The 72,089-nt window shown below is 45.6% G+C and overlaps 1 long non-coding RNA gene across 1 annotated transcript; it reads left to right on the forward strand.

Annotated features, from left to right (window-relative positions):
• Positions 1–24,538: 24,538 nt before the first annotated feature.
• LOC146829137 (uncharacterized) lies at positions 24,539–39,251 on the forward strand. Its single transcript, XR_014961915.1, has 3 exons — positions 24,539–24,889; positions 38,215–38,412; positions 39,106–39,251. It is a non-coding gene; the product is annotated as an uncharacterized LOC146829137 (long non-coding RNA).
• The last annotated feature ends 32,838 nt before the right edge of the window (positions 39,252–72,089 follow it).

Consider the following 72,089-nt stretch of genomic DNA (forward strand, 5'->3'; position numbering starts at 1 on the left):
AGGATGTTAGATATGATTTGGGATTAGGATGACTTGACCCCAGACTTCTCGTCTCCACATGTAGAGCTAAATGTCAAGTCCCCTTCACCCCCTAGTTGCACGTCAATTACACGTCATGCTGCCGCGCGCGCATCTATGCCAAGTATTATCTTATAGATCCACCTATGTCTGATAATTCTAACCAATCATGTTTCTTTTATTCCTTATTTACGCCTAGTTTCGATTATGTCACTGTCACGTCATTTTTCTTATCAAATGTTACGCCTTCTACATTCGTTTCATTGTAATGTACTTATTATAAAAATACATGTCTGTTAATAAATTATTGTACTTCACTTCCTGAACCTTCGTGGTGACGGAACCTGAGGGCCGCGACTCGAGTCGGCCATTTTGAATGGAATAAAGCCCATTAGAAACCTCTTATACCACGGATTCTGCCTCTCGTTATTTTGAGCTATTTTACTTTAATTTAAGATTCCGCATGAAATTCAGTCCGGTAATATTTATTTTATTTACCACACTAGTCAACCCCTCAGCACTCTTTATGAGATTAGAGGTAAGTACAACACAGTCTTATTCAAGCATACATTAAGTCACACAGGTAAGTAATACAGTTAGGCCCTAGGGGCCACGCAAACCATATACTAAAGAAGTGGTATAAGGACCACTGTCACGGAAATAGGATAGGCCTAGGCCTAGGGAATCGCTGGGGCTACACTACACTAGCAACAGTTAGGAAGTGGGAGGCCCACGGGATTCAGGTGCAGAGTGGAAACACTCATGCGTAATGCGTAAAAGTCGATAGAATTACTAGCAGTTAGAACTTAACAGTTTAAGGACACTTCTGAAGCAGCTAGAGAGTCGAGACTCAGAAACTAGACCCTAGGATAGTCACTACCCTTGTGAGCACCGAAGTACCCAAGTTACCTAGCCCACGGACTGCGGGTGCATAGATGTGAACTTGCGTCGGATTTTGTCGTGGACTTCTATGGATGCCTGAAGGAAAGTTGCTGACAGGCAGTCAGTGAAGAGTGTCCGGTGGATCCCAAGGCTGGGATCAAGAAGAGAGGATACCTGCAAGCAGAAGGGACAGAGTCAAGGTCACTAGCCAGTGACCACGTGGAACCAGGAAGGAACCAGGCGATGTCGTGAAGATTGCAGGTGAAGGTGAAGCTTGTCGCTGCAGCCACGGGGACCAGGAGATGTCGAGGACGACCAGGACCAGGAGGCGAGCTGTCCCACGAAGGCTCTTGCTGTCGGCGGCGTCGAAGTCGAACTAGGACTCACCAAGCCTTGGCAAGCGGAACCCACGAAGAACGGAGGACTTGCTTCTGGTGCAGACCAGGAAGGTCTGGGGTGCTTCTCTTTTGCAGGGAAGTGGAAGCCAGTCTGGAGGAGCCAAACCAGCAGTGAGGATTTCAGGGAGCATCGTCACAAAGGCCACTAGCCAAAGGGCAAGCAACCGGACAGACGCGGCAAGCAGGAAAATGCAGAAGGGCCCCACGCAGGACTCGTGGAGTGTGGTGGGCTGATCTTCGGTGCAGATGGTGCTTGGGGTTGAGGCTTCTCAATCCCCGGTGCACAACTTCGAGGGTACCTCAGAAGCTGCGTTGGAAGATACTCGCCACTTTTCCCAGGTAGCCGGTCCCACGTCTCTCGTCGCCTCCACGGATCTCAGCTCGGCTGTGGATGTGGATCAGGGTCGGAGAAGTCTGGAAGTCAAGGCTCTGGTCGGGCTGTGCAGTAGGTCCCTCGTAGAACTTCAGCAAAGCAAAGGGCAGTCTCTTGATGGTGCCTGTTTGCACAGGGTAGCCACTCCTTGGCCACAAGGGAGATTCTTCAGTCTTCTTCTTTCGTCGAATGTCGAAGGTCCAGAGTTTCTGTTCAAGTTGCAGGTTCAGGATAATCTAGTCTCCTGGGGCCCAGCTACCAATCTTATCCAAATCTGGGGGGCTGGGTTACCTGCTAGGTCACGCCTTATGGGTGGGACCTGGGAGGGGGGTGGTTACACCCCCTTCCCTTTGTCCAGTTTCGCGCCAGGACTGGGGCTGGAGTGCCCCAGCACCGGTTTGAACTGGACTATGCACGGGACACCTTGTGTGCCCCAGGCATGTCTCATTCTTTTCATCCCTCCCTGCCCCAATACACTAAGGCCTGTCTGGGGTGGTGCTCGCACCTCCCATGGCAGGAAACCTATTGTCCAAGCCTCCCTTGCCGGGATCACTCCCAGCAGCAGGAGGTCAGACTCGTGTCTGTGGCAGCAGCATCCATTTTGTGATGCTGGGGCTCTGGTTAACTTTAACTGGGTAAGTAGGTTACAACATGTCTTCTCCCTCTAGAAGGGAGGGATAGTATCCTCATCCCCAGAAATGGGATGGGGGTATTATTCCAAAGTGTTAGACACCTTACACGACATGTTTTGATAAAGCCAAACCATAGTTACCATAACCGTTTAAGATTATAAGGCACTTTAAGAGTATATGGTAGGCTATATCATAGAACAGCTATAAGGACATGGTTCCGAAAGCTGCAGACAGGCTCAGCTCATGCTAGAGCACCATCTCACATGTTACCAAGCCCTCTGCCTCCAGGATTGTTAAGGCCTGCCATAGGAGTGGCTGATAGGTACACATGTGTCTATATGTAAGTTAGGTATAGGAATACTATACCTAAGCAAGGGGTGATTATACGACCTTGCCCCAGCTGAGTGATCAGCCAGTTGTGTCATAATGGAAGGCCAGGCCAGGGGTGGCATAATACATGCTGCAGCCCCTGGTAGGCCTAGGGTACACCTATGCCCTGGGTACCTAAGGTACACTGTACAGGGGCCAATAAGGTGATCCTATCCAAATGGGTTATGCACCTAAAGTACATAGTATCAATTTAGAGAGAGAACAGCAGGGCTGTGGGTCTGATTAGCAGGCCCACAGCCACATCTAAGTCGAAAACCAGTAAAGCAAAAGCAAAAAGTGGGGGTGAACATAGAAAGCAGACCCTACTCTCCTACACAACCCCCCCCCCCCCAAACTTAGGGACATTAAACTAACCTTGACCAGTTGAGTCTTCATGTTCTAAGTGGAAATATCTGGAGAGTCCATCTGCATTGGCATGGTCAGTCCCAGGTCTATGTTCCACTGTGAAGTCCATCCCCTGTAGGGAAATGGACCACCTAAGAAGTTTGGGATTTTCACCCTTCATCTGATTTAGCCACAAGAGGGGCTTATGGTCTGTCTGAATCTTGAAGTGAGTGCCAAACAAGTATGGCCTCAGCTTCTTCAGGGCCCAAACCACAGTAAAGGCCTCCCTCTCAATAGCTGACCAACGTTTCTCTCTAGGGGTCAGCCTTCTACTTATAAAAGCAATGGGCTGGTCTTGACCATCTATATTCAGTTGTGAAAGAACAGCTCCCACACCTAACTCAGAAGCATCTGTCTGGACAATGAACTCTTTGGAGTAGTCTGGACTTTTCAGAATAGGTGCACTGCACATGGCCTGCTTCAGGTCATCAAATGCTTTTTGACAGCTTACTGTCCACTGAACTTTCTTTGGCATTTTCTTGGAGGTCAAGTCATTAAGTGGTGTCACAATGGACCCATAGTTCTTAACAAACTTTCTGTAGTACCCAGTCAGGCCCAAGAAAGCTCTGACCTGAGTCTGGGTAGTTGGAGGAGTCCAGTCCTTTATGGTCTGGATCTTGCTCTCCAGTGGTTGAACCTGACCCCCACCAACCAGGTGGCCCAGGTATACAACCTTGCTCTGCCCTATCTGGCACTTAGTGGCCTTGATAGTGAGGCCTGCCTTTTGCAGGGCCTCTAAAACATTCCTCAGGGTGACCAGGTGATCCTCCCAGGTGGAGCTAAAGACAGCAATATCATCAAGATAAGCTGCACAATAATCATCCAACCCAGTAAGGACTTGATTCACCAACCTTTGGAAAGTGGCAGGTGCATTCTTCAAACCAAAGGGCATTACCACAAATTGATAATGTCCTCCTGGGGTCGAGAAAGCAGTTTTGGCCTGTGCACTCTCAGCTAGTCTGATTTGCCAGTAGCCTGCTGTCAGGTCAAATGTGCTCAAAAACTTAGCAGCTGCCAGTCTGTCAATGAGCTCATCTGCCCTAGGTATTGGGTGGGCATCTGTCCTAGTGACAGCATTGAGACCTCTGTAATCCACGCAAAACCTCATCTCTCTCTTACCATTTTGGGTGTGAGGTTTTGGCACAAGGACCACAGGACTAGCCCAAGGGCTCTCTGAAGGTTCAATGACTCCCAGCTCCAACATCTTTTGTACCTCAACTTTTATGCAGTCCCTGACATGGTCAGGTTGCCTGTAGATTTTACTCTTCACAGGCAGACTGTCACCAGTGTCCACCTCATGGGTGTACCAGTTTGTCTGACTTGGGGTCAGAGAGAACATATGTCTGTAGGATTGCAGAACCTGCCTGCAGTCCTGTTGCTGATGGACAGTGAGGCTGTCAGAAAAGACCACACCATCAACTGAGCCATCATCAGGGTTCTGAGTCAACAGGTCTGGGAGAGGGTCACTCTCTTCCTCCTGCCCCTCATCTGTAACCATGAGTAAGCCCATGTCTGCCCTGTCAACATATGCCTTTAATCTGTTGACATGAAGCACCCTGTGGGGGCTTCTGGGAGTCCCAAGGTCCACCAAGTAGGTGACTTCTCCCTTTTTCTCAACAATAGTGTGGGATCCAGACCATTTGTCTTGGAGTGCTGCTGGGGCCACTGGCTCCAACACCCACACCTTCTGCCCTGGCTGGTAAACAGTCAGCACAGCCTTTTGGTCATGCCAAGCTTTTTGGAGTTCTTGGCTTGCCTCAAGGTTTTTAGAAGCCTTCTTCATATACTCTGCCATCCTGGAGCGGAGACCAAGTACATAATCCACTATATCAAGTTTGGGTTGTCTGAGAGGTCTCTCCCATCCTTCCCTTACTAAACATAGGGGTCCTCTTACAGGATGCCCAAACAAAAGCTCAAAAGGGCTGTAGCCAACCCCCTTTTGTGGGACCTCTCTGTAAGCAAACAGAAGGCAGGGTAAAGGGATGTCCCATCTTCGCCTAAGCTTGTCTGGTAACCATTTTATCATTCCCTTTAGGGTCTTGTTGAATCTCTCAACAAGCCCATTGCACTGTGGGTGATAGGGTGTGGTGAACTTGTAGTTCACACCACACTCCTTCCACATTGCAGTTAAGTATCCTGACATGAAGTTGGCACCTCTGTCACAAATGACCTCCTTTGGAAAGCCCACTCTGGAGAATACTCCAAGCAGGGCTCTTGCCACAACAGGAGCTGTTGTGGTCCTCAGGGGAATAGCTTCTGGATACCTGGTGGCATGGTCCACTATCACCAGTATAAATCTGTGCCCAGATGCTGTTTGTGGGTCCATTGGTCCTACAATATCTATGCCCACTCTTTCAAAGGGAACCCCCACCACAGGTAGTGGTATGAGGGGGGCCTTTGTGGTGCCACCTGATTTGCCACTGGCTTGGCAGGTGACACAGGAGCGACAAAACTCCTTAGTATCTTCTGACATATGGGGCCAGTGAAAGTGAGGGACAAGCCTGTCCCAAGTCTTGTTCTGGCCTAAGTGTCCTGCAAGGGGAATATCATGGGCCAAGGTAAGAAGGAAGCCTCTGAACTTCAGTGGTATGACCAACCTCCTGGATGCACCAGGCTTGGGGTCTCTAGCCTCTGAATACAGTAGCCCTTCATCCCAATACACTCTATGGGTACCTTGAGCATTCCCTGCAGCCTCAGCAGCAGCCTGCTGTCTGAGGGGTTCAAGAGAGGGGCAGTCTAATTGAGCCTGCCTCAGATCTGCCCTTGAAGGTCCCCCTGTCCCAAGAAACTCAACCTGATCAGGTTCAAGTTCTTCTAATTTCTAATTTCTAGGTTTGGTGAAGCGCGAACAGCTACCCCAGCAATGGGGCGTCCCGGCGCTGAGAGACAAGCTCACACCTACTAGACGGGGGGGGTGGCTAAGAGCCTTGAAGAGCAGGAAAGAGGAGGGTCTTGATTGCTTTGCGAAAGGTTGGGAGACAGTCTAAGGAACGAATGCAGAGCGGGAGATCGTTCCAGAGTTTGGGACCGAGGACGCTAAAGGAGCGACCTCCAGCGCGGCAGAGCTTAGTTCTGGGTACTTCCAGAAGAAGTTGGTTAGAGGAGCGTAGTTCACGGCCAGGCAGGCGCGTAGTTAGGGGGGGGCGGTGGGGGCGGACCGCCCCAGGCGGCACTATATTTAGGGCGGCCGCTCGGCACTGGTGGCCCGTTGCGGCTGCGGCGGCCTTTATAATTTATTTAGGGACACAGTGTGTCAGTGTGTCACTAAATAAATTATAAAGTCCGCCGCAACGGCGCACGCGGCCCAGTTTTAAAGAGTGCAATGTGCAAGCAGCGAGCTGCGCACTGCGCACCTCACCTACCTGGTTGTAGTGCTAAGTGCGTCAGCGCCTGCAGCTGCATTGCAATCATTGCCACCGCACCATGACGTTGATCATCCCAGCCTGCTCCAGTCCAGGGCCGTCAATCTTGGAGAGCGCGCGCCAGCGCTACCAATGACGGCCCTGGGTTACATTTTTGCCCTGCCCTCGCGATGAAAGCGTGGCGGTGATGCGTCACGCGCTTCACCACTACGCACACTCTCGTGAGGACCAAATTGTGGCCTGGGGCAGTCTGCTGCGGCAGCGTAGATAATTCGTTTTATATGCAGCCAGGAGAAAAGAAGTGTGTTTATTTCTATTCACCTTTCCAGACCCCCGCCGCTGCTTATCACATCAGGCTGTGACACAAAGTTTGACTAATGGAGTAGAAGGTAAGAGAATGTGTGAGACTCTATTTATTTTTGTTTTAAAAATATGCGCAGGCCCAGCAGGACACGTACGTCGTGTGTGCTTCATTTAAACAGTTGTTATCATTATCATGGCACGGAACTGAAACTGGCAAATAATGGCATATGTTCTGGCAGAAACAATAAAAGAACGATGATGGTGAAAAATACTGGGTCACCTCGATATTTACATCATATAGAAACTCAAGAAAATGCATCTTCGCTGCACCTACTAATGTAAATAGTGCTTCGAAACCAAGCCACCATGGGGGCATAGGAATTACACAGTAATGTGCACCTTTCTGCAATATGAAGCACAAATGGAAGGTGGCCTTGGCATGCATAGCACCGCGATCATACAAAGAGAAAAACAATCTAGCACTAACGACGACCAGGGGAGTAAATAGAGACCACCCAGCGCCTACTGCACTAGGACACTAAAAAAAACCAAGGTAGAAAATAAACATCTTAGACGCAGCACAGAAGTGTGGCGGGCCTGGAAACCCAGAGGCCTACAAGACAAACCCATCCCTCAAAATGTAGGCCACAGTGAAGGAATAAACAAAGTATAGTGTCTAAATAATAATAAACAGTTCACACACGTCGATGACAACCAGACAGGGGCAGAGAAACTTGAGGGGTTTCTAAAGCCTAGAAAAGTAGATAGACTACGCGCTTTGTATCAGTGCAGACTGTGGCAGCTACACATAGTGCCTAGAAACCAAAAGTGGAAATGGCTACATGGCTCCAATACAGATTATGGGAAAGAACGAAAAGAAAGGCGTGAGTTTGACATTTGATGCAGTTTCCCCCTCTCGTGCATTGCAGGCGACAGATACCCTCGAGTTTGCCCTGTGAAAAGGAAGGACAAGACAGCAGCGCTGAACTGCAATAAGAGAAATGGGCGGATCAGCTTCACCGGAACCCTAGACAGTATCGATATCAGTGGATACTGGATCAATAAGGACAGAAACCTAAAACTTGGAGCCATGTTCGCGGAGTACTGACGTCATTCCGTTCAGCCTCTGCGTCAAAGCAGGTCACTCGCATTCTGCACGTACCTCTCTATAGGGGAGTGTGTATGCTTACCAATATCAGGTACCACGCACGCCTTAAAGCATGCAATGCAACGTGTTGACCTTTACTACCCACCTAATTTGAACGACTAGATATTTTCAAATTAAGTTAAACCCCTCGGCCAATCCCACTACCCTTAAAAACCCCTTCCTACATCGTACCCCTACCCTTCTCTGTACCATAAAAACATTTTACAACTCCATGCCCTCACTTATCACTGTATCTTTAAAAAAAACTTACTTCCCAGTACCCTTACCGATCCCTGAACGCTAAAAAAAAAACCTTATAACCTCACCTACCCTCACCCATTCCTGAATCCTAAAACACGACGACCTTGTTCCCTTACCTGAACCCGAAAAACCCTACCATCCCATACCTTTACCCTTCCTTAAAACCTTGCACCCATTAATTCTCTTATTTAATAGAATATAAAAACGCTTACTTGCGTGTCAAAGTCCAGCGTTGCTAAGTGCCAGAAAATGGCACGTGTTACACATCGTATGCTTAAAGCACGCAATGCAATGTATGTGTTCAATCATTGGTAAGCGGCATGGCGCAGCGCTCCAACCTACAGGGCTAAATGATCGAACACTCGCTATAAACCTCTACCAACCTGCCCCGGTGAGAGTGCAACTGACGTCATATGCGCCTCGGAAACGCTGAGCCCTGGGATACTGGACAATAGCAAGCACTGATATTATTTTTAAAAAGTTTAAATAAGTAATCAGAGGTTAGGATAGTGTCTTTGGTACATTATGAGAATCATACACTGGCACTTTATATGAACTGAAGCAGGAATTAGTAAAGTGAGTGGAGAGTGAAAACACAGATCTCCATAGAGAGCTTAAGAGGGGCTTCAGGAAACCTGAAATGCCGGGGGCATGGGCTAATATTGTGGAGGCTGTCGCTGTGAGTGAGAATCCTGAATCGGAGGGCAGAGGGATACCACGATGATGCCTCTCCTGGATGGAGAAAGGTGGCATGTGACTGGGGCAGTCTGCAGCGGCAGCGTGGATAATTCGTTTTATATGCAGCCAGGAGAAAAGAAGTTTGTTTATTCCTAATCACCTTTCCTGACCCCCGCCGCTGCTTATCACATCAGGCTGTGACACAAAGTTTGACTAATGGAGTAGTAGGTAAGAGAATGTGTGAGACTCTATTTATTTTTGTTTTAAAAATATGCGCAGGCCCAGCAGGACACGTACTTCGTGTGCGCTTCATTTAAACAGTTTTTATCATTATCATGGCTGATGCAGAACAACAATAAGACAATAACAAATGTCCCAATAACACTGGTGATTAATGATCCGCTGGAGAGCAATAATCTGTCTGTTAGTAGTTTTTAAACTGCATTTTGTGTGGATAGCTCAGTGGGTTGCTGCCTTTGTCACAGAGATCCCCCTGTTACTTGCAGTTCAGAAGTTACAATCCTAACATAGGAAAGTGACCAATGAACTGTCACCAAAGAGCTGCAGACAAACATGAATAGTTTTTTTGTTTTGTGATATAGTTAGAACTTCCTCAGTCTTTCATCATTCTAATGTTGCTAAAATGAGTATGTTTGTTTGGGCAGATATGTTTTTATCACTAAAGCTGACCCCCATGGAATACTCTTTTAAATCCTAAGGTTTTGTTTCCCCAGACCAAACCCTCTGAAAATATACTGCCCACCAGTATGGATGACATGTGATTCCTACACCTTGTAATCCTCATTGGCTTATGTGACATTCCCTGTAGACTGATTTACATACTTGTATGATTCATTGTCTCTGTATAATGTGTTCGTGGTGTAAAGTGCTGACATACTACACTGATATGAGTAGCGCTACACAACAAATGCATATGAGAGAGGGGCTACGGAGCGATGAGGGGCACTGGTGGAGGGTGACTGCAGGGCTCGAGTCGGGGTACCAGGCGGGTGGACAGCGTCCCCTCACTTATTTTAACGGGAGCTCGATTACTGGAGCAAATGGAGCCACACATTTACTCTTTGGCCTCTCTGGGGCGAGATCGGAGCTCATTCAGAACGCTGCTCACGCGCTGGCTTCTCTGATGCAATGGCATCTAAGGGGTGAGCGAGGGGAGGCAATGAGTCTGATGGTGCAAGCCACCTTTCATGACATCACTTGCTGTTGTGAAGTCAGCGTCCCCCCACTTCTTTTTTTAGGACTTGTGCCCTGGGTGACAGTGAGGGAATCCGAGGAAGAGGTCATGGTGTGGAGGGGGAGCTAGGGTGAGATGAGGAGCACTGGTGGAGGGTGGTAGTGAGGGAGTCTGAGGAGGAGGTCATGAGGGGGAGAGGCTACAGAGAGATAAGGGGCACTGGTGGATGGTGGCAGTGAGGGAGTCCAAGGAGGAGGTCATGAGGGGGAGGGGCTATGGGGAGATGAGGGTCACTTGTGGCGTGAGGCAGTGAGGGAATCTGAGGAGGAGGAGGCCACTAGGGGGGCCATGGAGGGATGAGGGGCACTGTTGGAAGGTGGTAGTAAAGGTATTTACGGAGAAAGAGGTTATTAGATTGGCGCCAAAAAAGACTTTCGCATCAGCGCTAAAGCCGGCCCTGTCATGGCCTTTCTGTTATTGTTTATTTAATTAGCAGTCGGGTCATAAGGGCTACTGTGGAACATACTTTAAAGTGCATGCTAATTATATTTACTGCTATATTCAATGTTTTAAGTTTGAAGGTGATTTTACTAATGTTTTTACCGGGAAAAAGCAAAGTGGAGCCCGATGGTGCCTGATATGTGGCTGGGGCCCAAGGTCAGCTGTGAGATAAGGTGCACTGGAGAGAGGAGTAGTGGATAATCAAGCCTGTAAGGGAGAGCGTTGCCGAGTCCGGGGTCAGGTGGAGGTAGTAATGAAGAGGGATTCTCCCTGAAGGCTCGCACAGAGGGAGCCTGTAAGGGAGTGCGTTGCAGAGTCTGGGGTCAGGTGGAGGTAGTAATGAAGAGGGATTCTCCCTGAAGGCTCGCACAGAGGGAGCCTGTAAGGGAGTGCGTTGCAGAGTCCGGGGTCAGGTAGAGGTAGTAATGAAGAGGGATTCTCCCTGAAGGCTCGCACAGAGGGAGCCTGTAAGGGAGAGCGTTGCCGAGTCCGGGGTCAGGTGGAGGTAGTAATGAAGAGGGATTCTCCCTGAAGGCTCGCACAGAGGGAGCCTGTAAGGGAGTGCGTTGCAGAGTCCGGGGTCAGGTGGAGGTAGTAATGAAGAGGGATCCGCCATGAAGGCTCGAACAGATGGAGCCTGAGTAGTATCACTTGCCTGATACTCCCACCTCAGAAACCTCCTCTTCCCATTAAAGGAACATTACATGGAAAGTGATAATATTTAGAAAGAGATTTGGAAAAGAGTGAGTTTTACTGGTCCTATTTTTCTTGTTTCTTCTGAATATTCAAGGAGTGCCGCAGCGCCGGAACAGTTTGTCCCGGGTCTTGGATAGAGTTGAACAAGTTCCCATGGCCCCCACAACTGTGTTTAAGGATTGTGATCATAATGTGTCGCCCCTCCCTGTATTTTAGCTTTGGGCCCCCAGGCAGGCTGTGCACCATGTGTGTGCTGAGGCTGCTGTGAAGGAGAGATGCACTATTACAAGCTGGTTTTGGGTACCAAGAGCACACGTCTTTTCATTCCCAGGGAGTTGGTTGCTGCTGCTTGGAAGTAATGACAGGGAGCGACCCCTGGTTGTTGCCTTTGGGCCACCAGAGTGGGCTTTGTATCCGGTCTGTGTTGGCAAGGTGGAGCTGACTGACCCCTTTGTGCTGCGTTTAGTTTTAAGGGCACACAGTGAGTCATTCCCTGTGAATAATTAATTTGCTGTTTTTGAAAGATAAAGAATCACAGGCTTCGACACTGTTAAGTTGGTTTTGGTTCCCCACTGCTTTAATGGGGGGGGGGGGGGGCATAATGTATGGTCATTTAATGTCAGCTGTAGATGAAGGTTACATGAACAGTGTCATGTATGTGCATGTTTGCATTGTGTTGAGGGGATTACCAGGTAATTGTTCACGCAGCTCTCTGATGGATGTCACATGCGGTTTTTCTGAGTCCCCAGATAGATCATGCAGTCTGTGTGTTCTCTTTTGTACTGCCAGTCACCGGTGTATTCAACTGTGTAGCCTTGGACCGTGTCATGTATGTGCATGTAACTTGCATGATCAAGGTAACTATTAGCGGCGATACTACGTGTCTCTTGGACCTCTTTGAAGTGCATGCCCTCCCCCCCCCCCCCCCGGGGGGGGTGGCAATCTGAGGGATAGCCCCGGGCGCCACAAGCTCTAGCTACGCCACTGCGGCCAGGAACATAGGGTCGGGCCAGGTTTCGCAGCAGAGGGGGATTTCCCTGTTTAACGATTTTAAAAATCATGGTGAGAGCTTTAAATTTAACTCTGTGTTCCACGGGCAGCCAGTGGAGTTTGTGGATCGTGGCTCTGGCTGAGCATCTGCGAGGGAGACCGACCAGCGTTCTAGCCGCCGCGTTCTGGATTCGTTGGAACCTAGCTGTTTCTGCTTTGTTTGCTCCCAGGAGAAGAGCGTTCGCGTAGTCCAGGCGTGACAAGATGGTTGCCTGGATAATTAGCTGGCGAGCCTCTGAGTTAAAGAGTCCTAGTATAGGCCTGAGGTTCCTAAGGAGACCTATGCAGGTGGCTGCCACTTTTTTAGTGTGTGACTGAAAGCTAAGTTTGGCATCCATCCAGACTCCCAGGTTTTTTACGCAATTTTTTGGGAGTGGGGTGGTGCCAAGGGATGACGGCCACCAGTGCTCGTTCCATAGGCTGGAGTTTCGGCCAAGGAGGAGCACCTCAGTTTTCCCGGCATTAAGCTGGAGGAAATTATCCGTCATCCATTGTGCTACCGCTGCCATGCCCTCTCTGAACTTGGATGCCGCGATGGACGGGCTCTCCGAGAGGGTGACGACCAGCTGGGTGTCATCTGCGTATGAAACCAGTGTGAGCCCCCACTCTTTGGCCACTCTCGCAAGCGGCTGGACATATAAGTTAAAGAGGGAGGGGCTCAGTGCTGAGCCCTGGGGGACTCCCTGAGCTATGGGATGGGATTTAGATAGAAATGGGGGGGCTGACACCTTGAAGGATCTGTCTTTAAGAAAGGATTTGAACCATGCAAGGGCGAGGCCAGTCACGCCGGCCATCTCCAGACGTTTCAGAAGAATGTCGTGGGAAACCGTGTCAAAGGCTGCGCTGAGATCAAGAAGGATCAGCGCAGCACTTTGACCGGAGTCTAAAATCCTCCGGAGATGTTCGGTGGTGGCCAATAAGGCAGACTCAGTACTATGGCCCGCTCGAAAGCCATTTTGGGATGGATCCAGGATACCGTGGTGGTCCACATGTTTCGAGAGGATGCCATTGACATGGGCTTCTGCTATTTTAGATATCCAGGGGAGGAGGGATATTGGTCGGAAGTTTTCCGGTTTGGAAGGGTCCAGGGTGGGTTTTTTGATTATCGGCGATACCCATGCTTGCTTCCAAGCTATGGGTACAGAAGCGGAGCTGAAGGAAAAATTAAGGATGTCCAGCATGGAGGGTAGGAAAAAGTCAAGCGAGTCCAGGAAGTGAGAGGGGCTCATAGGGTCAGCTGGGGAGCCAGACTTCACTTTCTTGCAAAGTTTGGTCAGGTCAGCAGCCGTGATTGCAGGGATTTGGGTAAGAGGGATGATGGTGGAAGCTAGTGTCTTAAGTTCTTCAGAGTGAGGAGGGTTCTGCAGAAAGGTCGCATACATTTTTTGGACCTTCTCAACAAAGTATGTGGCCAGCTGCTCGCATTGTTCGTTGGATGAGATTTTGGGAGAGGGCGACCTAGGGTTTTGGAGCTCTTTGACTAGTTTAAAGATCACTTTAGTTGGGTTCGGGTTGGAGCTGATTTTGTCAGCGTAGAAAGTAGCGCGGGTAATGCTGATGGCTTTGTGATAGATTTTAAGCTTGGATAAGTAGTTAGCCTTATCCTGATTGTCAAAGTTTTTTCTCCATTGACGCTCGGCTTTTTTACAGTCTTTACGCATCGCTTTAAGGGTATTGTCGTACCACGGATTGGAGGGTGTGTTACGTCCTTTAGTCAGCTTGGCTGGGATGAGATTGTCAAGCCCCTTAGTAATCCAGGTAGTGAATGCGGTATAAGTCGTATCTATCTCCTGGTTGGTTTCGCAATGGAAATCTCCTAGGGTTTCATGAAGAGCGGGGATAGAGAGTTTGTGCCAAGGTCTTTTTAGGCGACGGTTGGATTCAGTTTTATACTGACGTTTTGGTGCTGGGACCATTAGTTTGATGAGGTAGTGGTCCGTCCATCCCATAGGGGTGGGAGTCTCTGTAGCTGCCTCTTGGATATTGGTGAAGATCGGGTCTAGGGTATGGCCGGCTATATGGGTAGGAGCATGGATAAGAGAGTTGAGTTGCAGTGCCGAGAGATCTGCTAGAAGGTTAGCGATTGTATGGTCATTAGTTAAATCCATATGTAGGTTAAGGTCACCTAGAATCACGAAATTGGCGGATTTAGTGACAAGCGTCGTGGACGTTTCGAGGAGGGCGTCAATGAACCTCGAGGACGGGCCTGGTGGACGATATATGTATAAACCAGATATCGTATACTGAGGGCTAGTGCTGATTTTAAATTGGGCGCATTCACAGTCTGGGAGAGATTCTTTGGTAAAAGAGCAGGTGAAGTGCTTTTTTATAGATGACTGCAATCCCGCCGCCTCGGGTTTCACGGTTTATGGTGGCTAGGTGAAACTCGTCTGGGAGCGTCAGATTAGGGATGGTAGTTACGCCGTCTCGTAGCCATGTTTCGCAGAGAAAGAGGATGTCAGGATTTTCATCCTGTAAGAGTGAATTTACCTCTAGATGGTGTTTAGCGAGGGATCTGACATTGAGCTGTAGTATCGACAGAGGCGGGGTTGAGGTTCTGGTACGGCCTCCCCACGCGCGAGTTGGCATGCAGGTGGAAAAATGGCATCGACTGCAGTAGAGTTGCGAGTGGCCCAGGATGCCAGTAGCATCAGAGCATCTTTGGCTAGGGTTCATGCCAAGGAGTTCTTCACGGTCGTATCGTATGAGCAAGTGGGGTATGGTTAAACCAGGGGGACTGGCGACTGGCGATGTCGTGGCGATGACGGGCGCAGACGGGCTTGCCTTAGGCGCGCCTTCGGCGCGCAAACGGCGCTCCCGCTGCGCTCGTCCGCTGCGCTTCCGGTGACAGCACATGATGTAGGGGGGTAGGGGGGCGTGGCCTTCAGGGGGCGTGGCCCAGTCCTCGGCGAGATTGTCGCTTTTTCGAGACTGGCTCGGTTACGAGTCAGCGCTAGATCCGCTGCTCGCTGTGCTTGGAAGAAGTGGGTGCACCTGGCGCTTGCTAGCGTGAGGCGAGTTTTAAGTTCTAGGACAGTTCCTTCAGGGCTCTCAGAATCATCCTCCTGGGAGGGCTGATCCACCACCTGAGGCAGGGGGGAAGGCACAGCCTTAACCCTACTGCTCTTTCTCTTGGGTTGTGACTGGTCCATAGTTTCAGGATCCAGCACTTGTTCAGTGGTGCACTTTTTGGCCTGTGACCTGGTCACAGCAAGGACATGTGCATCTATCCCCAGCATTTCTGCATGGGTCCTATACTCCACTTCAGACCAAACTGAAGTTTCAAGATCATTGCCCAGTAAACACTCTACAGGAAGGTCTGAACTAACAACAACTTTCTTGAGGCCAGTTACCCCTCCCCAGGAGAAGTTAACAATAGCCACACTATGGGAGGTAGTGGCATTGCTAGCGTTGGTCACTAGGTAATTCTCACCTAGTATGATCTGTCCAGGGTCCACAAAGGCAGGTGTCACCATTGTGACACTAGCCCCAGTGTCCCTGTAGGCCTGAGCCATTCTTTGGTTGATAAAAGGAGTCTGTCTGTACTTGCCCAGGTTACTGGGGCCTACAGTAGAGGACAAAGCTAAGTCCCCATCACAGATCAGAACAGCCTGAGTAGGTATTCTGACTAGGCCAGAATCCTCCTCAGTTCCCAGGGTTAACCCTACTACACCCTTTTGCTGGGAACCACCACTTACAGCTGGACTAGGGGGTACAGTTGCCTTAGGGGCAATGGTGGCTGGGGGCTTATCCTTTTTGGTGCACTCACTAAACCAATGTGAGTTGGACTTACAATAGTTTTACCATGGTTTCTTTTGGCCATCTTTCATTTTATCCTTTTTGGGACCACCCTCCCCCTGAGCCTTTTGGGGGCCTGGTGAAGACTTCTGGTCTTTTTGTTTCTGATCATTACCCTTCTGGTCTGCCTTTTTCTGATCACCGCCTTGGTTCTGGTTTTTCTGCTTAACTCTAGTCCTGACCCATCTATCTGCCTTCTTTCCCAATTCTTGGGGAGAATTCAGATCAGAATCAATCAGGTGTTGATGCAGTAGCTGGTTTTGACAGTTGTTAAGGATTTGTTCTCTCATGATCAAATTATACAATCCTGTATAGTCCTTAACCTTACTTCCCACTAGCCAGCCTTCCAGAGCCTTAGTGGCACAATCTACAAAGTCAGTCCAGTCCTGAGTCTGTGTCTTCTGGGTATCCCTGAACAACAACCTGTATTGTTCAGTGGTTAGGCCAAATCCATCAATCAGAGCACTCTTCAGGACAGTGTAATTGTCTGCATCCTCATCACTAACTGTGAGGAGCTTGTCTCTACCTTTCTCAGAGAAGGAGATCCACAAGATAGCTGCCCACTGACTTTGGGGAACCTGCTGTACTTTGCAAGCTCTCTGCAAAGCAGTTATCCATTTGTGGATGTCATCCCCACACTTGTAGGGAGGGACAATCTTGCTCAGGTTTCTATTATCATAGTGCCTGTCTCTATCCTTAGGGATATTGCTGCCACCAGTGGGTTCTGACCCACTTAACTTTTGCTCTCTAGCCAGAGCAAGCCTCTCCTTGGCAAGGGCAAGTTCTTCCCTCTGAATCCACAGATTAGCTTCCCTCATTCTGGCTTCATGCTCCTTTCTCTCAGGTGAAGTCATTCCCCTGTGAGAAGAGACATTAGAGATGCTAGAGACATGGGAGTGGATGGATTCCCTTGAAGGGGATCTGTCTCTCCTGCTTCTCTGGTTAAGCCCACTTGGGGGTCTGTATGGGGGGATCCTATGCAAACTCCCATGTAAGCTTAGGTTAGCCTGGCTAAGTCTTCCTACTTGGCCCTGGCTGTCTACCTCTTCATCTGAAGTCCCATCTGACTCATCTGTGGTGGGTAGACCCTCCTTTGTACCTAGGGTACTGGCCTTTGAGGCCCTAAGAGTATCATACTCCTCTAGGAGTTGTACTAGCTGAAGGAGGGTAGGGTTTGCACCCTGTTTTAACTTTCTGGAGGTACACAATTGTCTCATCTCCTGAAAAGTTAGGGTATCATATCTAGAGGGGGTCTTCTTCAGATCTGCCCCTCCTGAGAGAGCATCTACTTGATCTCCTCCCAGAGACATGATCTAGTGAGGGTGTGGTGTGTGCACCTACCTACACTAGTTGTTTCTACTAAACCTCTCTAGTAGTTGTAGTCAGGGTGTGTTACTCCCTTCAACCTACAACCACTAAGTCCAGTAGGACTTAAGTATTATAATCTATGTTATATGTACCTAAACAATATCTGTGTGATCTTTCAATTTAGTATCTCAAGATTACAATGGTATTACAACAGCAAGCTCAGATCCCAACCGCTGCTCACCAATGTGAGAAGTTGGCCTGATGTATGATGTCACTAATTCTAGTGTACACCTTATATCAGTCCAAACAACCCTTATGGTGATTGGTTGTAAAGTCAACCTTATAGACCAGCTATCCTAGTGGTAGCATGGACAAGAGCAGTCTTAGGCTAAACTCTGAATGGCATGTGAAGCCAGCTGTGATACCATATATGATCCCTTGAATACCAAATGAAAGGACACCACAACAGATATATATATAAAATAAAGTGTATTTATTCTAGTCAAACCCTCAGCACTCTTTATGAGATTAGAGGTAAGTACAACACAGTCTTATTCAAGCATACATTAAGTCACACAGGTAAGTAATACAGTTAGGCCCTAGGGGCCACGCAAACCATATACTAAAGAAGTGGTATAAGGACCACTGTCACGGAAATAGGATAGGCCTAGGCCTAGGGAATCGCTGGGGCTACACTACACTAGCAACAGTTAGGAAGTGGGAGGCCCACAGGATTCAGGTGCAGAGTGGAAACACTCATGCGTAATGCGTAAAAGTCGATAGAATTACTAGCAGTTAGAACTTAACAGTTTAAGGACACTTCTGAAGCAGCTAGAGAGTCGAGACTCGGAAACTAGACCCTAGGATAGTCACTACCCTTGTGAGCACCGAAGTACCCAAGTTACCTAGCCCACGGACTGCGGGTGCATAGATGTGAACTTGCGTCGGATTTTGTCGTGGACTTCTATGGATGCCTGAAGGAAAGTTGCTGACAGGCAGTCAGTGAAGAGTGTCCGGTGGATCCCAAGGCTGGGATCAAGAAGAGAGGATACCTGCAAGCAGAAGGGACAGAGTCAAGGTCACTAGCCAGTGACCACGTGGAACCAGGAAGGAACCAGGCGATGTCGTGAAGATTGCAGGTGAAGGTGAAGCTTGTCGCTGCAGCCACGGGGACCAGGAGACGTCGAGGACGACCAGGACCAGGAGGCGAGCTGTCCCACAAAGGCTCTTGCTGTCGGCGTCGTCGAAGTCGAACTAGAACTCACCAAGCCTTGGCAAGCGGAACCCACGAAGAACGGAGGACTTGCTTCTGGTGCAGACCAGGAAGGTCTGGGGTGCTTCTCTTTTGCAGGGAAGCGGAAGCCAGTCTGGAGGAGCCAAACCAGCAGTGAAGATTTCAGGGAGCATCGTCACAAAGGCCACTAGCCAACGGGCAAGCAACCGGACAGACGCGGCAAGCAGGAAAATGCAGAAGGGCCTCACGTAGGACTCGTGGAGTGTGGGGGGCTGATCTTCGGTGCAGATGGTGCTTGGGGTTGAGGCTTCTCAATCCCCGGTGCACAACTTCGAGGGTACCTCAGAAACTGCGTTGGAAGATACTCGCCACTTTTCCCAGGTAGCCGGTCCCACGTCTCTCGTCGCCTCCACGGATCTCAGCTCGGCTGTGGATGTGGATCAGGGTCGGAGAAGTCTGGAAGTCAAGGCTCTGGTCGGGCTCTGCAGTCGGTCCCTCGTAGAACTTCAGCAAAGCAAAGGGCAGTCTCTTGATGGTGCCTGTTTGCACAGGGTAGCCACTCCTTGGCCACAAGGGAGATTCTTCAGTCTTCTTCTTTCGTCGAAAGTCGAAGGTCCAGAGTTTCTGTTCAAGTTGCAGGTTCAGGATAATCTAGTCTCCTGGGGCCCAGCTACCACTCTTATCCAAATCTGGGGGGCTGGGTTACCTGCTAGGTCACGCCTTATGGGTGGGACCTGGGAGGGGGGTGGTTACACCCCCTTCCCTTTGTCCAGTTTCGTGCCAGGACTGGGGCTGGAGTGCCCCAGCACCGGTTTGAACTGGACTATGCACGGGACACCTTGTGTGCCCCAGGCATGTCTCATTCTTTTCATCCCTCCCTGCCCCAATACACTAAGGCCTGTCTGGGGTGGTGCTCGCACCTCCCAAGGCAGGAAACCTATTGTCCAAGCCTCCCTTGCCGGGATCACTCCCAGCAGCAGGAGGTCAGACTGGTGTCTGTGGCAGCAGCATCCATTTTGTGATGCTGGGGCTCTGGTTAACTTTAACCGGGTAAGTAGGTTACAACATGTCTTCTCCCTCTAGAAGGGAGGGATAATATCCTCATCCCCAGAAATGGGATGGGGGTATTGTTCCAAAGTGTTAGACACCTTACACGACATGTTTTGATAAAGCCAAACCATAGTTACCATAACCGTTTAAGATTATAAGGCACTTTAAGAGTATATGGTAGGCTATATCATAGAACAGCTATAAGGACATGGTTCCGAAAGCTGCAGACGGGCTCAGCTCAGGCTAGAGCACCATCTCACATGTTACCAAGCACTCTGCCTCCAGGATTGTTAAGGCCTGCCATAGGAGTGGCTGATAGGTACACATGTGTCTATATGTAAGTTAGGTATAGGAATACTACACCTAAGCAAGGGGTGATTACACGACCTTGCCCCAGCTGAGTGATCAGCCAGTTGTTTCATAATGGAAGGCCAGGCCAGGGGTGGCATAATACATGCTGCAGCCCCTGGTAGGCCTAGGGTACACCTATGCCCTGGGTACCTAAGGTACACTGTACAGGGGCCAATAAGGTGATCCTATCCAAATGGGTTATAAACCTAAAGTACATAGTATCAATTTAGAGAGAGAACAGCAGGGCTGTGGGTCTGATTAGCAGGCCCACAGCCACATCTAAGTCGAAAACCAGTAAAGCAAAAGCAAAAAGTGGGGGTGAACATAGAAAGCAGACCCTACTCTCCTACACTCTCTTGCTTGCAACTCATATCATAGCACTAACCACTTTTTTTGTCAGACTCTTGGGATCCGGAGAACAACATAGAAATTCTCTGTAGCAGAGTTTGGATGCCTTTTCCGAGGTAGACCCCAACCCCTGTGGGTTTTGGTGTATGGTTGTGGGACTTCCCCCTAAGCCTTTTCCTGGTGGGATGGGTAAGTGAGGAATAGCTTTACTTGGCTACTAAATTGCAGCACTCTGCCTGTGCTTAGATGTTTTAGGGTCAGCGAACGTGGATGGCACAAGATGAGAGAAGGAATCATTGGTCTCTAGGCTCTCAGCATAAAGGTGACACTGGTGCAAACAGAAATATAATGCCCCGAGAGGTCATTCTGCCTAGTTCGTATAAATCAGGTGCTCTGGGCTGCTGGACGTGGTTGGATCTATGAAGGTTTCACAGAAATAGCAGCAGCTACTCTGCAGGTCGTAATATCAGTGGCATTAGCAGGAAGAGAGATCGAACAGCAGGATCTCTATTTCAGTCATAAGCAGGAAAAGATGGTCATCATATTCACTCCTCTCATCAGGGATGCCTGCCATCACAAACAGCAAACGCAAGGGAAAGGCAAGATTCATCATCCAATGGGTCTTGTTTCCTTTCAGGAAGATTACAGAGACACAACAGATCACCTGACTCCAGGATAGGGTGATCCACCTTTGTTGTGGAAGAATTCCATGATGTCACTAACACATCTGACTCAAGATCAAGCAACCAGTCTTTCTGCTGTGTGCATAGAAAGTTCCAGTTGAGGCCTTGAGGTTTCTATGATTGTAATTAATCAATGGTCTTTGCTAGAATTGTGGCCCATCCAGTGTGCTCGCCTGCAGATGGGTGACCTGCGGTTTCCCTGCATCAGAACTGGAGCAGATGTGGAGTGCATGGATCCTTCGGAATAACAGCTGACAAGCTCCCTGCCTTCGCTGGAGGGCTAGTGGTGTGTAGAAATCCATAGTCCTTGCTAGGTACAGAGGTCCCACCATAGCAATGGGCAATCCGGTCCAGAGGTGGAAATGCAAGTCTGTGCCCTTATATGTCCCTGAGGTTCCAAAACAGCACAAATGCAGTATGGGGTACAAAATAAAAACAAGATATTATTAGGGGCACGTGAAACTACAACCTTTTTCTTTTAAAAGCTTGTCATAGTTCTTTAACATGCCTATTACTCGTCTACCGCAAAGCTCTATGCATCATGCATGTTTGGTGTTCACATGACAGCTTGGATATTTATGCCCCTGTTGAGTTGCTTAGTTTCAAAGTTGTGAGGGAAACAGGTTTAAAGCTAATTCTGAAAATACAGCGTGTCTATTTTCAGCGCCCGCTAGCACTTCGAGTAAATATCGCCCCTTTCGGCCTAGTAAGGAGACCCGTTTTAATTCCAATTAGTCTTATGCAGGAGGATGCCGTAATTGGTAGCTCGGGCGGAGCACCTATAAACGAGGAACCTCGTAATCTGGGTGGAAAACGACATCAGTTCAGATAAGAAGCAATGTAAAGACACTCAGCGCAGCAAACACGTAGGCCAGTATTCGAGATACGTCACTCGTCTAATAAATGAATACTTTGCACAACCCATCAATTGTGCGCCCCGGGAACTTGGTAATGGATCTTCTTACAACAATTTGTTTCTGTTAATTCGTGTTGAGAAGATTGTAGCATGTGGCACGGCTTGCATGACATTTTTCTCAGAATATGGGCCGGCCGCATGCCCTTCATGGCCAGTTAGGATGCCGGGGATGCTGGGAGACGCTGCCGGAGGTGAGCGCGCTTATCAGGTTTCACTTGCCGCTGATCAGTCACGTGACAGGGGCTGCACATAACACACGTACGCAGCACAGCTTGTTGCAGCTGGAGGTGTGTCTCAATGGCTTGTCTGTGGCGAGGATTGACGCGCGCTGCTGTGACCGCCTCCTTACTCAGCGTGCACGAATACTGTTCGGGAATTTCCTTAAACATTGAGCAAGTGACCCGCGATAAAAGTGTGCCAGCAAAACCTCGTGCATAAACAGAGGAGATGATGGATAGATTATGATTTGGCAAATGTACATATTTAGCAGCTGATCTCACAAATAAATTGCCACCAAGGACCTAACGAGTTTATCATTAGTCGTCAGGACAGTTGAAGATTTCGTAACTCGCTTTTGGATCACTTCGGATAGCTACACTTTCAGAGTAAAATTCGTATTTAAAACTTTTGCTACTGTCTGAGAATAAACTGAGTTCCTGCCAGATGAGGATTAATTATGTAGTGGAAAGAAGAGCGTTCAATAAGAACGGCTGTGACACATTTGCCGGAATGTAAATGCGGACAGAGTTGCACCCTTTGACCCTGGCGGGTTCTCTGTTTGAGCCATCACACCTGAATATGGTCAGCCCGCAAGTAAGTGTAGTGAACTTGTTGCAGGGGCGCAACTAGACCCGAAGGGAGGAGGGGAGGCGCTAAGACTCTCAGCCAGGGCCGGCTCGAGCACTGGTGACCAGGGGCTGTTCCTCCACTAGGGCGGAGGAGCGTCGCTCCACTGCTTTCTCGCAGTGCGAGAAGCAGAAACATAAAATGGTAATAACTTCTAGGTATTACCATTTTATGTTTGGTTGCGGGCTGGAGAGTGGGCAGGGTTGCTCTGCAACCAGGGAAGGGGAGGAGTGGTGTGCCCACTCCTGAGTGGGCAAAGACTGTTTGGTCGGCCCTCTAGGTCCGCCCAAACCAGTCATGCGTACTCTGTCCTTTCTCCATGCAGACCGCATAGCAGCCTGCATGGAGAACATGGCCTACCATAAGCCGCTGGCTGGGTGGCGTCCCGTCCAATCACACTGCTGCTTGCAGCGTTGTGATTGGCCTAGGAGAGGGAGCCTGGCTGCCTTCTTCCTGTTCCTTGCAGAGGCAGGAATGCAGGAGAGAGGTGCAGTGAAGACGCAGCACCCGGCCGGCGTAAAGGTAAGTTTAATTATTTTTATTTCTAATTATTCTTAAATTAAACCCCAGCGTGACCTCCCGCCTCTCCCCCACCCCCACCCCCAGCCCACAAGCCATGCTGGCTGCGACTGCTGTGACAGCAGTTAGGACAGTCTTTTTTGGCGCTCTCCTCCCCCATTTACTCCTTCTGCGTGAATGCCCCCACTACTAGTCTGCAACAGTGCATCTTCTCTCTCCATAGCCTCTCTTTGACGTACATTTTAATAGTGCTACTCATAGTTTACCCACACTCAGTTCTATGAACTGCGTAGTATAGGTTCTTTGCAGCATGCACATTAACCCTTTGTGCTACTTTACGATGAGCAAAAACTGCAACTAAACAAAATTTGGAACTCTCACTAGTAGGAACATTAATCACCAGTCATCTTGATATTTTTTATTGTTGCATGAAAACTACCCGATACACAAGGAGATTCATGTGCTTTTAAACCAAAAATTATTTTTAAACACAGCCCCCCTCCCCCACCAAAGTCAACGCCAGGTGCAGCTGCACCAGTCTCACTGCCCTAAAGCCAGTTCTTGTCCCAGCAATGGGGCAGGACAAGCATTTCCAGAAATGAGGTTAGAGCTAACCTCATACCCATTATATGAGTAATAAGATCTATGTCATTGGCGGGGAGTGATACTTCTCCCAAATTCCAGCAAGCAAAACAGTTAACAGATTTCTTGTAGATGATTTAAGGAACAGTAGACCAACCCTGAGAATTTTATGAAACTTTTGAAATCATATTTGCTAAAACGACACAGACCCTTATGGGCATTCATGAAATATTCTAGTACTTTCATGGTGCACCAGGGAAGCCTGGCCTTTCCTAAGAGTATATCTCATTTTTTTCAAATGTCTTAAGTCAGAAATGTATTCCACTATACCAAGGTCATCATTTTTTTCATTCTGCCAAGGAGTGCATTCAATAGGACTGTGCCAGAATTTTGCTACTGATACTTCAGCCCCAGCCATGGATACCTCTAAAAATTTCCTCCGGTATACAAGGGTCAGCATTTTGCCATTTACACCCTGTGAAGATTACCCTGTCCCATTACCCTTTGGAGACCATGACCGGACACCCATAACCTCCCCTCACTTACCTTTTTCATCCCAGAAAGACCACGACAAACAGCTCCGATGGCTTCTTCCCTGAAAAAAGAAAAGGAAAGGGTTAATCCTGCTGCCCTGACTCCGATGACATCAGGAGGAGGCGGATTTATCAACACAACAGAGCAATCAGGGGGTCGTGGCGGGAATAAGAACAACGTCATTGAAACAGAAGGCGGTATCAGCAAGGGAAACCCGGAAGACGCCGAGGAACCCAGCGGGACAGCAAGACGACCCAGAGAAGAGCAAGCATCTTTCGCTGCAACGGGCCTGGAGCCCAGCGTGAGCAGGAAGCGGTGCGCCCAAGAGGAGACACCTTCACCTACAGCCAAGTCGGGGGACGAAACTCCAGAGGACTGGAGTGAAGAGTGGAGGTTCGCCCGGGAGATGTGAAGACACCGCCCCAATTCAGGGGAGTTGCGGCTTCTGTGGTACGTGAGCAGGGGGAGTGAAGAAAGATTCAGGAAGAGTTCAGGGAATGGGTAGATAACCGGGTGGGTGGAAAAGGGGTACAGGGACTGATAAAGCGGACGGCCTGCAATTTTACAATATACAACCTTGCTGTTTTTTTCCTTTTGTCTTCCTTTTATTGGCGCATATTTTTTTTCTTCTCTTATTATTTCTTTAATTGGCCTGAAGAAAAAGCCAGACAAACTGCTCAGAAGTTGCTAATTATACAGAAATACCTCTTTTGAGGGAACAGCAGCTTCCCGGGTAAACTTAATGTGAAAAGGAAGCCCGGGTTAGTAACCAGAATGAGGAGAATTAACTCTGCATGGCCACACTTGCTTTCTTCTCCTTTGCACATATCCTAACCAGAACCCTAATCTCCCAAAGAGGGCCCTACAACTTGGCAAAGAGTAGAAGAGAGGGAGAAAGAGAGATGAAGAGATAAAAAGAGGGAGTAGAGAGAGCGCATGACCATCTTTCACTTCACCCAATATCTAGCTGCCAGTCCCGGGTGTGTAATGGTCCCTATCCTGCATCCAGGAACCTAGTATTGTTATACTTACCACCATCTCCCTATCTTCTTCCCTGAGATCCCGGGAAACCCACCACTGAAGGGGGTTGGACCTCAGAAGAAAAAGACAAAGAGAAGTGGAAATAGAGAAAGAAGAACTGAATCCTCCTTCAACCTGTTACACCCATATGAATTTAATTATTGGTTAATAAACCACCAAGATTGAGATACACATCAAGCCTCCTAGATTTAATTTCCGCCCATCCTTCCCACACCCCCCCCCCCCTATAAAATAAGCACAGGACATTTTATGACAAGAGATTCCCCAAATATCAGTTCCACCATTTTGCTATGGATCCACCCCATATGCTAAGAATTGCATGCATCATGTCAAGGCCTTCGGACAGGTGTGGTGGCGCATGTTCAGTGTCCCTGCCATTGGGTTTGACTGGGCTAGCGGCTTTCTCAGTTACACAGTTCTCCACAGCCAATGATGGTGCTTCAATTGAGGCATGTCAGGGCCTGCAATTTGCCATAGGTAACACCTCTCATCCATATTCTCTAGTGTTCTTGCCCATAAGGCAAGAATTACCTCCAGTATTCCAGACCAGCAGTACACTTGCATGCATAACACACATATACTGATACACACACATTCTCTCTCACACTCATTATTACTATATCTCTTGCACACACACACACACTGCCGCTCACCTTTCCATTAGCCAATCTGTTTTTATTGTGTTAGAAAAGGGTTCCCTGCTGATTCTGCTATACCTTCCTTGCCTCTTTAGTGAAGCTTAATAAAAACATATTCTCTATTCAAAAATAATAATATTTTGCCTTGTCAATGTTTGTTACAAGTATGATGTGAATGAAAAGTACACTTCCTTGAAATAGCTGTATGGGGCATATATTTGGTTTCACATGTGGATCAAGCAGTTACAGAATTGGAAATGAACTAATCCACATTCTAACATAATATCATAGCATCCAACTGATCTAATGATATACTTGACTTCTTTGGCAACCATGGATTTTATCCTGTAACACTTTGCATTTTTGTATTTTTGAGACCCAACTTACAATGTAAAACAAAACTACAAGTCCCGGAATGAAGCATTGTGATGAATGGAAAGCTAGGAATGGCTGAAGGTTCTACATGATCCACAATCTATTACCATACCACAAAGCCTCAGCTTTAGACTCCCTCCTCTCACCATCCCACATTCTCAATCCGCTCTCCCCTCTTGCACCAGCCCTGTTGATGCAGATGGAATTAAGTAGGCATCTAGAACTACAGAAAGAGCAGGTATTCTGTGGGTGCCTTTGTACAAATATGTGTATATTCATGATGTGCAGAGTAAAAGGTGTGCTCATGTAAGTTCTGAGTGATGGTGAACAGTGTGAGTGACTGAAGCAAAAGTTGTGTGAGTGAAGGGTGAAAAATGTGCCGATGTGAGTGTTGGGTAAGCTGCATGTATGTAATGTGAGAGGAGGGCCCATGTGAGTGTTGGGTGTGCAGAATGAGAGGGGAGAGTGCAGGGTGGTGTGAGTAGTGTAAATGCAGGGTGAGGGGTGTCCCTGTATGTGGTGCAGGGTGAGCAGCAAGAGTAAAGGGTGATCTGTGACAGTGACTGGTGAATGCATGGTGAGAGGAGTTAGTGCAAAGTGAGTGGTGTGTCTCAATGAGTTCCAGCAGACTATTGTCCCTGCATGCAGGCAGGATGAACAGAGTGGCTGTACAAATGCAGGCTCAGAGGTTCGTCCGTGTGAGTGCAGGGCGAAAGGAGGAAGTGCAGCATGAGTGGTGTGACTCCAGGGTGAGTGCTGATCAGATTTATACCATATCGCAGGTATTTTGATGACCCAGCCAGTATAAAAATGAGCAAAATAACCTAAAGCTTGTATTTTTAGCACTTATTTGTGCATACTTCAAACAACAAATATAAATAGAACTTTTAAATCTGTCCTAGAGCTGCATTAATGATCCATGACTAACAATTAAAGGAAACAAACACAGAAAAGTAATGTTACAAAAGAATACATGCCATTTTATTTACAGCTCTGTTTAGTGTCACGGCGAGGCCTTGCAACCTCCCTAAACAACAACAAATGGCTGGTATTTTACTCTAGGAAAGGTGGTATCCATACTCGTGAGATGCCTTCTGACAAAATGCATTCTCCCACTGTGGCAGTAAAAATAAAATACAAATGTGAGGAATAGGCAGAGTGTGGACCCATGGAGTATTGGAACCAGTGAAAAAACACAAAACCTCGTTAACTAGTTCACAAAGGCATGTAAATGGTCTTTTAAAGACCTGTGGAAAACGTCAGTGTGGCAGAGATGAGACTCCAGACACTACCCAGCCGAGCCCACAGCAGCTCAAGCCGCAGGAGCCTTGGCTGAGACACACAACGCGGGGGCCTAAAGTCCTTTTAGCCCTATGGGAGTTGCACACCTGACTTGATGCAACCCCCTGGCCTCAGTATAACATTACAGTGAACAGCTGGACTACAGGGATGGCATAGATCTTTTCAGATCCTTATTAAGAAAGTCAGCATTTGCAAGTCACAACCTTTAATACCACAGGATTGATACAACTGAATTCAAAATAAATGCTGAATAATAAATGTGAAGTAAAAAAAGAAAATATTACATAATAGGGAGGAACTTATCGATCAGTGGTAGTAACAAATTATAGGGAAGGACACAACATTGCAGTTTTGAGCTTTCATTTAATGATGCAGTGCAGTCTGAGAGTTTTGGTCCTGGCCAGTGGCGTAGGGAAACCTTCACTTAAGCAGCTTAAGTGGGGGGCTGCACTGGGCTCCAGGGGCTGATTAACTGTGTCAAACTAAACATTAAATAGTTGTTAACGGCTTACGTCTTCCTGCAGGTATGCAGATAACGTTCTCAATAATAATACTGTTAGGCAATACGCCGCAGATGGTGTGGTATGTGGGATGATATACAGATAGAAGAATGTACATGAGAGAAATGTAAGAAAAAATTAATGATGAGGCAAAAGATGATTAGATTGAGGAAAGAACGGGAGGAGTAAGGAAGGGTGAAAGGAAGGAAGCAAGGAGGAAAAGGTAGGATGGAAGAGCGAAAGAATGAATGTCGAGAAGACTGAAAAGATGGATGGATAAATGAAAGTACTGATAGTTCAAAGGGTGAATGAATGGAAGGATGACGAATGGGCAGATTGGAAAGATTGAAAGGGTGAAAGAATGGATATATGGATACATGTATACATTGATTGGTGGGTCTGTGAAGGGATGGATGTATTTATGAAAGGATGTATGTATATATGGATGGCGGAATGATCAAAGTATGAATGTTAACCTCTCCTAAGGAGCGTCGGTTTGCGTGCTTCACAAACTCGGTGTGATTAAAGGTATATGTAAAGTGGGGGTATTTTAATTTTCTGGCTACTCCCTTGGTCCTGGCTCACTCACCTGAGCTTTCAGGATGGTAAGTTGAAGTTGGGCCCACCCGGGAGGAGTTCTATAGAGCCCAGAAAGAGTTCCCAGCTCTAGAGGACTTGAGGAAAAACAGCTGAGGCCCAGGCATCTGATGACACCTCTGGAGATCACCTTATCTATGGGGAGAAATACCTCCCATATAGTGAGCTTAACGTTCCTGAGGCAACTTGTGTGTTGGTGGTCCTCCAGTCAGTGCTTAATTTGTAAAATATCAAGTGCAGGTGCTCACATTTTTTGAGGAGGCCACACCCACTTGTCCAGCTCCACCCACTTCCTCCAGAGGCTCCACCCACTTAATTTATTAGTTCCACCCACATCATCAAGCCTCACCACATCAGAGCCTTCTTCTCACTTCTTACGCTCCGCAAAAAGCTAAAGACCTGGCTCTTCATATAAGCACTTCGAGGACCTCCCACCTACACACCTGCCCAAGTGCCTGGATACCCTCTTGGGTGATTAGTGTGCTATACTGCTATACAGATCAATACTACAACATGACATAATTTAAGATATGGGAAGCCTATGACATCAACTTAAAAGTGATCTCAAATAAGAGAATGTATGCAAATCTGAAAATGCAGCTTTCGGAAAGGTCAATAGAGAACTTGAGGTAGTTTTGCAAACTAAAGAGGATGCGCTTATACTGTGCTGTTTAAAAGAAAGGAAGGGATGAAGGAAAGAATACATTAAAGAAGGCAGCCTCAAATGCAGGGTGGAAGGGGGTACTGGACTGAGGAGATAAGTAATGAATGAAAGAAGGAAGAAATAAGAAAATAATTTGAAAAGAAGAACTGAAGGGATAGAAGGAGAATGGAAATCAATGATGTGTGATAGATGAATAGAAAGGAGGAAGAAACGCAGAAGGAAGGGTTGAGGATAAGAAAGGAAGAAATTAAAGAAGGGATGAAGGAAGGAGCAGGAAAAAAAGAAAGTACAAAATGAATGGAGGAAGAAGGATTAAAAGCACCAAGGGAGGAAGGATGGTGATTGAACGAGAGTGTAAGGAAGGAAGAATGGAATGAGGGTGTAAGGAAGCAAGAAACAAGAGGGGAAAGAAGGCATGGCTGGAGGTGCTGAGGGAGAGAAAAAAGGAAAAGAAAAAAGATGCGACAAAGGAAAGAAAGGAGGTCAGGGGAACAGATCCGAGTATGAAAGGTACTGGGCACAGGAGGTACAGAGAGAATAATGACAGTGCAATATTGCAAAGAAATTGGAGGGGAAAAAAAAGATTGAAATACATTTGTGTCCTTAACATACCATGTATGTTTGTAAAGCACATATTCACCAAAGGAAGCCTTGACAATGAATTTAAAATGATGTGAGCCAGCTCAACGGCACAAATGTTATCGACCTCAGGAAGATGAAAGACTGAGTTGCCACACCTAGATTTAAATTTATGACCCTGAGAACATACACTGATTCCTGGAGTGGATATAAAAAAATGTGCAAGAAGGAAAAACATAAGAGGGGGAGTGAGGAAGGAGGAGAGGTCTGAAGGCAAAGATAGATACGGTAGACAAGAAATGTGAAGAGAAGTGAGGAAAGCAGAGATGGGGAGAGCGAGATTGGAGTGGAACAGGATGAGAATGAAAAAAGGAAAGAGGAGAAAGGGAAGAAGAGCAGACTGTGGGGAGTGCGTGAAATGAGAGTGGAAGGGAAAGATGAGAAGGTGAAAAATAAAAAGCAGTTAATGATGGGAGGTAGCGATTAAGAAGAAACGTGGACGTAGGGCGGAAAGTGAAAGAAGAATGGAGAAAAGGAAAGGAGTAAGGTGTGAAGGGTAGGAAGAAAAGCAAATACTGAGGAAAAGCAAGAAAAGAGTACACCTCTCCTTTACTACATTCTATATTTTAACAAGTGTGCACCGAATCATTTGCACAACATTTATGACACTTTAGTCCTCAAGAGGCAACAGTGGTGGAAGAATGAAAGTCATATTTGACTCTTTCAATTCAGCTCCTAAATTATAAATCTTTTTTCAAAACAGTTAACCCTTTCCATCTCATAATAAGCCAATTACATGCAGTGTAGTGGGTCAGAGGTTGCATTTTACCATAAGTGGATTTAATAAAGGAGACGGACAATGGTTTCGGGACAATGGTTTCCGCAGCATACCATTGTTCATTTTGCTTTTGGACACTTTAAATCAACCGGCATGTATGTTTGGATCAATCAGTTTCAGCTGTTGTATTAATTCATCTAGTAATTGAATTTAGTAGAAATGAAATGACAAGACACACTTGCAGAGACAATGCAGCAAGTATGTGAAATTCAAATACACAAATACTTTCCTGCTATTAACTAACCTGCTTCAGCCCACTGCCATCCACATTTTAAATCACAAAGTGCATACACTTGTGATTCTGGATGAGAGTATGCTTTTTAAAAGCGTTCTTTGTTTAGGGTTCTCGTTAGCCAGTCTTTTTAATTTGGTAAATTCAAAAGCAACTTGTAGATTAGAAACGGCCTTCTTTTCCGGTATCTGCTATTTCTTTCAGCTATTTCTTCTAACAAATGTGGACTTCTTATATCCCACAGCTGAACTAGTGCAAACTATCTGTTCCAATGAAAACACTACAAAAATGCACAGAGTCCTCATTTTCAAGGCAAACACACAAATGACAAATTCAGCAATAGCCCTCCCAGTGCCAAAAATGATTTGCTCCTCTTACCTGATCTTTGGGGGATGATGGGATAGTCACATTGTGTTGCATCACCTTGTGCTGACTGGGTTCAGAATGTCCTGCTATGCCTGCTGTCCGGCTGCTCCTCGTAATGCTGCCAGGTCCTGTGCCACGCAATTAGAGTGCTGGCAGTTACTAAGTACAGAGCAGCACGTGCACACTGTAGTTAGTTTTGGGCCATGAGGACTAAGTTCGAAAGCAGAATTACAGACAGCTCTCCAGGTCAGTGCTGATAAAAATGCATGCTATGAGTATGCACTCTTGTTTAATTTCAGAAAGGCAGGGCAGCAAAATAAACCTACAGAGGATTTCATAGCATCAGACTATAAAACCCAAACTGTGACGCAAGCGCAGCTTCTGGCAACCATCGGTCGGATTTCACATGGCAATAAATCTGAAGCGCAGGCCCTCAGCATGAAAGACATGAGATTAATGATGTGCCTTAATGCCGGATATGTATTTATTTTTTGTGCGACACTTGTTGCTTTTTTTGTATTGTATTGTATAATTGCATTTATATAGCGCTTACTACCCCTGACGAGGCATCGAAGCGCTTTTTCTGCGAGTAGCACGCTACTCCGGAACCCATAAAGGATTAGTGTCGAGTTAGTATAGTAAAATATGAAAGTAATTTGAGTGGTGGATAGGTTAGTCAGTGATTTGGATTCAGAAGGATAGCAGAGGGATAGAAGAGGGAAACAGGTTAGTATTTACATAGCGCTTGTTACCCCTGATGGGGTGTTAAATCACTTTTTTCGGCGAGTAGCACGCTACTCCAGAACCCATAAGGATTAGTGATGATTTAGCATAGTGAAATATGAAAAGTAATTTGACTGGTGGATATTAATCAGTTATTTGGATTGAGAAGGATAGAGGAGGGATAGAAGAGGGAGAAGATTTTCATTTATATAGCGCTGGTTACACCTGATGGGGTGTTCAAGCATTTTTTGGGGGGTTTTTGGCGAGAAGCTACTCCGGACTTCTCATCTCGAAAAGGTATGCACATCAACACTCTTGCCTGGGGTGCCCGGAAGAGTGTAGTCAAATGGAATCCTAAGCCGCATATCAGCATTAAAGGTTTGGGCAAGCCTTAACTCTTGTGGCCAGTATACAAAAGAGCTATGGTCCGCCAATACATCTGCAACCATTTCCTTTGTCTTGCTAGGTTCAACTTCAGACCACTGCAGTTCATTCAATCAAGAATGGGCAACATGCATTGCAACAAAATTGATAGACAAGAACTATTTCTCAATTTATTCAGAAGAAAACATATTGGTAGCCACCACACATGTAGAAAATGTGTCACAGAACAGGAGAGACCTTTCCTGTAATGTGCGCTTGAAAGTGGAGGCAGCGCAGCAAACTAAAATGTAAGGAAAAAGAAATGGCCCACGATAAACAATACTTGCATAGGCCTACCTCTAACATGGCCCAGGAGTAAGGCATGGGCAGTCTTAAATCGGGCAGATAGACCAGAAAGAACTCAAGCGGACATGGGCAACATTCAGATGTGTCAGAACTGTCACTCAGCCAGATTCAGCTACTCAATGTGAATGAAGCCCAGAAAAGCATTCGCCTCAAAATCCCTTAAATTTTAAACTTATTGGAAATGTACTTTGCTGTCCAAACTGTTCAGAATGTCAGCCCAGGGTTCGGAACAGGGCTTCTGTAGTAATAAACCCACCTAGAAGCAACGTTATTGAAACAAGATAAAAGATGTTATGATTAGCAGCAGGAGGCTTGAATAGCCATCCATTTTGAAACCAGAATGGCTTTGCATGCACTCGTTTTTGCTCTTTCTCCTGTCTTTGGGTAGGACTGAATTACGTTTGCTTGATTGGTAAAGCAGAATGTTAACAATAATGTATACAAAAACACACAGGAAAGGGCTTCTGGCACACCTTCTTCTGACAGTGCACTCAGACTGGAGATGCAGGAAAATCTTAGGTCTCACTTAAGACAGCTGTGCACAACAACGTACCAGGATCTTCAGCAAAACTGGGAAGAATAGCTTTTTAGGACGTGCAGCTTTCTTTCTAGGAGATATTACAATGTTCCACACTGAAGTTTCCGCGTGAACCTATCAGAATTCAGATGAATATGTTATCTGCTTCAAATAGCTCTTTCTGCGAGTAGTTGTCTCATGTTACTGAGCAGGGTGCGATTCAGGATGGTCGACAACTCTTGCAAACAAGTTTCATCGCAAGAAGCGCCAAGAATTATTTTGGTGAAGTCATTTTGGAAGGCACTTCTCTAACACGGATTTGTCACTTTTCTGTTCTTTGCTGTATTTGGGTGTCAAACTGGTGCGGAGGTGAAACCTTTTCCCACAGTGTCAACGTGCAAAAATGACAAAATAATGAGGTAATACTCTCCCTTCCCCGGCCCTCACGGGTGAGTAGCCACGCTTTACAATCATGCTTGACTGATACAAATGCTAAATACACTGAGTCAAACCCTGAGTTGCACCAAGTACGTGTCCATGTGCACGAAGTTATTCATAAACTGACACTTTAAAAACTTTATCTTACAAGAAGCAGCAACTCAAAGCACGTGTAAACGAAGCAAAGGAAAACTGTTCTAAAAAATTATACTTCTAAACTACGTGAAAGGGCCCGAACAAATAGATTACACTAAGCAGGAAATAAGCGGCCCAACTAAATCGCGATGAGGGTGTCAGGGAAAAATATCGGGAATGCTTGTAACATAAGGCATTTCACGCCCAGTTTCACAAAATAACACTTTATTCACGGTATTCTGAGAATCCCGATAGTGACTGCACCATGTTACCTCTCTAATTGTGAAGCAGTAAATCCAATCTATGAAACTCATACCTTCTGCTTTGATCATGGGCGCTCGTTTAAATTCACTTCTGCTGGAAGTTTTACATTATTGTAAAACATTTGACCTGCAGTACTGCACAATTCCAGCCTGCCTTGCCTCAGTTCAGCCAAAGGCCCGCCCTCGGCAGTTCCCCAACGGAAATGAAAACATGTTCTTTGTGGAAGGCAGGCACGATCTGCTGACGTGACATCACTAACGTGATGAACGTCATGATGTCGATCTTTTAACATGCCTGGACCGGGGTGGGCCTCCGTAAGATGACATACCAGGCAGAAAGAGCAGAAGAGCAGGAATTAATTTTTAATAATTACCGGGCCCTCTGCTGGAGGGGAAAGATCGCATAGACCCGGCCCTGTGATTTATGTGCCGGTGCTGAGCACCGGAAAGCACCGGCACAAATTAAGCACTGCCTCCAGTGGGTCTGGCTCATGATATTCCCCTGGCAGGACATCTGGGGCAGGACAAGACCTGTGTCAGGTTTGTCACCCACTTTTGTTTAGGCTTGACGAAGACAGCCTTATATGCATTCTGTAGGTCATATCCCACTTGTCAGGCCAGTGGGATGTTAGGGACAAGGCTAAAGGCTCCACTAGTTCCCTTACCTGTCACTGGTACCCCATCTGAAAGGGTTGGCACTGTTGGACCTCTGGACCCCAAGACTGCTTTCGGCAACAGGTATATCCTAGTCACAAGATACCCAGAGGCCTTACCTCTGAGGTTTGTGACTACATCTGCAGTAGGTAGGCCCTGATGGAGATCTTTGCCCAGGTGGGGTTCCCCAAAGGATTAGTGTCTGACAGAGGCACAAACTTCATATCTATATACATGAAGTCAATGTTTATTTGTACTTGAAAACTCGCACAAAACTCAGAGGCATCAAAGCGCTGCCCGGAGGCATCAAAGGGCTTTGGGATGAGTTTTTGGGTGATTTATAAGTTCTCCGCACCCTATCACCCTCAGGCCAGTGAAAATGTTGGGAGATTCAACAAGATCTTGAAAGGCATGATTTTGGGCCTGGCTGAGCCCATGATGTGGAAGTGGGATGTCCTCTTATCATGCCTGCCTTTTGTCTACAGGGAGGTCCCACAGGAGGGGGCTGGGTGAAGCCCATTTGAGCTCCTCTATGGCCACCTTGTTATGGGACCTCTCATTTTGGTGAAGGAGGGTGAGAGCAAGCTCCCAAGATGACCCCTGATCAGCTCTGGTATGACCAGAAGGCCACTCTGGCCGAGTTTCAAACCTATAGTGCCCTCCAAGTCCAGTGGTCAAGGCCTTATGAGGTAAAGGAGGGAAAAGGGGAGTTCACATACTTGGTGAACCTCAAGACCTCCAGTAACCCTTTAATGGTACTCCATGTCAATTGCCTCAAACATACTATGATAGGTCTGAAGTCACCATGCTCTTGGTTACAGATGATGGGGTGGAAGAGGGCAGTGAACCTCTCCTTGACCTCCTATCTTCCAAGGAGCAGTATGGGTCAGTGGAAGGTATCACTCTCTCCCCTATCCTGACTACGGAACAGCAGAGGGACTGTCGCCAGTTCCTGGGGCAGTTTGCTCTCCTGTTCTTCCTCACCCCAGGAAGTGGCGGGTGGTGATAATTAGAAGTGGAGGGACACCAGAGTAAAGTGTATTTTTTAACACAGTGACAGGCACTATTATAAATGCCTTTAGACTTGATGCCAAAGCTGTCAATCATGGCTTGTTAACAGTGTTTTATTTATTAGGGGCTATGATTAATAGCTCTGAACTTGAGACTGGAGGCTGTGCCAGTTTCTTACCGTGCCTGTCAGTGGATCAAAAAAGTAAATAATAATAAAAAGGTTTACTTACTCACAAGGCCTTATCCTCTGTGCTCTCTTTTGCAGTCCCAGCATGAGTCTCGGAGCCTCAGCCAACTCCGCTCTACCACTTTAGAAGCTGCTCTCATGCTGCTGATAATGTTAAGCAGCATGAGAAAAGCACCAGGTTTGGTTGTAGCGGGCTGGCTTGATGCTTCTTTAGGCACTCGGGACCTGTGCCATCTTGCCACCCAGCTGTCTAAGACAGCTTGGGTTGCATATGTTTAAAGTGAGCATGTCAGGCTGGCCATTGCAAGATAGCTGGCCAAAGTGACATGCACACTTTAAACAGGAGTGGGCGCCATTCGTCCCCTGCTGCAAATCAGCAGCAATGGCTCCGCACTGACTCTTGGCTCAGGCTGAGAGCAGCACTGCAAAATAAAATGGTAATACATTCATTTTATTACCATTTTATTTTTCACGTCAGATTCTTATGAAGCCGGGAAGGGGGACACTCCTCTGCCTAAATGAAAGAAATGCCACTGACTCCAGGGCTCACTCGTGTGTTGCCATGACATTGACACAGGGAAAAGTATGCCTGTGAAGAATACAATTTACAGGCTATCTATCAAGATGAGGGCTAGCTTAAGGAGGAGGTGTGCACAATGCTTGAAGTTGGGGTGATTGAGCACTTCAATAGTCCCTGGTCAAGCCCAGTGGGGCTGGCACCCAACACTGCCCTGTGTGCCATCCCAGAATTGAAGTTATTTGTGAATGTATGGACTCAATTTAGTTACTATAACTGATGCTCACTCTATCCCATGAGCTGATGCGCTCATTGACAGGCTGGGAGCTGCCAAGTTCCTGGGTAACCTTGATATGACATCAAGGTACTGGCAGAGTGTCCTTACTGAGGGGGCTAAAGAGAGGTCTGCATTCTCTGCCCCAGAGGGCCCTTTCATCTTAAGGGTGATGCCCTTTAGATTGAAAATGCCCCTGCCACCTTCCAGAGATTGGCCAACATGGTCCTGGGTCGGGGCCTTCAGCGCTGCCTACCTGTATGACATAGCTGTCTTCAGCTCCAGCTGGGAGGATCACCTGTTTCAGCTCCAGAAGGTGCTTCAGGCTCTGCAACAGGCAGGCCTAACAATCAGTGCCAGATAAGGCATGGTTCTAGGATAGGGTGCTTCTGGGATGCCTAGTGGGAGGGGCAAGGTGCACACTCTCCAGGCCAAGATAGAGGCTTTCCAGGCATGGGAACCCCCTAAAACTGAGACTGAAGTGAGGTCTTTCCTAGGCCTCACTGAATACTCTAGTGCAACGGCACCATTGTAGCCCCCTTAACTGAGCTGACTTCTAAGAAGCAGCCCAATAAATTGATCCAGACAGAGGCCTTCCAGAAAGGTTTTGATTTCCTCAAAGAGGCCATGGGTATAGCACTCATAATCAAGGACCCTGACTTCACCTAGGAGTTTATAGTGCAGATATATGCTTCAGAGCATGGCATAGTGGCTGTATTATTGTAGTTCAATGAAGAGGGTCTAGGCCAAACTGTAGCCTTCATCAGTAAGAGGTTTCTCCCCGGGGAACAGAGATGGAGTGCTGTTGAACGGGAAGCTTTTGTTGTGGTCTGGGCTCTGAAGAAACTGAGACCATATCTGATTGTGGCTCTGTTCCAAGTTCAGACAGCAGTTCAGTTTTTCTGTGCACTCTGATATCACTACTATCCAAAAGATTTTATGAACAATTAGTTGTGTGCTGAACGATAGGATTGAACTTTCGTGTTTTCTTTGAACAAGAAACACTGCTTTGAAAATGCTTTATTGTTCTCTGTATCTGCAAACACTAATCACATTAGCATTGTTATGTGTATATATTTGTCATTTATTTTCATTCTCATTTTGATTTACCTCACTTTCACCTTATTGCTGGAGTATTGTTTATTATATTTGTTTAGGATGTTTTACATGTATTACATTTATATTCGCTTTTCAGGCTGGGTGGTTTGATGGAGCACCGAGCAGCGCATCACATGGAGAGGGAGTGATAGTGGATAGGTCGATTCCTATCACGTGCTGAGTTTATATTTTTGAATCCAACCCATTGGTTGATTCCGGACATGTGAGTGTATCGAGGAGGTTGCCTCTCTCGGAGTTACACACTACGCGTTAGTGCCGCAAAACGCTTGAAAAAGTAAGTTAACATTGAATTACGGGCTAATTTGAAGGTCGTTGCACCATGGTGTTTTTAAATTTCCGTTTTTCAAAGTCCCGGTTACGAAACCTTTATGCTTATGCCTTAAATGCTCGTAATGCTCACGCATACAACATCAGGTATGCTTATGCCTAATACGCCTGTAATGCTCACGCATATAACATCATGTATTCATTTTCTTGTCATTCACAGAGATTAACGTGGTTTTAATCCTGCTTGTGAGGTTGCCTTACTTGAAGTTAGCTTGCATACCAAGTTAACATCGCATTAGGCGACATTACGCACATGTTCAAGGGCGTGTCAGTATGGGTTGAATTTTTCTGTTAGCCATGGTGGATTTAAATTCACGGTTAGGAAACTCACGTGGTAATGCTCATTACGGTGGATTTAAATTCACGGTTAGGAAACTCACACGCTAATGCTCATTACGCCCATAAAGCTAACGCGTATAACATCAGGTAATTTTACTTGGTATTTTTCTGTTATTCATGGATGTGAATGTGGTTTGTTCCTCACACGTGCTGATATCTAGCTTACATACTTTTTTGTTTTTAGTCATTTTCGCAGTTCATGGTGCAATATGTAGGGTAATACACTACTGATGTTAATGTCATGTTTGAATTGATTTTTTTTGATACTCACTCATCTGTTTTTTCTGTATTTATCTTATAGACCCCTGATGAAGGGTCGACAAATGACCCGAAATGCATTGGGTGTGTTAAAAGAGCATTTTTTGATGAAGTCAAGAGCAATGAATCAATGAATTTAATTGCTAATGAAGTACCTTTGATGAATGAATAAATTCATGGAACAACCTGAGAAGAAGTCTATGAATGTTTTTGAAAATTCTTATGATATTTAGTGAAGAAACATTGAGTTTCACGCAAAAGTGCACGCTTCCAAGGGACTGATTCATCTGACCCACGCAACCAAGTTCACACAAATTAGGGCTGAGAATCCCAAACGGAAATAGACTTTACCCTGGAACACCACCCTAGGTCAGACCACTCCACTGCTGATGGTCTCTCTAGGTTCTTCCTCCTCAGGGATGAGAACTTCCATGAGGGTGGATACTGCCCCCCACTTTCAGCTGTTAGACCTGATAGCTGTTAGGATAGTCTTCCCCCAAGCTTTTTGCGTTCTTACCTCCTGTTGCTGAAATTTGTTTTTCTTGGCTTTAGGACTCTGTGGACTTTACCACCGCTAACCAGTGCTAAAGTACTTGTGCACACTCCCTAAAATATGCTTACACATGATTGGCACATTTAATTTATCTATAAGTCCCTAGAAAAGTGGTACAACATGTACCCAGGCCCTCGAAATTAAATGGTACTAGTGGGCTTGCAGCACTTATTGTGCCACTCATTCAAGTGGCCTTTTTTAAATGTCTCAGGCCTGCCATTGCAACCTGTGTGCAGTTTTAAACTGCCAATTCGACCTGGCAATATAAACCTTTGGCCAGGCCTGAAATTCTCTTTTTAATACATATACATCAGCCCTAGGTTGGCCCTAAACAGCCCATAGCGCTGGGTGTAGGGTATTTAAAAAGTTGGACATGTACTTTTAAGTTTTACATGTCCTCCTAGTTAAATCTCTTAGATTCATTTTTTACTATTTTGAGGCCTACCTTTCCCATAGTATAACTTTGGGTTACCTTATTACACTTAGTAAGTGATAACATTTGATTGGGAGCAGGTAGGAATGTCAAGTTTACACCCAAATGAACTGTAATTTATAATCCTACTTATTGATAAAATCAGATTTTAAGTCACAATTCTGAAAATGCTACTTTTAGAAGGTTGGCATTTTCCTTGGTCACACGACTAAGTGTAGATGGCAGTTGACCTCCCATTCCTCCCAGCCAGTGTGACAAAGAGTGACTAGATGCTGACAGGAAGGGCCATCCTGCCAAGATGGGAGGGTCAGGGTTGTTCTCTGCGCTACTTATATGAGATGAGTAGGAAGGAAATTCCAGAACCAGATGTGAGGGGGGAGAAATTCTAATGTTTTGGGCTCCTTGCAACACTGAACGGGCCAACGGGCCAGATATTGCCAAGATCCTGCCAGCCATGATGAGTGGCAACGCGAAGCTCTAGTGAACCCTGATCTTTGTTCTACATCTACCACCAGCAACTACCGGACTCGCGTAACAGCAATGACAGCCTGCTGTGACCCTCAATGTGAACATTTACTAACGACCCTCTATGATGCCTGTTGAACTTGGCCCTTTTTGGCTAAAGTTCCCTAAACTTTTTGCTTTCCCCCTAGACCTTTTTTCTGACATGGTGTTGCCAACTTAGATGTTTTGGGCACTTTGTCACTGCTGATCAGTGTCAACGTGCCAGTGCTCCCTGTATAAAGTGTAATGGTAATTGGTTGTCCTTGATTAATATGTTTGCCTTACTAGTAAAGTCCCTAGTAAAGTGCACTATGTGTGCCAGGGCTGGTAATGCAACTGCTACTAGTGGGCTTGCAACACTAACTGTGCCACCAACACAAGTAGCCTTAAAGAGGGAACTCGGGCCTGCCATTGCAGCGCCTGCGCGCAGTTTGTTAAACTGCCATGTTGTTCTGACAAGTGCACCCACTTGCCAGACCTTACCCTTCCCTCTCTAGGCAAATCAGACACCCCTATGGTAGGTCCAAGGTACCCCCTGGGCACGATGCAGTGCATGTGAAAGGTAGGACATGTACTAAGGTATGTACCATGTCCTGACAGTGAAATAATCTCCATTTCGTTTTTTCACTGTGGGAAGGCCATCTTGCCCATAGGATAGAATGGGGAGGCTGTGTAATATGTTTTCCAGCCTATCTTCCCAAAGGCTTAAGCTGGAGAGGTGACGTTTGGTGTGTCTGAACTCACAATATAACAACACATCTTTTTATGAAGGTGGTTTTTGCATTGTGTGTTTAGAAGCCACTCTTTTAGAAGTGGCTGGGAGTTGTGCTCTAACATTTCTGTGTGTCTCTGCCTGGTTGTGGATTGACTGTCTGGATCTGAAAGTGATAGGATCTGGGGAATGTCTTGACCCAGGGGAGGAGGTGAGAGAGCAACAGGCTGACCTGCATCTGGAGTGTAGGGGGAGGGGTAGCCCCTAGAGGTGAAGAGGCCTGGGTTGCTGCCATAAAACAATGGTCCCATCTCCTGCTGAGTGATTGAGAATCCGGACCCCACTAATCAAAGGAAGAAGGTGTCACTGGCAGGGAAGCACCTAGAACTGGTTTGAACAGGGGGCAGTGCACCCCTGAACACAAAGACTTCAAAGACATTTAGGGGTATAACTATGAGAGCTGAAGCCCCTGAACTTTGGAGATATGGATTTATCAAGATTGAATAAGACTGAAGCTACTTCGTGGTCAAGAGGAACCTTTAACAAGGAAGAAACAGCTGAAGAGACTGAACGAAAGGACTGACCCTTGCTGTGTGTTCTGGGGCTGGCCTGCAGTTTGCTACTTTAACCAAGGAGAGGCTAAAGGAACTTTGCTGTGTGCTGTGTTCCTCTGCTTGAAAGGACTTTGCTGTGTGCTGTGTCCGGAAGTAACTTATCCCCAAGGGCCCGAGGTGAGCTGGCTCGCTGTTGCGGGAACTCAGGAACACAAAAGTTTCCAGGAGAGTCTCACCAAAGCTGTGTGCATGTGCTTTTTGCAGCCCAAGACCCTCGTAAGAATTGCCCTGTGATTGTGGGCACCTGGAGTCCAAGCGAGTCTCAGCAATGCTGTGTGCGTGTGCTTTGTGCAGCCTGAGACCTTCGTGAGGATTGCCTTGTTATCGTGCACCCGGAGTTCAAGTGAGTCTCAGTGACGCTGTGTGTGTGTGTGTGCTTCGTGCAGCCTGAGACCTTTGTGAGGAGTGCCCTGTGATCGTGCACCCGAAGCTCAAGTGAGTCTCAGCGACACTGTGTGCGTGTGCCCTGCTGCAGCCTGAGATCTTTGTAGTATCAGCGGCCCGGACCGGCAGCCCCGGAGGAGTTGAGCCGCCGGACTGAGCCCGCTGTTGCCAGGGTGGGACCTCGAACCAACCTCGTCGAGGGAGAGCCCGAGTCCCACTGCCCGGAATTCAAAAAGATTGCATCGGAGGTCCAAGTCTCTGGAAGAGGAGAGGAGAGCGAGGTCGCACCCCCCAGGTAACTTGTGTCGGAGCCTGGAGCAGGGTGCGGGCCTGGAGGGAGACGCTCTCGGCCTTTTTTCATTCCTGCAGTGCGAGCCTCTGCTTCGGCTCGTATCGCAGCCCGTACTTGCCAAAGGAGTGGCAGTACCAGGGCTGGAGTGCGGAGCTGCACTTTTTGTTTACATCATACCCGTGTGGGGGCAACTGTTGACAGACGCTGACTGCGAGTCAGCACGAGTGGCGGCGAGACCGCCTAAGGCACCGTAATCGGTGCTGGAGTGTATTACGCATTGCATTATTTCTGCATAATGAGCTGCCTGATTGTCGTATTACACATTGCATTATTTCTGCATAACGAACTACCTGATTTGGGTATTACGCATTGGATTATTCCTGCATAACGAACTACCTGATTAGTGTATTACACATTGCATTATTTCTGCATAACAAAGTACCTGATTGTTCCGTTACACATTGCATTATTTTTACATTGCAAAGTGCCTGGTTCTAGCATTACAAACTGCATAGCATTGCATTAGGACTGCAGTGGAACGTTTACAAGTGCTCATTAATATCGCCAGAACTTACAAGGGCTGGCTGGCCTAACAACCAGCCAGGAGGAATATTACAAATACGCATATGTTGGTTTATATCGTGTGGTCTTATCGTATATCTTTTTATATAAATCTACACTCGTTTTTAAGAAACTCGTGTGGAGTTCATTTGTGGTGTCATCATTGGGTTGCTGTGAGCATGGTTGCAAATACTTTACACATTTGCCATGAAGATAAGCTTGGCTGCTCGTGCCAAGCTACGGAGGGGGTGAGCGGGGACTATCTGAGAAGGTTTCCCTCCTTTCCCTGGCGTGGAAACGAGGGTGCCTATTTGGCCTAAGGTACCTACCTCAGGCAACCAGGGATCCCGGGTCTAACAATGCCCAACAGGATCTTCATGCTATGGTGATGACCATTCTTAATGCCTGGCCTGCTGCTTGTGCTACAGTGATGACCATTCACAATGCTCTTCTCACTCATTGTGGCCTGCTCCACCACGAACTGGACTTTTTGCACCAGACTTTGAAAAGGTTCCTTTTTCAACTGGACTAACCTGCTCCCTCTATCTGGCCCATACTCCATTGTAGTTGGCCAGAACTTGCACTTTCCCCTGATCTAGTAATGCCTGTGTTTTTATGTGCTAAACATACCTAAATATTTGAAATTGCATTCATCTGGTTCTTCTGATTGGAGTTTTGTTGTTTTGGTCTCTTAATTTTATTCTACTTCTCTGAATTGGTGTGGGATTTTTTTGTGTTATTTTCACTTCATTGCTGTTTGTGTGTTGCATAACTACTTTACACATTGCCTCGAAGGTCAGCCTGACTGCTTGTATGCCAAGCTACTAGAGAGTTAAGCACAGGTTATTAAAGTGACCTTTGTGGTTCACCCTGATAAGGATTGTGATTGTTGCTTGAGAAGGATTTTCACCACCAATCAAAAACCTAATTTTTAACAGTCACCTTCAAAGTGGCACTGAGATGCTATCACCAGCAGGTTAGAGAAACCAAAAAGAAGACCCTAGAAGGGCATATACAAAACAGAACCCACAGATGCCAATAGAACTTAGTGATTATCAAAGACTTCGCTGCACCTGCTTCCACAACAAAAAACATCATCCTGTCGCAAGATTTCTGCAACAAGCTGTCAGAATTCTTCAGCAACAAAATCATACACAACAATTTTGACCCACAGCCGCACACCACTAACCTCAAAACCAGCCTACCTACTGAAGACCTAGGAAACAACCTGGCTACTGGGAAAACAGTATCCACAAAAGAGACAGCCAACATCATGGGAACCATCCACTACCCGCCCCCAACAGACCCCTACCCCCACCACATCTTCAACATGGGTACCTCCTTATTAAGCGAAGAGCTCATGCACATCCTGAACTCCTCCATCACCACGGCAATGTTCCCTGAGCCTTGCAAACACTCAGCTGTAAATGCACTACTGAAGAAACCTTCAACAGACTCCACTCAGCTATTTATCTAACACTCAATGTCCCTTCTTCTCTACCCAGCCAAGGTAATGGAGAAAATGATCAACAAACAACTTACCCACCACCTCAACACTCACCAACTCCTAAAAACCACTCAATCAGGCCTCAAAGCCAACCACATCACCAAAATTGCTCTCATCACAGTAACCAATGGTATCAGGATGATCCTCGACCTAGGAGAAACTGCAGCACTCATCCTGCTTGACCTCGCAGCAACTTTTGATATGGTCTCCCACTCCACCCTCATCAGAAGACTATATAAAATGGGCATCCAAGGACCTGCCTTCAACTGGATCTGCTCCTTCCTTACAGAAAGGACACAAAACGCAAGAGGGAAGCCAAGAACCTCGTCTCTGGAGTCCCCAAGGAATCATCTATCAGCCCGACGTTGTTCAACTTCTACATAACCCCAATGGAAGACCTCATCAGAGCACACAGCATCAACATTCTTTCATATGCAGATGGCACACAATTGATAGTCCTCCTGATGGACAAGCCCCCGCAAAAAAAAGCAACGTCCCTACCTACAGGACTGTGCTGTGACCACCTGGAGAGATCCAACTGCATATGACACAACACAAATAATACCGAAGTGGTGATCTTCAGAAGCAATACCTCTGTGTGGATCTCTCTCGCTGGTGGCCTGTAAAACTGGACCCCATGCCAGTCCCCACTGCCCATGCCAGAAAACTAGGATTCATTCTTGATTACAAACTCGAAATATCATCCCAGGTAAATGTGGTGACCTCCACAAGCTTCCACATCATGAGGATGCCACAGAAGATCTTCAGGTGGCTAGCAGAGGACACCAGCAACACAGGTCGTGATTACCACTGGACTTGATTATGACAAGGAATCACCAAATAGCTCTGGAACAGGCTTCAAACCATCTAACACCTTGCAGCAAAACTTGTCCTCAACCTAACCTTCCGCACTCACATCTCTCCATACCTCAAAGAACTTCACTGGCTCACCATACACAAGAGCACTCAATTCAAATTACTCACACACACATACAAAGAATTACACAACATAGAACCCACCTTCCTCAATAGCCGCATACACTTCCACCACCCCTCCAGATACTTCTGTTCGTCTGGACTCTCACTAGCACAGGTACCCCAAATACAGGAGAACAGATCCGGAGAGCACGCCTTCTCTCACATCCCCTCCAAAACCTGGAACAACCTGCCACATAACATCAGAGCCTACTCATCTCTTCTTTAGATCCACAAGAAGTTGAAGAACCTGACTCTTTCAGTAGTCTCCCCCGGGTGTTAACAGCCTACCTACCGGTAAAGCACCTGGATACCATCACCAGTGATTAGTGCACTATACAAATAAGTAAAACATAACAAGAGCTTAACAACAATAAAATGCTGATGGGTCACCCACAGTGGGTGACCAAGCTCTTGAGAGGTGTCTACCTTCGGGTCATTAGATTTTTGACAAGTGCCAAGGGAGTGTATGAGATTTCTTGATGGATGTCTGGAAGAACAATATGGATTTCCAAGGGGTGGTTTCCAATTGGATATAGTGCTGTGCCATTGTCTAGGGTGGGAGTAGGCTGCAGAGACAAGATGGATCTACAATTCTAGCCCAGCTCAGTATTGTGTGAGCACAGGAACTGGTACTAAGCAGAATCTAGAAATAAAGGGAAGATCCTATTCAAACATTTCCCTAATATATTTTTACTGTGAGCACTGCCATTGAGGAGAAGCAGAAACCTATAAGCTAAGCTTTCCTTGACCAAACTCATAGTTGCCAGAGATGATAAACATTACTTGCTTTGGAAACTGGAGAAGGCCACAACCCAATTGAGGAAATGGCAGAAGGGTTAAGGAGTCTGAGTTAGAGATGGTGAACAAAATGGGAGCATCAGGCTTATTGTAATCCATGGATGTATATGTTAAGGCTGGGCTCTATTGCTGTTAACTGTGCTTCTCAAATTTGGATTCTTAAGTTATGGTTCATGCTTTATCTGTAAAAAAATAAGTGCTGAAGCTGAAAGCTTCTCTCAGAAGCCCACGACTGGTGCTACAGAATGTTGGGTTGTCAATGACCAAGGTTATCTTGTCTTGCTTCTACCTCATTTCTCTTTCATCCACACCAGATGTTCCAGATCCCTTTTACTCTCTTATGGGTTTGTTTTCATCCCTTTTCTCTCTGTTTTTAGGTCTCGCCTGACCCAGCGCATGCGCTGGTCTGGCGAGACTTATTGAGAGGGCTCCAAAAAGTGTTACCAGGCCAGCTTAGAGCTACAGTGCATGTGCGCGGGCGCGCGCGCTGCGCTTTACCGCGATTCTGTTTTATCGCGATCACTTTAACTTTCGCGGCCGCACGGCCGCTTGGCATAGCCAATAGGTCTTGCTTTTGGGACCTTATATGTATTTAGTTATGCAACTGTTGCATGGCTAAACACTTATAAGGTCCCAAAGGCGAGACATATTGGCTATGCCAATGCTTGTTTTACTTTCTCTCCCTCCTTCTTGTCTCCTTTTATGTTTTCTCTCTCTTGTTCTAGAGTCAAAGTCTGATAAGTAAAAATAAGTGCCTGTCTCTAAAAAGCAGTCCCGATGGGCCCCCACCTGCAACTACGAGCTCAAATTAGGCACTGGTTTTGCTAAGTGTGGTGGACTGTCCAGGCTGGGGCTAGGTCCATGGAGAGATTATGGTTTGGATGCCCACATTTACCAACAAAACTGGGCAACCATGATTTGAGTATGACTTTTCTGAATGTGTTGTTACTCACAAATGTGGCTGATTGAGAAGTACTCAACCCTCTGTTTTTGATGCTTTTTCCCAAAGCTCACTGAAGATGTATTCTTTAGTAAAAATTCTGATTTATAATTGGTCTCAATCTTGATGACAAATCTCACTAAATGGGAACCGGTACAATATTCCGTTTCTCTAACATCTCTTGACCTTCCAAATCAACAAGATGCCTTGAGCTAGTAAAAAACGAATGTTATTTCAACTTCCTGCTTGAACAGGACTTGCCAAAAACTCTGTTAGTTCTCATTCTACTGTTTGCAAAATCCGGGAATCAAACATGATATTCCACTTCTCTTTATGAAACCTTCCATTATGCCCAACAATTTTTTGGAAAGAAAGCAAATCCAAATGAAGACCTCATTTTTCTGAAATGACATCACATCGTTTTGTTGAAAGCCCGATACTCTGCCGAATCTAACTCTCTCTGGAAATGCATAAGCTGAATATCTTCTCCACCTTGATAAAATTGGGACATTGGAAAAATGTTTCCATATATTCGCCCCTCTTCCAAAATCACCACTACCAAAAATGCTTTTCAAACTAGTGTGATCTTTTATTAGAGAACAGAAAGTGTTCAGATACTTGGTTTCACTATTATCACAATTCTGTCCAAAAGTCAACTATTTTGCCTCATCTTCTGGATCTTTTGAAGCTGATTTAGAAATTGTAGGATTAGGACAGATCAACACAGATCTATGAGGTTTGGTTGAAATGGCAGAGTGACGGCCGTCGAATAGACAGAAATCTTTGTGCACCCAACATTCTAAATGAGCTGACCCCACTCACACCAACTATATCCAATAACATATATTCACAGCTTTTCAACGCACAATCCAAAGTTGTATTTATTGTCGTTCCAATTTAAAGAAAGTTTGGCTCAGTGCCAGGTACAAGCTTAATCTCATGCAGCTAAGTGACATTCCGAACTGATAAGACTTCTTCTGTCTCTTTTCAATATGCTTTCTTACACTCTCTTTAATGAATTCCAGCAGATGAGACCAGGCACTGGTACTTAGACCTTGGTTGATGTATTCTCTGATTATCATATAAACAATCTTGTTGCGGACCTCTAACTTGCAAATCTCTGTCAGCATGAGTTTCTTAACCCTTTCACCGCGGCGGGAATTCCGCCGCGGTGCTGGGGGGTGCGGGGGGGCAGCGCGGTGGCGCTGTGCTCATGACGGAGCCGCTCCGTCATGAGCCACGGTTGGGCTGTGCTCATGACGGAACGGTTCCGTCATGACTCCGCCCATTTGCGTTGTCCCCCCGCACAGGCGGGGAAACAGCGCCGCGCAGGCAGAGCGGCCGCCAACGGGCGTGTCATGACGGAACCGTTCCGTCATGAGCACACGGCAACAGTGGCTCATGACGGAACGGTTCCGTCATGAGCATGGAAGGGGTTTAACATCCTACTACTGACCATCAACACCAGACGTATTGTCCTCATGACATACGAGTCAAGTGTAACCTCAAGATCAAAAAAGCAAACACTATCCCTATAAACCATTTGTCCATATTAGTGAAATTCTTCCTGTTTATTCACCACCAGATCATTTGTCATACATTTCTTTTCTGCTTTTCATACTACCCACATTTAATTTCCAGATATCATTTGTCCGTTTAAAAACAGCCCCTTTAGGTGCCATTTGGTATACACTTTCCAGCTGGATTTTTATCATCTGATTCAGACGAAGTTTCATATATTTCCTCAGAATCACCTGTGTGCCATGTTTAGCCATGCTCTTTTTAGGTCGAGCATTCAAGACCTCTTGAATATACTTTAGTATATACTTATATGTGTATGTACTTTGTGGGCTCTGGAGATCAGCCCTAGGACTTGTCTGCTTTCGCTTAGGGCACTTTTTTCTGTTCAACTGCCTCTATTTAACTGTCTTGATAGAAAACGACCAGTAGAGGTCAATAAAATACCAGAATTGCTTTCAGCTGAGGGACTTTATTTTTCACATTTTTCTGGCAACTGCCTCTATTTAACTTTCTTGATAAAAAACGACCAGCAAAGGTCAGTAAAATACCAGAATCACTTTAGCATTCTCTAGATTCCAGTCCATAGAAATTGTCTTCCACCAGCACGGGTAGACAATATTTTTTTCAAATGTTGTATTTTCAGTGATATAACCACCGAATGCCCTGATTTTATATTAAAAACAGAGCTTTGGACTATACAATTTCCCACTGAAAGGCAATATTTCTCTCCATGTGTTCCCATACCTGGTGTGTCACGCAGTTTGGTGCTTACTTTCCCTCCATGTTAAAGAACAGTAGATGTTTCAGCACCCAGGCTAATGTGCTGCATAGCTAAATACATGTAAGGTTCTAAAGGTGAGACAGATTGCTTTGCAAATGCTTGTTTTTTGTTCCCATGAATCAAACCCAGCAAGGCCAATTTCATTGAGGCCTTTACCAGGTCAGTGTTAAAAAAGCCCTCATAGCTTCTTCTTGTATTCCTTTCTGACCACTCCCCTCTCCCCTATGAAGAACAAGCAGTCCCTGGATCAGTCTCGAAACTAGACTTACCCAAGTTCGCCATAGAACTTTTGTATGAACCAAAAAGTACATGACTGGCAGAATTATCAATAATCCCGACCAACTCATAAAAACACCATTACACTGGCCTCCAAAATCTCAGTTTACAACCTAACACATATAATGTGTGAACATAAAAAAAATCTCTCAACTGTGTACACTCGACTAAATATTAAAACAGTCGTACCACTGAAAAACAGCAAAAGAAAATTCCAGCAATACATAATTGTCAGAGAAAGAAAATTGCTACTTCACTATTTCAAGATCAAGGGGGCCACAATAGTTTAATTACAAGAGCAAACTAATGCAAAATGCACCGGTCCCTACAAACTCAATAACAAATAATATCATATCAGCCAGCGATGCTAACCTAGAAACTCTACTCACGCAGCGTGCGCCTTAACAATAAGAAAAAACAAACAAACAAGGGGAGAGAAATTTTGCAACAAACCAACCACCTCTTGTGATCATGTTCGAAATAAAAACAAGCTTTACACACCAAAACACTTTCCTAATAATTCCCAGATGACCTTTTTATTTGAAAAACACTAGACCAATTAAGATAAAGCAATAAGAAATACTTTATGAAAAAATATTGGGTAAATGCCTCTTTATATGGAAACCACAGACTGCCCTCAAATAATGCCTAAAATACTTACCTGAACAAGACGCATTAAGAGGCAAGTAAAGAGCTCACCACGTAAAGTAAATAAATGAATAAGTAAACTTCCCATGATAAGATAAAATATAAATATACTTCCATGGACAGAAAAAACTATTGACTAATGAAGGGGCAGCAATAAAGAAGGTGGAATGATGCTGGTTTCATATAAATTTTCTTATTCGCTTATTCTATTGCTGCTGTTTAAAGGGCTGCAAAAAGTGATCTTGATAATACTTGCCTCCTGTCGTGACATTGCAATGATGCAGTTGTGAGGGCAGATGATTAGGTCTGGTGTGAGAAAAGACTTTTTGATTTTACTAAAATTATATTCACAATATACTTACTTATAGATATATAGCGTTTTCAGGCAAAGCTCTTCATCCATTGGTCCTAATTGTGTAATTCATATTTATCTTCCGGCTGCTACAGCATAAAACATGTGACAGTGGGTCAGGCCTCTTCAGCCATTGGTTAACTTCACTGCGAGTGACGCCATTCTCCCTTTTCGCAAGGAGCAAGTCCACATAAAAAGTAGCACCCTTAAGTGCCAGTATATCATTGTGTACTATTTTAAGACGAAAATTCGATTTCAGACATTTTTAAAGATTGCACTGACCTGGCAGCTTCCCCAGACATATTGTTGCAAAAACAATGAGAAACCAAAAAATAAAATTGACAAAGCCAAAAGGTTGGCCGCCAGCGTAAGACCTGTTGGCTTTGCCAATGCTTCTTTGACAGTGTATTGATGCTGAGCGGGAACTGAAGAAAAAACATGGTTCTTGTTGTTATTAAAAAAAGACTCTTACTTAATATAAACATGTGCCACAGCAGATCCCGTTGAATTTCCCAGTTGAATGGGCTCCTGTAAAGGTGACCATCAATTTATTTACCTGATAAAATGCAGAATTAAAATACCATCTTTGATAAGAAACTAGCAATCTTATTGAATGCCAGTGCGGTCTTTAATATATTACGTAATTGCCGTATATTCCGAGGCATGGCACATTGTTAGTATTACTTTGATAGCCACAGATTTACCCCGTGTTTCTGATGCTAATAATGCAATTGATGTTTCCATGAAAATTGCCCCATTACTTTTAATACGACGCTGTATTTGAAGGAGTGAAGTGAGCATTTATGAATATAAAATATGCATTTCTGACCTGTCTTCATTGACAAGCGCTTCGCCTCCCTCAGCATTCACCTTGCCTGACCCTAAACCATCCCTTCAGCCAAATGAGGTTTCAGATTAAAATCTAAATGTTTTCTTTTATATTTCCAATTCAATGTTTTTTCGTGTGCTGTACTGAAGGAGGTTGAACTATAAACTCCACAGCAGTTAAATCGTAATCCCACAAGCCCTTGTTCTGCGGCCAAACTTGCTGAATCCAAACATACTTTTTCTTTCATGCACGAGGGAGCTGAGAGCCAGCCAGCAGTCTCCTGCACTTGTGGTGTAAGAGTTTGTGTCCTGGTGAGCTGTGCAGCCGCTCACGCTGCCCACCAGTGTTCCCTGCACAGATAACTCCCCTATAGGAAGAAGCAGACACACACATTAGGGAACAGCTGACCTCACATAACTCAGTCATAGCAAGAAGGGCATGACCACATTCCACCTGCACAGATGCACCCTGATGTGTATCAGGAAAGCCTCATTGACTTTTAATTTCTGCTAATTATTACAGACCCTTATCTGACCCTTCTGTGGGCAGGAGCACAACGCCCTTCCACCCTGTAACTAATTTCGCCCTTTACTACCCCTTAATCTCTCAATCAACCCCAAGCGAGCGCCCAGCTGCGAGCTGTTACCACCGCTGTTCTATCTCCTTGGCACTGATCCCAGTCCTGCTTTCAGTGCCCGCTAATCATACCCCTGTCTTTACATCCTATCAAACGGCGAACTCTTGACATCAAGTAACAGCAATGATACTCCTCCCACCAGACCTTGTGGTTCGCGCCGCCAGTAGGATAGCAAGGATGCCATGGGCCCTGGTACAAGCAAGGAAGTGGCCTCTTTCACTGCTGTTAGCAATTCTCAAGGACCAGTGGGCATCTCTGGGCTCTGGTGCAACTACAACTGCTGCACTAATAGCACCTAAGCCCTTGCGCTCAGCCTGCGCTGATTTAAAATTTTAGAAGACTCTTACAGAGAGCCATTCGAACTTGCTATTCTTATTTTGGCAGCATACGGCTCCCAAACTCCACCTACAACATCACCATAAAAAACTTTAATTGGCATAAGGTGTGTGCAGTGGAAGATCAGCTTCCACTGTGCAAACAGTGCCTCTTTGAGGCACTCTCTGCCAAATCATACTCACCCTTCCATGTCCATAGTATGAATATACCTCGTTGTCACGCAGTCTTTTTCCCCGCAGGGAATTACAACCTTGGTTGTTACAACGACCGCGTTGTAATTCCGCATACCATTACCCCGCAAGTCGTAACAACGACTTGCGGAGGGGGGCGCTGGATGTTGGAATAGTATAATTTACTATTCCAACTCCAGTCTGTGCGGACAGCAGGGAAGGTGTTAGATTTTAAATCCAACACCTTCTCCCGCCCTCCGCAAGTCGTTGTTCCGACTTGCAGAGTAATGGTATGCGGAATTACAACGCGGTCGTTGTAACGACCGCGTTGTAATTACCTGCAGGGAAAAAGTTTCATGGTGAACGTTGTTTACCCCATAGTATGCATATTGTACTGTTTAAGTGCCCATAGCCTAAATATTTTTTTATTCTTGACCTGGCCAATCACCTGCGCAAGTCTGCGATGTCCTACATTTCCCCTCTTTCAATCTACTCTGAGATAGTGCTTAATGATGTGAATTTCCTGTCACTTTCCTACTCATGTGTTGATCACTTACTGGATTCAGAAGAACATAAATGAGTAACCTTGTACCTAAACCCTTATAGATTCCCTTACCAATCACTCAATATCTATGTAGGGTAGGTCGTCATTTTAAAAACTAGAACTGCAAAGAGGACTTACCTATAGGTGAATGGGCTCTCCTAGCTTGTACCCAAAGCCAGACCTCTCTCTTCCTAGCATCTCTTCATCAATTTGTACAATCAGTACTTCATGATACATTTACTGCTCCTTCCTATACACCCATAATTAACATTAATTATGATTAAATGGCCTCGTGGAATGTATTTGTTGGATTTTTCTTTACACTATTCCACAGGTCTGGATTGAGAATTCTTCTTTACACCGTGCACTATAGATCTGAGGTAAGGATTTTCTGTACACCATACACAATAGCTGCTGAATTAAGGATTTTTCTTTACAACATACACCATAGCTAATGATTTAAGGAGTCTTCTTTATACCATAGCGGTAAAGTAAGAATACTTCTTTAGAACATACACCATCGCTCCTGAATTAAGGATTCTTCTTTATGCCATAGCTCTGAATAAAGGATTCTTTCTTACACCATACTCCATAGCGCCTGATCTAAGGACTCTTCTCTACACCAAAGCTTCTAAATTAAAGATTCATCTTTATCCCATATATTATAGCTCTGAATTAAAGATTCTTCTTTACACCATAAACTATAGCACTGAATTAAGGGTTCTCCTTCACACCGACACCGCCGCTCCAGAATTAAGGATTCTTCTTCACAAAATACTTTTTATTCACTAATTAAGAGTTCTTCTTTATCCGATGCAACATAGCTCTGAATAAAGGATTGGTCTACACGCTATACAATATACTTTGAATTAAGGATTCTTCATCTCATACACCAAAGCACTCATTTAAGATTTATTTTTCTCACCATACATCTTAATTCTGAATGAAGTGCTCTCTTGACTGTCAGTTGTTCACATAACATAGTCTGCCCCTTTCATTGTATTGCTCGCCTATACTTGTCATTCACTGACCTAAATCTGAACAGTAACATCTCCTGGTGGTCTCTAGGCGTATCTAACCCTGGCAGTCATCTTGTGACCCCTGACAAACCCCTTGCCACTCCTGGCAACATCTTCTGCTTTAGGGTATGCAATGGCTGTAACAGTGACCCAAACCAAGGGAGTACCAAAGCTGTAAATATATGATGTTTCTAGTACACTCCCATCCTAGATCATGCTGTATTGGATAAGTATTCCACCATGACTCAGAGAGAAGGATTGACAGGCAGAGACATGGAAAAAACACAGAGGTACAGTAAATGTAGAGTGAAGGGTTCCTGGAACAGCACAGTTCCAGTGACCAAACCTTATTTACCAGTCCTGCCTGACCTCTTAAAATCTGCCTCCCAAATTTCAGTTTCTAGGTTTTGACACAATTATTGTGACAAGGAGGCAGGCCACAGACAAACCCAGTAACAGTAATTGTCTCTCAGAGACTGAGCCATCAGGTTGCTGGTCAGGAAGCAAGGAATCTATATTTAGCAGGAGAGCATAAAATACATTTGGTAAGTGCAACAGAAACCTTTACATGTGTTAGGCTAATAGTATATCTCACTGCATGCACAAATATTGATGTTTTGATGGCTGCAATATCATAATGCAAAACAAAGAAGAACTGGGAATCCGAAGCAGCACTGTCAAAAATGTTTGTAGCAGCTACAAAGAACACTGAGTAGCTCGTGTTCACTAGCAAGGCCAACACTTTTCAGGGCATAAGAAAAAATGTGAAATTTACAGCACACTTGTCTTATACATTCGATAAAACAATAAACAGACGACAGGCGGTTCTATGGGACATCAAAGGAACAATCTCAAGACTTCAAAGTCTGTTACAGTATCAAAGAGCACTATTTGCCTGTACCAGCAATCGATTCATGGTCCATTGTGAATGTCACTCAACACAAGTTCTGGGTGTTCCTCAGGAAAACACATTTAAGTCACAGAAGAAGTGCATATAGGAAACACTACACAACACTGGATTGACTGCCTTGCTACTGAGATATGCATAGCTTTCTTATAGTGCTCAATTATTTTGTCTTGTCATCTTCTGATATCCCCATGTTGAGAGATTTGCAGAGGTCTCATAATCGATTCTTAACTCCAATTGGCACAACTTTGTCACTACTGTGGCATCCACATAATGTTTACAATTAGTTCGTGGTGGCAGAAGCATTTTAATAGTGTTGTAACGAAAATACACGCCCTGATTTTCACAGAGCAAGCAAGAAAATTTAACAAGCCTGACCTCCGCCAGGGAGATTCAGAATTTTTCTCCTAACATAATGTGGAAAAATGGTGCAGTGTAATGCATTTTATAGTTGAATTTTCACTAAAACAACACAGTTTCATTATGTCATGAAAAGCAATAGTAAACAAAGTTTAGATGTGTGAAGTATAGAACTGCATGCATGCAGACCCCAGTTGCTAACAGTTTTCATGGTCTCTGCTACTTTCTATATCTGCACAAGAGCTCAGTCAATGAAAACACTTTGAAAACATCAATGCAGAGTGGTGATTGTAAACTATTCAACCTCGAAATGGTTTCCTTCTGTCACATGCTTTTTGCTGATGTCTCCTACATGGCTAAATTATAGTCTACCCTTAGTTAGTTCTCTAGTATAGTAGACACTGTTGGAAATGGCCCTTTCTGCAGGGGCACCCCCAAACTGTTTGCCTTCCTCTTCCCCTTTTCTGACCACATTTTTGTTGGTTTTATGACCCTGGGCACTTTAATACAGCTAACCCGTGCTAAAGTCCAAGTGCTCTCCCGCTAAACATGGTTTGATTGTCTTATTCTCAATTGGCATATTTAATTTACTTATAAGTCCCTAGTAAAGTGCACTACATGTGCCCAGGGCCTGTAAATTAAATGCTGCTAGTGGGCCTGCAGCATAGATTGTGCGATCCATTTAAGTAGCCCTTTAAAACATGTATTAGGCTGCCACTTCAGTGCCTATGTGTGCAATTTACACTGCCATGTTAACTTGACATTTAAAACCCTTGCCAAGCCTTAAACTCCCTTTTATTACCTATAAGTCACCCCTACGGTAGGCGCGAGGTCTCCCATAGGGAAGGATGCTGTGTAATTAAAAGGTGAGAAATGTACTTTTAAGTTTTATATGTCCTCGTACTGAAAAACTCCCAAATTCATTTTTCACTACTGTGATGCCTACCCCTCCCAAAGGTTAACATTGGGGGTTTTCCTTGTTACATTTAATAAGTTGTAATTACCAATTGGAAGGTGGTAGAGCTGTCATGTTTAGTAACTCTGAGATTGTAACAATAAATCCCCTTTAATGTTAAAGTCCAATTCAACATTTCAATTTTAAAAATGCCACTTTTATCCCTGTGTGCCTGCAGCCTGTCTCCAATACAAAAATGGGGTGAGTGACAGCTGGACTTTGTGCATTCCCTCTTGACAGCCACACACAGAGCAAACTCAGGTGGGACTTGATGGGAAGATGCGAGGCAGGAACTGGGCACAGCTTCACACTAACACCTGAATAGGCTGAGTCCTGTCCCCACGTAAAGGACTGCTAAACCCCCTGTAGTGAGTCTGGAGCCAGGTTAGTAAGGAAGTACCTCAGTGCACTTCAAAGCACTTCTTTACATTCTCCCCTACTTCAAAGGCACCACTAGGTATGAGAACTGGACTTCTGACCATACCAACAACTAACAAACTACTGGGCAAATGTGCATGCTTTAGTGAGATGAGCCCATTATTAAGCCTTAAAATAAACAATTAGGGCCCTCATACCAGGCCAATCAAAGCATGGCCCACGTTGCTGAGCGGCTTTCCTTCCCTCCCTTTCCCCCTTGTTGTATTTTAGGAGAGTGCAGCGGTTATAATACAACTTATTAGCAAAAGTTCATTTGATGCTACACATTGTACTATTTGTGTCTCTGCTATGTTATTTATGCTGCACCATACTGTACTGATTTAAAATGTAAATACAAACAATAACAAAAGAATAAAAAACAGATGTGATGAAGATGTGTCATGATTCAGCAATGTTTGATCATACAGAAGTTGAAACTAGTCTGGATTTATTTTGGCTATCTTTTTGTTGGCCTACAGTTCTTTCTGATGTTCTTGGACATGCCCTTGCTTGTCATATTTATGCACAACATAAATCTAAACTGTCTGGATATTTACAATCACTATCAGTGGCTCCTAAATCTTAGCATATGATCACTAAAGGATCTTCCATCTTCAAAAGAATATCTTGTGATAATGGCTACAGTGTTTACTTTTGCCAAGATTGACCAGTTTTCATCATTGCACAGATTACCAATAGCTGAAGAAATAGCCCCGTGTTATTGACTGGTATTTTTTTACTTCATTGATTTCTTCTTACAATAATTTCTGATAGATACTCAATATTTTTCATGCTTTTACAGAGCTTTGTCTAAAGTGTCAGTGTCAGGACCTCTATAAGACCAGAACTACCTAACTAACAGGAAGAGTTTGCTCTTTGCAGAGTCAATGGAATTAATGTGAAGGGATTTATCAAACACTAGGGAGTACCTGAAAACGTGCTAGGAGAAAGACAGGACCAGGGCAGAAGAGTGGAGTGGAATCTAAAGACTGATTTGGATATGAAATATGGGTGTAGAGGACAACACTGAAGAGACAAGGCATATACAGTACAGCAACTAAAGGAAGGCAATAAGAAATTCAAAGCAAACTAACATATATGCTAGTGTGTATGCTCCTTGGAAAGTGATCTAGCTGTAACTGAAAAAAATCGAACAATCAAGCAAGGAGCAGTTGAAATCACAGCGTTATGGAAGACACTCAGCAGCTCTTATGGAAGAAGTGCACTGGGTGAGTCTCTGCGCAAAAGGCACTAAGACTCAGAAACTCACTGGCACCCTTGGCAACAATGAATACAATTTCAACATAAACACAAGAGAGGACAAAGGAACAGAGCAAGAGAAACTGAATGTATTTCCAGGACTCAGGGAAACGCAGGACGGGTTTCTAGGAAGTTCTAGGAACTCTGTTTGGTGCGAGATGAACAATACAGAGACAGGGCTTAATAAATCAGGACCAGATTCTAAAAACAAACGAACAAGACTGGGGGACATATTCTCAAGAACGTGTGATAATCATTGCAAAAGTAACTTAACGCAACCTACAACATCGCAGTCTATCGCGGTAAAGTTACGCTGTGTTAACCAAGTATTCACAACACGGTGGTACCATGCGATGGTCACCAGATAACACGTCAAATGGCCGCATTAAAATCAACGCCACACTGCAAAAATGCAAAACACGAATGCCAAAAAAGCTGCGATGAGGCCAAGCCCGATACAAAAAGCTGCGAAAACCTGCCACAGGCCTGCAAATCCCACGCGTCTGGCGGGAAAATGCACTATAAAAGCAGAACAAGAAAAACACACACGAAACAATCCAAAGTGTGCAGCACCATGGAGGTACCCTGACCCAGCGCAGAGGCCAATGCGAACCCCACAAGCTCCACAGACCACCAAGGTAAAACGGGTTCGGGGAAGGCCAGGGAGAAGAGGGAGAGGAAGACAGGGTGCAGTCCGCAGGAAAACCAGACAAGCGTCATAGAGGTGACAGAACACTCCCAGCAACTGTCCCACAATCAGAGTACCTGGAATGCAGCTGGAGTGTCGAAGAATGTCCAATGGATGAGGCCAAGAGGCGCTGGCATGATGTGAAAACATAAACCAGGCACAAAGACGCTGCCAACAGGAAGGCAGCAACAGCGATAGGAGGTGGGAGTCCAGCAACCTAGGAGGAGCAGGAGCAAATGGAGGACAGTCACCATTGTAGAGACGGTGCAAGGAGTTGGGAGTACGGATACAGGTCCAGAGGACCTGACACAACAACAACAGGGTGAGTAACGACCAGGGACTGGGGGTCGGGGGGAGATGGGCACAATGGCACACATGCACAATCAAGTATAGCACACTGCACACCCACAACGACTCAGGATCAGGTCCCTCATCCCCGTGGCACACTGCAGCACACACACATAGCAATCACAGCACAACCCATGATAATGTGGCACCAAGTGCAACACCCACACTACAGAACAGGGGACACAACTGGGTCCGCCCATGCACAGAAACAGGATAATCACATTTGACAGAGCAGGGAACTGTGAGATGCGTATGCACTGGTACAACCTCGTATCCGTCATGTAGTCCAAATGTCCACTCTCCCCCCTCAAATTGCCAGCACCGCCCAAACAGTCACAATGTACAGTGTCACACAGTCTGCATGTCAACAAGAACAATGCGCCTACATACATGTCAACACAATGTCAACATGCATCTCCCCTTCACATTGCAGAGGGACACACAACACCTCCAGTAGGTCAGACCAGACAACCCATCAGTGATGCCGGAGATGACCACCACACCTCCAACACCGATGCCCTACAACAGCTCATGGACATCTCAGTCAACCCACCCCCACCCCCAGGAGCAGTGCAGCCAAGCTACATAGAGAAGGCCCCAGCCCCTGCACAGACCACACAGCAGGAAGCACCCGCCACCACGACTGGCTCCCAACACCTCCCCGAGGCACACATCGCATTCCAATGCCAGGTGTCAGAATGCCAAAAGGAGGTGGCCGAACAGGTGCCGGTGGGCTCAGAGGACATGGAAGAAGAACTACATCACATACGGGGTGTCAAAGTCCCATCAGGGACTACCTACACCCCACAAAGAATCCCCCCACACTGTGACAGAGACACATGCATTTGCACATGTCCTGAACTGAACCACACCCAGAGCCACGGAATCATCATTCACACCCCGACGCTGGTCCTCCGTACGATGGCCCAGCCCACTCCTCATACGCATTGAGTGGCTGACGACAAAACTACTCGTCCAAGGTCTTACCCGCTGCCTGCGGTGACATGTCTGCGTCTGCTGTACACAGCACAATGTAATGTTGTAGGGCTCAGGGCCCTCATGCATACAACAAGACCACAGGGACACACGCAGATAGTTTTTGCAACTGGCTACGTGCACGTGCGCCCGGCCCCTTTATTGGCAGGGTCACATGTACAGTGATGCCTGTGCTGGATGTGTGTGGGGTGAGTGCAAGCCAGCCCCCAGGGAGTTGTTGGTGCTGGCAACAAATACAACAGTAAACACTATGAATACGGAAACAGACAACACCAGCATTACAGGGACAACTGCGGAGCATCATGGAGGTAGCCGGAGCAAGTTCCGAGGCCACACAATGAGCAAACAGAAGTGTTCGTGAGTTGCAGTGCACTAAGGTTGGGGCACAAGAGATGAGCGCGTTCATGTGAAGAAAATGTCTAGGATTGTGTCCCTTCAGGTTATTTCTGATGCAGCTGCAGTGGGGGGTTTCACACCTGCATCATCTTCCTCATCATCGTCCCTGGCCTCCCACACTGTCTGAGGTGATATTGCTGCGTGAGCTCTCCACAGCACATGACCAAAACAGTAAGGGAAGATGATTCGTGGTGCACTGAGTTAGTGGCACCTGGAGTCCTGAGCAGGGGATCAGGCAGAAGAAGGCATCCACGACAGGTGCGAGCAACTCCATCAGTCTGCCAGTACGACCATTTCAGCACTGGCAGTTGGCGGTTGGAGTTGGTCCTACCAGTGGTGGCGTGTGCCTCCTGCGGTGATGTGACGTCTGGGCCTGTCAGGACTCGATTTGATGTGTGAGCCCTTGTGGGCCGCAGTTGAGACCGGAGTCTGCGGACAGCGCAGGGCCACAGACACATGGCGTTGATGACCCCAAGGCCATTGCCTCAGAGACCATCCAATATCTCAGAAGAAAGGTTCCCTGACATGACCAGCACAGAAATAGTGGCTCCGGATGCACAGCGGCCGGCACAGGCACCCTGCCATGGGACGGTGACTTTCGGTGCAGTCCGATGGGCCACACGGACTGAGTGGGTCCTCGTCGATATTGAAGGTGAATGTGACAGAGGGTTGCAGGGGACAGTGGAAGGTGTCCTCCAGGGCATGATGCAGAGGTCTGATGTTATCCGGAAGCAACAAATTGAGGAGTGGAATGCTGCAGCCTGGTTTTCACCACCATTTAGGTATCAGCTACATGAGGATGATGACAACCACCAGTCCTTAGACTCAGCTGCAACCAAATTTCAACCAGAAAGTGTCCATAGCTGTCGGGGAACAGACTTAGTGGCACCGGGACTGAGAGGGGATGCAGTCTGTGATGATTCTGGTACAATGATATGCACTCCGCCATTGCTAAATCAAGACTCAGTTCCAATTGTGTGACCTACTCGGTACCACATACATGGACACCAACATCCATTGGGGCGTAAAGGCCAGGCCACAATGCATGTGATGCTGTCTGTGTGGGCTGCCAAGGGCTCCATGGCTATAGAGAACAGAATTGGTGACAATGGACACCCTTGACGAGTGCCTCATGGTACTGAGAAAGGGGGGTGATCACCTCATTCACTCTCAGCCGGGCGACCAGCAGGGTGTAATAGAGGCCAACCAGTTGAATAAACTGAGAACTCATTCCAAGGCAGGACAACAGTGCTAAGAGGTATGGCCACTCAAGTCAGTCAAACACCTTAGTAGAATCTAGAAAAACTGTTTTCAGTGCTGGGTCACTAGTGTACAAGAGTACAAAAAAACTACAGAGATTATAGGCTGTTGATCTGCCCAGCACAAAGCCCAATTGGCCAGTCTGGGTCATTATTGTCAAAAGCAGGAGTAGTCTCCAGACTATCAATATTGCCAGGATATTACTGTTCATGTTGATCATGGATAGAGGTCTCTACGACTTGCACCACTGTGGATCCTTATCCTGATTCAAAATAGTGAAGATTAGTGCTTCCTACAGGGAAGGATGGAGAACTTCAGTCACCAGGGACTCCTTGTACATGGCGAGGAAATGAGGGGCAATGATTTGAGTGACTTCTTTGTAAAAGGCAGCAGTAAGGCCATTGAAGCTGGGGACCTAATCTCCAGGCATGGCACTTATGACCTGGGTCTGCCACTCCACTGTGAAAAGCTTGTCTTGGAATCTTCGGTGCCCTCCTTCGAGCCAAAGCAATTGCACTGAATTTGAAGGAGGAAGCAAGGACGGGAGGTTTAGCTCAAAATACTCCAAATTAGCAGTTCTAACCGCATCCCAGAAAACGTAGTCACTCAGCACCCGAGACGAGAGATGCCACATAAAAGCACATGTTTTATTGTCCGGGGGGCATCTCTAGTAGCACTGGTACATGATTGGAGAGTGTTTGCCGTAGGTGAGCCACCTGAGCCGTCCATGCATTTATATCACGCATAGGTAACCAGTAATCTATTTTTGACCATATTGTGTGTGTGGTGGCCGCATACGTTTCCTCCACACTTTCTCCATGTCTGGAACGCCAGAGATCAATGAGGTCGTTATCTACCATGGTGAGTCACAATTGTGCAGCAGCATTTGAATGGGGGCTTCTAGAGTCACTGGATATCTCTGCCACAGGATCTAAGAAAACGTTAAAGTTGCCCCCCAACCCACAGCAACACCCCAGGCCCAAGTGTGCCCGCCAGCCTCCAGATCTCTGCAAAGAAGCGAGGTTCATCTACATTAGGACCACATATGGCGATGAGCCTGAGTGGGCGTCCCTGCAACATACCTGATAGCATAACATATCACCTCTTTTGGTCACAGAGAACCTGGTGCGTGTCCCAGGGCAGCCAACTGTAGATTAATATGGCCACTCAATGTGCATAATCGGAATAGTACGCAATGTGCCGTTCGCCCACCCGACCCGCACACAACTGCTCCTATGTCCCCTCTGATAGATGCGGTTCCTGGAGCAAGCAAATGTCTGTGCCGTGTCTCTGTAGAAATGCTAGGACCAGTCTCAAATTGCACCTTTCATTAAGGCCCCGCACATTTCACATTCCACATTGCATCAGCCTTCTGGAGTTAGCGCTTGTATGGCACAAAATCCTTCCTGGCAGCCTGCATAGCAATGGTAAAGTCAGAGAAGATGGACTCCATATTGTCCTGGTAATTGATTATCCACTGATCGCTAGCCAGTCGCAGCACTTTGTCACTATCTTGATAATTCAATATTCTGCAATTATTGGGTGGCTGGTGCTACAGGGGTGGGTGGAGGGGGGCATTGGCCAACTGATCTATGGGTGCATTCGAGAATGAACGTGTTGGAAAGTGCATCCCCAAACAGCGTTCGTAGCATTGTCTTCACATAGTCTTCCATGCATTTCATAGCCGTGGACTCAGGGATACCCATTATTCGCAGGTTGTTTCTTCACAACTGAGTCTCCAAGGCATCATTCTTATTCCAGATAACCTTCGAGACCTGTTCCATCTGAAGCAGCTTCTAACTGGTTGCAGAGATCCAGTCTTCCATCGCCGATGTACAGTGTTTTATGTGTCCTATTCGTTCTTCGTGCTGGTGAGCACATTCCTTCAGGTGATCAAACCCTAAGCTGCACAAAACAGGCCATTGGAGAACTGGAATTTAAAAAAATCAAAAGGCCACTTCCTATAAATTACTGGACATATGGTTTGCTGAAAGGCCGCACCATTGAGCAGAAACAGGTAATCAAAAACACTATTGTGTCCCTGAATATTTCCTTTATGAGACTAATAAAACAATTAAACAGGGAGGATTTAGGCAAATTGTGGAAAGTCATTGATTGCAAATTAACCCCGATCCTACTGTATGGAACAGTAATCTTCAGAGATGTTCTTGCGAATTGGATCGACAGGACACAGTGCACCTCTTATAGGCACATATTTCACTTAACAGATGCAACATCTCAAGCCCAACTTCTCCTACGGGTTAACTTAAAGAGATGTCAACTGATGCTCCGGGCAAGATATCAATCTATCTTATTGCCTCCAGCTAAAGGAGGCTCAAACAGACAATTTAAGGGCCTGTATAGAAAAAGGTTCTTCCCCATGGAAGTCGATTTGGATGTGTCTTTACGCGACCTAGAGGCTGAGGAGCTCTGGAATAGTGACCTTCCGGGCAAACTAGTGATTACATTATTGAACAAAGAAGCAAAGATACTATTAGGCATATTGGACAAGAAAGAAAGTAGCCATACGTCTACCTACAGATTGGCACCAGCACTTTATAATTCTATTAATATTGCATCATATTTAAAGCAACCGTGGTAGTTCAAGCAAAAATGGCAGCCGATGCCTCACAGATTTGGTCTGAACCCATCTACAGCTTACTGGTGTGGCAGAGTGAAAAACGGTCTAATAGGTGCTTTCGGTTATGCAGGGCTGCAACTGAATCATTAACGCGCATTGCATGTATTTGCCCAAGTCTTCTGGAGGAAGGCAAATTTCGTTCAAGGCCGATATTTAGAGGCATATTATCAAGACAGGCGATAAAATTATCGGCTCTTTAGAGGCCGAAAACAGCTGCTAAAACGGCGATAATGGGCTTGATAATATGCTCTATGGAATTCCAATTGAAGCCCAGGTTAAATGTCCTTCACATCTAACATGGGCTTCAATTGGAATTCCATAGAGCATATTATCAAGCCCATTCTCGCCGTTTTAGCGGCAGTTTTCTGCCGCTAAAGCGGCGATAATTTTATCACCAGTCTTGATAATATGCCCCTTCGAATGCTGAATATATGTTCACGTGCCCTTGCAGTGACCTCTGTTTGTAAGGGGCTTCAGACCAGCTCACAGCGAGGTTATCGAAGTTTATGAAGCAGGAGATGAAAGTATTGAACAATAAAGCACTTATTGAGTGACGCCGCGAAGAGAGTCACCCAGAGGGAGAACTGTGCTGCACATGACGCTGCAAGAAATAAGAGTAACACAATTAGAACTAAGGGAAGGTCCAAGGGAAAAGTTTATAGACCTGCAGGTTATATTTCCCTCTTGTCAACACAATAACCACAAAAACAACCTGGGTCTGGTGCTGAATCAAAAAATTGAACCAGGGAACATCATTTACAACTGTTCTGACATCTCTTTAGGAGAGAACCCTTCTAAGACAGGACCCATCAATCACAGAAGGTGGTGGATTTGTCATCATTTGGGTCTGTATTCCTCAGTGTAACGAACATGGTCTTGACATATCGACCAGGTACCGCACAGAGAGAACGCAACAAAGGAGGGTTGCTGACAGATCTCAATATGTGTCAAAAAGCGATAGTATGCCCAAAAGTTGTGAAGAGGGTCCTAAAATAAGCAGCACTAAATAATAATAGTGAAAAATAAAAATGACTAGAGGAGCTCAAATGTTCTTTATTTAGCAGAGTGCCCCTGTCATATTTAAAAAGCAGTATGGCAATTTAGCACAAATTTTAATGCTATTGTCCATATTGGTAGGGTCGACATGTTTCTGCCCACTATGATCTATAAGTATCAGGGCTTTCCTCAGGACCTTAGATGCTGCTATTTAAGTGAAAAACGTGACAAAAAGAATATATACAGTGAAAAATACTTCAAGAAAAGAATCCTACCGCACCGGTCAATTCTTACATTTTAAGATATCGAAACCGGATACCTAGGAAAACAAAAGAACAGTTGGTAGTAATATTGTTCCTGGTGTGCTTAGATTCAGCAATCGGTCAAAACTAGAGCATTCAGTGATGCTTCAAAGCACTTAATAATTGAATTAAATTGCACTTACCCATAGTCATTGGGTTGCGCCCTCACCTCAACCTGGTCCTTACTCAGGGAAGGGGGCCCGCTCTATTTAAAAGGAAGACAAAATCAGGCTCCTAGTTATGATGCCCAAAGTGTAGCCTCCTAGTTAATTTGGCTAGCAGAAATGAGACTTAGACAGTGTACTCTCACAAGGGATGGAAAACATGGCCATGATCTGAATATTGGATTAACTCCAGCTATGTAGTATTTGAAAAAAGCAAATAGTTTTTTACTAAAATAAAACTAACTGTCTGGAAAACTGTTTGTAGAATGCATCGTTATTCTAAATACCCACGAGGGGGTATACTCAATGGTCACGTTTCATAATCTCTAACACAACAAGTGACTTAGTTGTTTGCGGGAACAGAAAGTGCAGCTAGTATCTCGCACTCTAAAATAGTTGGAGAGAAAACAAGAGGGATAGGGGAGCGCCAAACCTACCTCTCCGTCGGTACCCCAGGGCGGTCTTTGAGTAAAGACCGGAGGTACCGACGAGAAAGTCTACGCGCTTTTTATGGCCCAGGAAACTTAATAGACTGCAGGTTCGTTTTTTCGCAAAGGTGGCCAAGTTAATGCCTGTTCTAAATTCTGCTCTAGTGCGCATGTGTAAAAAATACACCGCTAGACTATGAAGGAACTGTTCTCGCACGCATGTGCGAAACAGAGACACTAATCATCAATGGTATGTGATCCGCCGTGCTTACTAGATAGCATTCGAACGCGCGCATGCGTGTATAAAGGACACATTAGTGTACGAGCTGTCCTAAACCCTACGAAACAAAGAATGGCAAAGACAATTGAAGGGACAGGGCCAGGTTCTATCTGGATAACAGGTAATACACTCAAGTGTGCACCGGATTTATAGCAACAGCCAAGGAATGTCGTCATTCAACCCCATGGTATCCGAGTGTAATCGATATACCCATCGTTGTTCTCTGTGTAGCAGTAAATGTTGGACATCTGTTATGTGTGAAGGAATGGGAGGTTGTTCTAAAATAACCCAGTATAGGTCAGTTTCTTTGTGGCCTGCTGCAATGAAATGATTTGTGAGTTTCGTCGCACTTTTTTTACACCGAATAGTGCTCTTATGTTCTGATATTCTTATCTTGATCTTTCGAGATGTCATGCCCACATAATTCTTCTTGCATGGGCATTGTATCAGATAGATGACTCTTTCACTATTGCAATTAGTGTGTTTATTGAGGGTCCAAGGTCTATTCGCACCAATGTCTACCTCTGTTGCATGTGAGGTTTGAGGGCACACCGAACAGGTGCCGCAAGGGAAATGGCCTTTAACAGGAGGTAAGCCCCATAATCTAGTGCTTGCAAAACTTCTCATCTCTCTAGGACGTGTATGTACCAACTGATCCTTTATGTTGAGGCTCCTTTTAAAGGCAAAGAGAGGGGGAGGTAGAGCTTTTCCTTCAATCTTAAGTAATCTCCAGTTCTTTAGGATGCTCTTCTTCAATGCGTTAGAGTAACAGCAATACGTGTTGACGCATGTAATTCTTTCATCCTCATCAGTTGGATTACGAATCCTTTTTTCCAGGAGAGCCTCTCTATGATTATTAACAGCCCTTTTCATAGATGTTCTGATGATTTTCTCAGGATATTGTCTATCAAGAAGCTGTATTGAAAGTTGGGAGGCATGTTCTTGATACTTAAACGCGTCGGAACAGTTCCGGCGTATCCGGAGAAATTGGCCAAATGGCAAATTCTCCCTTAAAGCTCTCGGGTGGAAGCTCTGGAAGTGTAATAGAGAGTTACGTGCCATTGGTTTTCTGTACAATTCAGTACTAAGCACTCCATCATTAGAGCCAATTAGTAAATCCAAGAAGGGCAAGCTGATCTTGGAGAATTCGCAAGTGAATTTCAAGAATTCATTTCTGTTATTCAGCCAAGAGTGAAAATTCTTGATTGTATCCAAAGAACCTCTCCATATGACTAAGATGTCATCTATATACCGCTTCCAGGTCAGAATGTGACCTAGAAACGGATTGACTGTAGAGAGGATCTCAGTCTGCTCGATATGATGGACATACAGATTTGCTAGAGAAGGAGCAAAAATGCTCCCCATGGATGTACCGGAGATCTGTAGAAATAACTCGTCTTCAAACTTAAAAAAGTTTTCTTTCATGGCTAACGTGGCGCAAGCCATGATGAACTCAACTGGTGTAGAGCTCTCAAGGTCCACTTCTTCTAAGAGCATTTTGACAACAGACAATGTCTCATTTTGTGGAATACAGATATATAATGACTCCACGTCAAAACTAACCAGGAAATCTTGTGTAATGTCGAATGGCATCCTATCCAGGATACGTAACAGGTCTTTGGTATCTTCAATATAGGTAGGCATTGCTCTCACAAGGGGCTTCAAGAAAAAGTCTACAAAGGTAGAAAGCGGTTCAAGGAGAGACCCCATCCCTGAGATTATAGGTCTCCCGGGCGGTGGTAGAACTCCTTTGTGTATTTTCGGTAACACATAGAAATATGGAGTTACTGGATGTGAAGTTTTCAAAAATAACGCCTCATGGTTGGTGATCCAGCCTTGTTCCAGTGCACTGTCTACCAGTTCTCCGATGGTCGCCGTGAGTCTTTTGGTTGGATCCAGCCTCAGAGGATAGTAAAACTTCTTGTTATCCAGCTGCCTCTTACATTCACGTCTGTATACTTCTGAGTCCATTAGGACAGTTGCTCCCCCTTTATCCGCGGGTTTCCCAGTGATTGAATTGTCGTCTGATAATGTCTGAAGAGCAAAGCGCTCATTCTTTGGAAGGTTGGTAAAGTGTCGGTTCTCAGTTTGGAAGAGAGTTTCAGCATCTCTCAAGACAGCCCTCTCGAAAGTGAGTACTTCTGGTGGAGTTAAATGAGTAGGTGGAGTAAACGTGGATTTATGTCGTAATCCAGTACTTTTTGTACTCTCCTCATCATCTTGCTGGGTTTTATCCTTAAAGAAGGACCGTAGTCTGACTTTTCTGAAAAAAACGGCTAGTTCTTGTCTAGTTGAGAAGGAATCTCCTTTATACGTGGGGACATAGCCAAGTCCCTTCTCTAGGACACTATTCTCATCTCTAGTGAGTGTCCGTTTACTGAGATTGACAATCAGACTGTCGCGTTGCTTGGGCCTGGTAGTGACGTGTCTTTCTGGTTGCTCCGTGTACGAGACGACGGAGGACTCCAGTGAACATTGGCTTGTGCTGTTCTTCTCTTTCCTCTGGAGCGGCGTTGGCCTTGTCCTAAAAAAGGCTGCTGTTGAAAGTTTAAATGTCCTTCACATCTAACATGGGCTTCAATTGGAATTCCATAGAGCATATTATCCAGCCCATTATCGCCGTTTTAGCGGCAGTTTTCTGCCGCTAAAGCGGCGATAATTTTATCACCAGTCTTGATAATATGCCCCTTCGAATGCTGAATATATGTTCACGTGCCCTTGCAGTGACCTCTGTTTGTAAGGGGCTTCAGACCAGCTCACAGCGAGGTTCTCAAAGTTTATGAAGCAGGAGATGAAAGTATTGAACAATAAAGCACTTATTGAGTGACGCCGCGAAGAGAGTCACCCAGAGGGAGAACTGTGCTGCACATGACGCTGCAAGAAATAAGCCACAATATACTGCAGCAAGGGATTATTTTCATGTGATTGGTATTAATATTGCAATGGCGCCTTCTCTGGATTTACATTTTTAAGTGATGTTTTTAATTAAGAATTTTAATAAGGTATGGTATGTAGGTCAGTATATCAAATGTAACACTAGGGAAAGGTTTTTCTGGATGGGGGTCACAAGGAAAATGGGTGAGTGGGGTCCGCCCGCCATCTATTCTCTTTGTAATGTTGTCAGCCTGGTAAGGACAAGGGCCATATGCATGAACAAATTTTCCCATAGACATAGAATGAGCAAAACCCTTTGATACATCTGGCCGAAAAATCGTAAGGATTGGAGGACCCATTGTTGTGCCTCGTGGACTCGAGGGTCCTCTCCTATTGAGATTCATTGCACAGTTTATGGGTGTTGTTTTAATAGAAAAAAATGGAAGTGCACTCTGGGAGTTTAAATATGTATGCACTTTGTAATTATTTTATTTAATCGTAAAATAAATGTATTCTTCGTCTTTTTCATCATTTTCTTCTTAACCACAAACCATGGCATCAAAGTGACAAAGCTGGCAAAAATGCATTGACCAGTAGTTGAGCAATGGTCAATGGTTGACTGATCAGAATGGAACAAAGGGCAAATACATGAAAAATAATCATAATTGCCCACATAGTCCTATAATAGAATCTAGTTAGTCTCTTTCCAGTATAATCAATCACTAAATAATGTGTGAATCTGCCCCATCCTTGCTATCCCATATCCAGTATGAGTCACCTTTAAACATTATAAAATGCAAACACAACATCAACAGACCACTTTGTGTATGGTTGGTGAAAATCCCAGAACTGTAAAGGATACTCAAATATCACAGTGCTTTGGGACCATACAAATGGCATAAAGGCACTATACAAATAAACATAACACAATGCATCATGACATAACATAATGATAACCCTAATTCTTTATGTGTGGAAAGGTGATCCATTTTGTTGGATGTGTAATATAAATGGTTCGTATTATATTTATGTGAAAAAGCCCATACCTACACTTGTTCATATTTTAAGTTTTGGAGCCTATATGAAGTTGAATTTGTATCAATGTAAGTATTACATTTAAGTTTATAAGTTGTATTACAATACTTTCCCACATTTTTTTTTTTAAAGTTCACTATTGCTTTAAGGCAGGAACTGAACAATATTACCACATAGATAGAGAAGGAGGAAAACATAGGCCACCGTACTTACTCCTGACTGACAACTCTACTACACAAAAGGTACAGAGGACTCGCTTTACAGAATGGATTTCTTTTCCTACCTAGTCAAAGCACCTAGAGGCTTAAAATGCCAATTTGTTAATATTGGATGAGGAGGTCGCACCCACGTAATGTGGCATGCTTCATCATTGGCCACCTCATCCCACCCTGATGAGATGGTACTGACAGCCTGGACTCAACCTCACCTGTGAGGGAGTTCTTAAAATTAACTAAATTCTGGATATTGCCGGGATCCAGATCAGAAAATTAATTTAAAATACCACATGAATTTCCATTAATGAGTAGTACCTTAGGTAGTATTAAAAACAGGGGAAACTGCGGATGTTCTATAGGTATAATAGACCTATCATCCTTAAAAGTGCTCTCATGTTTCTGCTCACTCATGCACCATCAGTATGGTCGGGGGCATTCTTCAGACTGTGTGTGGATGCCTAATTAATAGACTTATCATACGTGTGCAGACATTCACTAGGTGAGACGGGGATTTCCTACCTTTACCTCTTATTCTGAGCCAACCTAGAGGAGGGTTGTAAAGTACTGGTTGGGCTGACCTGTGGTGGCAACACCTTTAGTCTCACATTCGTCAAGAAGGGGCGCCAGGTATTTTAACCTACATTCTCTTGCACCATCAGGAGTCGCCACTTAGTACCTTACAACTCTCTTCCGGGTTGGCTCAGAATAGAAGGTAATAATAACAGATTGGCATTTTGAGCCCCTAGGTGCTTTGACTAGGTAGGAAAACAAATCTGCCTTGTATAAGGAGTGCACTGTAGCTTTTGTATGGCAGGACCTGAACAAGACCATATAACAGTAACTATTGTCATGAATCTGCTGGTGCCGAATTACATATAGGGTGCACAATCCCATTGTGATCTGCTGCACATCCTTAACTGGATGCACCCAGCACAGACTATTATGGTGTGCTTGATATGGAAATAAATGCCCTTTCCCTGCTCCAGGAAAGACCTTGACAGTTTGTGACTATGCTGGGAAAGGGCGTCAGTAAAAGAGAGAGGTGAGGTTTGAAACTATGGCTCCCTCTTTCACTAGAAATGGACCTCGCCTCATTCATAAAAGGGCACCGGGATC

Source organism: Triturus cristatus, chromosome 5_2, assembly GCF_964204655.1.
Source record: "Triturus cristatus chromosome 5_2, aTriCri1.1, whole genome shotgun sequence".
In the NCBI taxonomy this organism is placed as follows: Eukaryota; Metazoa; Chordata; class Amphibia; order Caudata; family Salamandridae; genus Triturus; species Triturus cristatus.